Source organism: Cibotium barometz, chromosome 1 (genome assembly GCF_041138505.1).
Source record: "Cibotium barometz isolate CiBa-2024 chromosome 1, ASM4113850v1, whole genome shotgun sequence".
NCBI classification, from domain to species: domain Eukaryota; kingdom Viridiplantae; phylum Streptophyta; class Polypodiopsida; order Cyatheales; family Cibotiaceae; genus Cibotium; species Cibotium barometz.
Window position 1 is genome coordinate 30,545,785 of NC_141046.1, and position 72,089 is coordinate 30,617,873.

At 42.6% G+C, this 72,089-nt stretch overlaps 1 protein-coding gene across 2 annotated transcripts; it reads right to left on the reverse strand.

The window, feature by feature from the left end:
* Positions 1-9,898: 9,898 nt before the first annotated feature.
* On the reverse strand, positions 9,899-44,977 carry LOC147641862 (TatD related DNase). 2 transcript variants are annotated; one of them, XM_086800441.1, is made up of 14 exons: positions 44,850-44,977; positions 44,724-44,744; positions 44,544-44,644; positions 44,371-44,428; positions 44,226-44,269; positions 44,014-44,094; positions 27,407-27,477; positions 26,604-26,669; positions 11,188-11,298; positions 11,010-11,092; positions 10,691-10,907; positions 10,519-10,602; positions 10,194-10,288; positions 9,899-10,112 (listed from the first exon to the last, which is right to left on the reverse strand). In XM_086800441.1, exons 1-13 carry the CDS (start codon positions 44,869-44,871, stop codon positions 10,201-10,203), a joined length of 1,047 nt encoding a protein of 348 aa, XP_086656567.1. In that variant the 5' UTR covers positions 44,872-44,977; the 3' UTR covers positions 9,899-10,112; positions 10,194-10,200. The 2 variants fall into 2 exon arrangements, with proteins under 2 accessions (XP_086656567.1, XP_086656575.1); XM_086800449.1 differs by lacking the exon at positions 26,604-26,669.
* Positions 44,978-72,089: the final 27,112 nt, after the last annotated feature.

A 72,089-nucleotide genomic window follows, 5' to 3' on the forward strand; every position in this document is an offset into this window, starting at 1 on the left:
ATGGTCGTAGTGATTGCATTCAACACAAGGCATTTCGTTCCTCACTTTTAGAGGCATTAAGGATGTCTGGTTTTGAAGGTTTTCATCTTCTCTTAGAGATGTTGGCTGTAAGGTTTTAAGCAAGACTATATAAAATTCTAGAAATGTCAATTCCGAGATCGATCTTTCTTTTACCATTGTTTCACTTGGTTTCGATAAGGAACACCTCATAGCATGATCATCTTATAGCATGTTGTCATCTAAATGTATTGCTTCTTTATAACATTGATCGAATGTTTCCAGATTGGATACAATGATCAAGTTGTGTAAGCTATTATTCTTCAAGCCCATCATGAAACATCTCTTCAATTGAACATCTTTTAACTTTTCTCATGACTCACAACATGAGTCTAAGAGTTTTATCCTAAGGATAAAATCTCTAATGGATTCATTTGGTTACTGCTCAATTGAATCCACCAATCACCTTGTCTGGAAAAGCCATGTATAAAGGCTGATTTCAAGGTTTTGAAGTTGGCCTTGATCGTCAGTATCAATGTGATGAACCATCGACTAGCTTTTCTTCCCTCTAAGCATAAGTTCAACGCATGTACCTTAGTGGGGCAGTTGGGATTTCCAAAGGCTTCACATATTTGTTCAAACATTTGAATGAATTGAACAGGATCTATTATTTCGTCATATTTTACCCATAAATTTGAAAATTTGTACAGCCGTATTTTTATATGAGTCACTGAGGCCATATGTGAGTGCTCTTGTTAGAAGAGACTCAGTGAGTCCTTGGACCACCCCCCTTCCTAGACTAGTCAGTATGTCCAAGGTGTGGGCATCCAAGAAAGGGTTGGTACCTATAGGATTTGCGAGAATGTTAGGCAAGGGGCCAAAGCCCAGTGGGATCGAAGTGATAGCGGGTGTAAAATTCGATGACACGCTTGTTATAGTCATGGCCAATGGCATTGGGAGGTGAATTTGTGGCATAGATTTCAATGGCTCGAAGATGTCAGCCATTGGGTTCAGTCCTTGTGTGATCCTTGGCAATCCCTCTATCGTGGCCATGTCAGAGTACCTAAATGCTCCTTAATGAGCAATCACAGTTTTTTTTAATGCTTTTTATACTTTCCCATAGCCCGTTACAGCCTACAGAGGCTTGACGTACTTTTTGTTGGATCAAACCGGTGTCCTTTTGTCCTAATTAACTTAGGCGCTATACGCACGTGAACCTTACAGATATTTTTTCAAAAAAAGCGTATGCTAGGAACTTCCCAGATGGAAGAGGAGGTCCTAAATCCTATTTTCCATCACATTCTCAAGAAGGGAAAAAAAATGCAAGAATTTTTTCCCTGTTTCATAGCACGTTTTTAAGGTGTTCCAACAGGAATTTTGAAAAACTCTATATGAGGGAGTTGTAGTGTTTTTGGAGTACTACAACTTCGTTTCCCTGCATAGTCCGTGATTTTGTCATTTAGACTCTCAAAACGTTGCCCGAATATGGCTCGTCGTCGTTTTCGCATTAATTTTTGTTATTTTTGGATTTTTTTTGCCTCAATTTTTGGGTCGAATATTGAGGCTGCTTGTCGGAGGGCAAAATGGTTGATTTTACTTCCAATGGGCAATCCAAAGTCGAAGAGCTCAATGTCAGCTTTCCGATGAGCCCTAGAGCGCCTTCATCGGATATACGGTTTAGGAGATACGGGCCTCCAAAGTTTCACACAGTGAAACTTTAAATGCACGCCATGAGAACTGCACTTCACAGAAAATTCGATTTTTTTTCTTACGCCTGATTTCTCATGGCCATAATTTCTTTCACGGTCAGAATTTTCTTTCACCGCTGTAATTTTTTGCCGAAATTTCTTTCACGGTTGCAATGTTTTTGCCAGAATTTCTTTCATGGTCAGAATGTTTTCGTCGGAATTTCTCACGCCCGGAATTTTTTCATCGAAATTTCTCACTTTTTTGCCGGAACTTCTTTCACAGCCGGAATTTCTTTCATGACCGGAATTTCTTTCATGACTAGATTTTTTTTGCCCAGAAGTTCTCACAGCCGAAATTTTTTCGTCGGAATTTCTTTCATGGCCGGATTGTTTTTTTTTGTCGAAATTTCTTTCACGGCCGGAATTTTTTTGTCGGAATTTCTTTCACGGCTGGAATTTCTCACCAGAATTTCTTTCACCGCGGGGCTGGAATTTCTCACCAGAATTTCGTTCACGGTCGAAATTGTTTTCACAACAGGATTTTTTTTTTCTTTGGGAGTCTAGTGGGAAATATGAATTTTCCTTTTGGGGGGGGGATATTTTTTGAATTTAAAATGAAAGGGGTATGGGCATTTCCCCAAAAAGGTAAGTAGGAATCAAAAAAGTTAACCTTTTAATGACACCCCTTACACCCTTCATAAATGACCCCCAAAATGGACAATTTTGACAACTCATGAGCATCTACTCATTAGCCTTAATGGGTTATGTAAAAAAGTGATTAAGAATTAATCTTTTCACTAATCTTTCTCTCTTTTATACTAATCAAGGACTCTAATTAATCACTAATCCCTGATTAATTCACACAATTGAGCATATCATTGGATAGAGCAAGGGAATGCTAATCTTTGTGCATCAACAATTGTGTAACTTAATCTAAAATAGAGGATTAATTAGACTCTTAATTATGGTCTCCTCTTTTAAGGCAAAATTTAGCAAAGAGAGTCAAATTTCTCCAATTGATGAAAAAATTGATGCGATTAGGTGTTTTGATGCAACTAGATGCTCTCAAAACACTCAAAAACACCAATTTTGACTACTCATATGATCAATTTAGACCCCTATTAATACATTTTCTAATTTTTTGACCTCTTGAACAAGATTAATCACCCTTAAAGACAAAAATCAGTCCATTAAGAGAAATTAGTTAAAATCAAAGGTTTTTTTATAGTTTTAAGAAATTTTTTGAAAGATTAAGCTACTCCTAATGCTTGCTAACACTCTAATCCAAACAATTTCAAATACAAACACAAAACTAAACAAAAATTTATGATCTTAGTTCTATGTTTAAACTAAAGAGAGCTAACATTCACTAAGAATTGCATTCTATTGCATTGTTTGATGCAATGGATGCAAACTAAGCCTAATAGAAACTATGTGTAAGTCCTAAGAACATGAAAAACAACATCCCAAAATGGAATGATGCTATTCTCACCTTGTGTGTTATCTTTGTACTTTGAAAGAAAGTGTTGAGTATGCCTCATATTGCGTAAAGTGGTAGATATTGCAAGAGTTTCTTAGCATTGGAACTCCATACATACAAATATTGCATGTAAAACCATGTGACAACACTTTAATTTGTCCAATGGTGCCCATAGATGTGACGTACTACACTTGTATTTTAATGAATTTGTATCTTATGGAAGAAAACTCACATATATATGTCGGATGAACAAAAGTATGGCTTCTTCCCTTTTACTTGTGTATGCTGGATAAATACACGCGTGTATGTTTATCAACTACTTAAAAAGGTGTCTTTGTATTGTTTAAAAAAAAGTATTAAAAAATCTATATAAACCTAAATGACCTTACAAGATTATAGAACCTTCATGAAATTCCATGAACTTTCATGACACTTCATGAGTTATTATAAGCTCTATGAGAATTTTTAATGATCTTATGAGCCCATGCTCCAGAGTTAGTGTACATAGTTTCTTAGTAGTAGTAATAGAGGCCGGACTATTTTTTAATTTGATCGACCTAGTGTGAAAACTAGTCATTTGTATATAAATCATTTTTTATAATACACACAATCATTGCCTTACAATAGTTTTCTTGTGCGATTTCCTTCTGTCCTCTTCTGGCTTGCATGCTATTAGATTCTTACATGCTTGACATGCTTATTTGAATAGGTATGATTATAGGTTTTTCTTTTCCATTAGCTTATTTCCGCGCCTTTGTGAGAGAGAACCAAAGCAAAGGACCATCTCTTCTTGCCTCTATCTAGGCATTCAGAGCTCTCCCTTCACCCTTTTTGCAAGGAGCATTCTGATGTGACAACGGAGTGAGGAAGCAACAGACGAGCTAGTGCACCCACATTGGGAAGTTGCATTTTTGCGGCTTGAAGGCAACACATGCTTTGGCAAGGCTAAGGTAAGTTCTTGACTTGAACATATTTGCCGCCAATGCCTAAGGCTTAGCTCTGTCTTTATCCATCCATTCCAAGCTATTGGGATTACCCAATATTTCTCGGTGTTCATTAGAAGATTGCACTCCACAAAACATACAATTTTGGAGCCATTTGATGTGTTTGTTTGTTGGTTATGATTTTTTGTTGAAGTTTGTTTGCATTAGGGCATTATTGGTAGTAAGACAAAACCCTGGTTGTTTGGTAATTTGCATGAACTTGGAGCCCAAGAGGCTTAGATTTCATTGCTTTGATCCAAATATTAGCTTAGCAAATGTAATTAAGAGTGGAATCTACTCCAAAAACATAAGCATTGAGTTCCATTAGATTAAATTAGAGTACATGCAGTCAATTTTTGTTCATGTATTTCATAATTTTTTGCATGCATTATTGAATTGGTAGATTAGAAACATGCAAATTCATCAAAAAATATTTAATTACTTGCATCACAACCATGAACTAGGATTGAGATCATTAATCATTCTCGCTAAGTCTAAAATATCTCAAAAACAGGCCAAATCAGCTCTCAAATAGGGGATGTGAGCCCACAGCCCCATGTAGAAAAGACGTGAGTTTGGATACGTGAGCCTATAGACGTGAGTCTAGAGACAAGTGATCCTATATACATGATCTTAGACATGTGAGTTGTGAGTCTAGACACGTGAGCCATAATAGTGGACACGTGAATGTGCAAATGCGAGCGTAGAGGTAAGTATACCTAACATTGTACGAATCAATTATTACTACCTTAAAAACTCATATGTACACACCTATCCATGTGCTTTAAACATTTTTTTATCATACAATCTGTACAACCTATAATTTCCAAGAAATTTCTTATCTTTCGTAATTATTAGAGAATTAAAGTACACTTATTATCTAATTAATTGTAATAATTGCACACCAACTCTGACAAGAAGCCACTAGGATTTTGGCCCAAACCAAGGTAAACGAAGATGATTGAATAGACCTAAGACTAGCTCTTCAACACTATGAATCCCAACAAACGACTAGCACACTCAGTAGATGCTCCCCTATTAAGGAGGTTAGACTCCTTCAGATCCACCTCAAGCGAGGAGCTTTGGGAGGAAGTGAGGCAATGAAACATAGTCATGAGTGGAGGAACAATGGAACCCTTCGAAAAAAGAGCCGCCTAACGGGCCTCCAAGCTCCAAATTCACCAATTGGATCTGTAAACAACACCATAAATTTTGTGAACAAGACTTTCAACTGCCCTATCTATGGGCACAGCTCCAATAAAGGAGCAAGAGTAGGACGAAGAACCGCAAGGTTCACTCCCACATGAAGTGGTCAAACCATGTCATATGCCTCAAACATTCGTGTCGATCATGTAAGCTGGGTTTATCCCAAGCAGACCATGATCAATAAAAGTAGCCCAATGAGCAAGACATGTTAAATATACCATTAGGAACAAGTGTTCCTCTATATGCCAACATCAAGTGCACACAGTGCAAGCATGAGTCACAACCTCAGGAAGATCACCCCCAAACCGCAACCTCAACAACCCTTCAGGGAGGTCACCAAGAAAGAATGGGTACCCAAGAGTACCCTAGCTGGACAGGGAAAGTCCAACTCCCATGCAAGGACCTCATGGCCACCATTTGGCCTGAAGCCTAACAGTGACTAGAGATCCACCAAGCGGGAGCCCCATGCAATAGTGCTATACCCAAACCCCAAGCCATGTTTCAAGCTACTAGAATCCCAGGGCTTCTATGAAGGAGTCTTCTTTGGCATAAAATATTTCTTATTGCCCAATTGACCCTGAGAATTTTTCTTTTGGTCCTTTTGGTCTTTGTTGTTTGGAGCCCCCTTATCCTGGGTAGATGACGGTTGGATACTTGATTGCTGCTAGGGCTTGGGATTAGATTATACTTGCTTGGGATTAGATTGTACTTGCTTGGGCTTACCTCTGTTCAGCATCAATTCCTGATTTTGAACGAGGGTCAGTGCTTAAGCATCATAAGTCTGAGGCTCAAATTTCCTAACTGGGTACCTAATGTTTGTGTCAACCTCTAATCAACTATTTTAGCTTATCTTCTTCTGCTATGCCCAACTGTTGGGCAATGGTAATGACCTTGTTGGAATAGGTAAAAACCGAGGAGCCACCCAGAGTGAGTTTGTAAAACTCGTCCTCAAGGTTGGTCATATATTGCAGTGGAAGAAAACGAGCCCCGAGGTCAGCCACAAAAGTAGCCCAATCAAATTGAAATTGGCCTGTTAATGGGTCTGTCAAGTTGAGACCAATGCTGCCACCAAGTAACAGCTTCCATAGTGAGTTGGGGTGCTGCCACATGGACTTCGTCTTGTGGATTTGTAATTTTAGCTAAAGGAAAATGTGCTTCAAATTGATAAATGAATTGAGTAATAGCAACATGATCACACTTACCATCATCCTTACTAAAGTTTGGAGAAGTTCGTATGACGATGGTGGTAGGGGTGGTGCAGGCCGAGGTATTTGGTGCCATCTTGGGGAGGGATGCCAAAGTTTGGGCCATAGTCTGTTGATGCTGGATTTGCATAACCTCCTAGTTGAGTCTTTGCTGGAGCTCTCGGTAGGCTTCTTCTCGGCGACGTTGATCTTCCGCATGCTTGTGTGTGGCTTCCTTATCCCTCTGTTCCTTTGCACGTCTCTGTTCTGCTTTAGCTTTTCTTCTTGCTTCTTCACGTCTTTCGTCGTCTTTTCTTCTTTGTTTCTCCAAACCGAAGCACATTTTTGCTAGATTTGAGAGGCCTTCTTTGGGCTTCTCTTTTTTTGCGGGGCAAGATGCATCTTCAATGAATTTATTTGCTCCATCATTCTTCTCAGGAGCTCTTATGTGCTTGGCGGAAGCGTACTTTCTTTTGTTATGTCGCTTTGGAAGCTTTGTGTCTCCATAACTTCCTGTTGGCTTTCTTCTTGATGTGTTGTCTCTCCCGACATGGTGGAGGCGTAGGTGTTTTTCTAGATCGCAGTATTACCATCCATTGAATATTCTCACTTCTTTAGGTAACTGAGTTTGGTCACCAACCTAATACTCTGATACCAATGTTACATGCAATGAGGTTGATCGTGGTAACGCACAATAAGATCTTCTTTATACCTTTATCTGGTGAGATCTTTAGCATCCATTCACAGAGAGAGAGAGAGAGAGAGAGAGAGAGAGAGAAGAGACGAGAAGTAGACGACACAATATTGGGTCCCAATTACGCACTGCCCCCTTGCAACTGAGAGTATTTGCTTATATTACTTCTTTGGAGAAATGTTGCTTAAGAACAAGCGATGTGGCTGCCCAACACAAGGACGAGGAAGACCGTAAGTCAATGGAGTATCGACCAATCCAAGGACTCTATAGAAGACTATTTGGGGACACCTATGCAAGTCCAAAATAGTTGTAGGACTGCACATATGCCGACTGAGAATGGAAGAGGAGTTGCAATGTTAGCCTAGAGAGGAAGGAGAATATCTGTTGATTTGCAACTTGATATCTACCTCTAGAATTTGCTAATTTATGAATGATTTATGCTAAATTATAGTGCTTGCTTATATACTCCCCACGGGAGCTGGTTAGCCAGAGGTGGTTGTTGGCCAGGTCCTCCTTGGACCAAAAATGTTTTAAACCAACATTAAATGCTCGCATTTTTGTTTGTTGCTAGCTGACTGCTCATAGGCCCACAACATGCTACTATAGCCCCAATGGCAACCCCTTTGCTCGCTGACAGGGACACCTAGATCCCTTGGCTCTTCTTAGGGTTCATGGTTGTAGACAACCCCCAAAGCAGGCTATCAACTAAGCAAACAACCATGGGCTGGCCTTTGGCTGGGCATTCCTTCCAAACCTACATACATGCTTCTAATGCAAACCTACTACTAAGGTTGACTACCACATGCACCTATTTGATAAATTCTTCAAGTGGGTTTAAGAGGACTGACTCCAAACTGACCTCTATGGCTTGGGGACCGACCTACGTAGCTCGTACCTGATTGTCCTTGGACTGAGGGCTCACAATGGGGCCACAGCATACGACAAATGGTGGACATGACAACCATGTGCAAAATTTGTTGCCATACCTCACACAATGTAAGAATCTTGACTCCCCAAGAAAAGGATTGTCAAGTAAATGTCGAATAAGGCAGTAAGAGAACTACAGAAAGCAATTAAGTTGGAAAAGTCTTCGTGTTGGAGAAGTGCACCCACACAAACACACCTTCCGCCCATTGCCCATGCACATCACATGCATGTTTCACTATGGACATCACAATTTGTACACTTCTTGCGTCTCACAACACACACAAACACATGCACTTCTAAATAACTTCGTCAACGTCAACCCTTCATGTACATCTCTAGATGGAAGAACTATGGCAACCACAAGTGCCGCATGGTACGGCCCATCACTTGGAAAACCCTCGGCATTGCAAGTACCTCCAACGAACTTTAATGCATGCAACCTCTGCTTCGGCTCCAATTTAATACCAACACCACCTCGCCTTGACTAACATAATGGCAACAAAAAAGCCCAATCGCTAAGCATCCCATTGCGAGATCCAGACATAATACCATGTTGCCCTAAGATGTTCCGGACTGCCATCTACCCATGCCAATCATCCCATAGAGTCCTAGCCGTCATTCAATCAATCCCAAGGTGCTGACCGCTTCTACCAACCACCTCATATTGAAGGACCCACACTAGTACCACAACCAACAGAGTCGTGGCATAACGAACCTCCATATCGCCTATCACTTCATCTTACCCGCTCAAACGGATACTTAGCTTTCATAAGACGATGCTATAACATATAAAGCAACCTTACCCTATGCTTAAGGTCAACAAGGGAAAGTCAATAGACTTAGTATACATAGTTGCTTAAGACTGGTAATATAGATCAAACCATTTTGAAGTTTAGCCGACCTAGTGTGAAACTAGTCATTTTATATAAGTCATTTTTTACAATAAGCAAGACATAATCATTCCTTTGGAATAATTTTCTTATCAGCTCTCCTTTTCTCTTTGTGCTTGCTTGCATGCTTTTGGATTCTTACATGCTTAATGGATGCTTGCTTAAATAGGTGTGATTGTAAGTTTTTCTCTTCCATTAACTTCTTCTTTCACCAACTTTTGTTTGAGGGAACCATCACGAAAGATCATTTCCCCTTGCCTCCATCTAAGCATTAGAGCTCTTCTTGCAAGGAGCAGTTCGGTGTGACAATGGAATTAGGACCATACTTCGGCAAGGCTAAGGTAAGCTCTTGACTTTGAATATGTTTGGTGCCGCTGTCAGGGACTAGCCTAGGGCTTAGCTATCCAAATGGCACCTTCCCACCAATCAAAACTCGGATTGAGACTTCTTTCGAGAGACTTGGTGCATCACATAGACCAAATATTCATGGAGCCACATCTAAAAACCACCAGGGTCCATAGAAGACCACCACGACCCAACCAACTAGGGCACATGAGGATGTGGATATGTTCCATGGACACAAAGGGTTCAACACCCAAGTCCTAAAGAGATGTCAGTATTTACCAGCTCTGTAACCCACTCTTTTGGCACAAAGGGTGCTTGCAACCTTTGCAACCTTGTAACAGAATCACTATTTCATCTCCTTGCTGCAGTAGTATTTCGGAGATATTTTAGGGTGCTTCTAATACCCAAGTTGAGACGCAACTAAATAAAAATTAGCTCTTTGCAAATCATGCATCCTCATTGAAAAAAACTAAGCTTAGGTAGTGAGTTTTGCCATCATTCAAGTGTTCAGAAAATTTGGAAGGTTTTCCTCTTCGGATTAAATTAAGTATTATCAATGAAACATAATAGTAAGGTTATTTAAGTGAGATCCAGTGTAAATCAATCTAACAATGAAATATCATGGTTAGAACTTTGTATCATCATTCATATACAAGCAACAAGGGGCTGATTGCTTTCTTTGACCCCATTCCACAGCTTCCAAGAATACAAAGATGTCCTGAAAGATACACCAAAACATACAACCATGGGGATAAGGTTTGCTATATAATTTCCAAGGTTTGGGAAGACAATCAATCACCTTAACTTCAAGAGTCATCTGCGGTAGAAGCCTTGGAGTAATGGTCGGATATGACAGCCCCTGCTAAGGTATCTAAATCATTTGGAAAGAAAACCCTGTGCAAAAAGGAATGAGTTTTACACATATCAAAGATATAACCTACATAAAGCTCCATTGCAGGCTTTCTGCACCACACAGCTTAACCTTTAAGATTTCCCCACATTTTGTGCACCCACCGGACCCGCCCATTCATGTTCACCACCTCCCACAACCCACCAACTCAAGACCGAGCCAAGGTTAGATGATACTAGAACTGATGCAGCATCAGACCTGTCAAATAGGTTACCTGCACGTATTTTCATATAGAGTTCTTGCAAAACCACCAACATCTGCAATACCCCGATGAGCTGCAATCACCTCCACTACTTGCCTAAAAGAAAAATCAAAAAGATAAAGCATTGAAAAACTGTGTGGGTAGAATCAACCAGCTTCTTCTCAGTCAGAAGGCATGTAGTTACCTTGTGAAACATGGCTCATTGCGGCCCTTGATGGTGCTCTGCTCTTCATGCTTTTCCTTCTTTTTGGAAGGCCAAGAGGTTAGCACATGCCTGAATCCAGCATGAGTTGGCTTGATTTCACAGTACGGTGAGTCCGTCTCCACCATCATCCTCTCAACAGGTATCCCTAACATGACTTCAAGGTTTTCAGCAGTCTTTAATGAGCAACCATTGATTCCTGTATCCAAAGGTCAGAACAATCAATGATGTGGTTTCACAACCCAAAAGGCAGCCTTTGGTTCAGATCAAAAAATCTTCAACATGCCATTAGTGACCTCACCAATGTAGAGATTTTTTATTGCAAGAAGCTGTTCTCTGGCTTCAGCAGTTCCTGTAAAAGAGTGTGCAACTCCTGCAACAAATCTGAGAGGCTAAAATGCTTAAGAGCTGGCTGACATCTTCTAAACGCCGTTCATTACACCTGAAACACAAGGTTTACAGGCTACAGCATGGCTGACCTGTGCTTGTTACGCTCTACTATATCACAGAAGTCCTCCGCAGCTGCTCGCATGTGGAGAAACATGGGTAGCTTTAGGGCTTCAGAGAGGAGAAATTGTTTCTCAAAATACCTGGAACCAAAAACTGCCACGTTAAAATTAACCACAAGATTTTGAATTTCTTCTCTCCTTCGCACAGCCCCCTTGGCCATAGCACATGCCCTCGGGCTTTGAAGTTTGAACCCATGTGCAGCCCAGTCCCTACTTTCTGTCCCCCCTCTTTTTCTCTTTACTTCTGCCCATTTGTCTAGGGGCGTATGCTACCCAAGATTAGGGTTAGGGTTAACCCAAGGTCAAGGTTAAGGCTTACATGGGGCACGGGGAACTGGAGGGTTCACATGTGGGCTAAGGGCAGGTTATTATTATATAAGTGACTTTGGGGTCCGTTATTAGTCAAGTAGTCACGCGGTGGCCTAGGGCTACTAAGGAAGCGAGTAGGATCTCATGGACATGGAGCTGCAAGGTGGGTGGTTTGGCCTAGTGGTATGGGACGCCAGGTTGGGGCCATCGGTACCAAGCAAGACTCGCGGTGGTTAGACCTTAGGCTCTGGGGTGGTTCGAGGTAGGATTTGACAAAGTGCTAGAACCCGAGGCATGGAGGATGTACAAGATAGTACGCTCAAGCGGACTGAATTTGGCAGAAAGCCATGAGACGTTGCATGGATGTGCAAAGGTCACAGAAAGGGAGAAAAAGCACCTTTCATTTGTGGTCAAAAGGGCCATATGAGAGCAAGCTGTCCGCAGGCGAAGAAAGCGCCTAAGGCAGCTCACGTGACTGAAGTAAAACGTAACCCTAGAATCTCTTCCGTTGATTTAGATCATAGTGCCTACACGGTATGTAACTTCAACATGCCAGTCTTCAGTCCCACTGATCTTATACGGATGTATGGATCTGTATTGGGGAAGACGCTGCACATCTTTCTTGACCCTGGTAGTACTCATAACTTTGTTAATGCCAAACTTCTGCAGAAGTTGAGAGTGGAGACGCAGCCAAGTGATCATGTTGTTTACCATGTGAACCTGGCTGGACAGATTTGGGACCGGCGGGTTTCTCAGTAGCCGACCTCCATCCAAGATTATACAGAAGCCCTAAATTTCTTGATTATGGATTGATGTTATTCTAAGAAAAGAATGGTTTTATAGCCACGATGTCATGTTGATTGCAGCCCCACATTGACCAACCTCCAGCATCATGTCGTTCCCACACTACCCTCCCCTCGCCTCCAAGCAAAGCACATGAGCACCAGGGCCGAGCACGGTAGTGAACTAGAGCGCGTGCACACGGTTGGTAACCGAAATGCTCCAAACAGATCTTTGTCTTCACAAATGTGTCAAGTGACCGGCCCAGGACAAAGGAGCCCCTTCCAAGAATTGTATAGGGATCTCTCTCTCTCTCTCTCTCAACAGAATGCCACGAAGGTCAGGGAATTGGGATGGCCTATCCCAGCAACAGAACAATCTTATGCATCAGATGGAAACAACACCTCAATGCATGCACGGAGAAACCGGTTTTGGGCTCAATACTCAAAGATGGCCCCTTAAGGCAATCCGGGACATAACGGGGTCCAAGAGGACTCCTATGAGAAAGCATTGGGAGAAATGAAGGAAGCCCATGCCTTACAAGTTGACAAGCAGGTGTACTAGAAGAGCAAGTGGAATGTCTCACATATGAGCTCAAAGAATGCCAAGGCGCTATCAAGGAGGAGGGGGAACTCGCACACATGGAAGAGCTTACCAAGAGTGTAGAGGCAAAGATTCAAGAGAGTATAGTGGAAACAAAAGAAAGAACTTGTGCGGGGATGGGCCGACGTAGTAAAACAAGAAGCAGAGGAGGAGTGGACAGCACTGGTCAAGAAAAATAGAGCCTTTGCCCCGCCCATCATAGTGGAAGAGAAGTACAGGAAGACTAAGGCCTAACACATTTGCATCATAGGTATGGCGGAGGGTAGCTCACCCAAAGCAGATGCCTTGGAGCTATGCAAGAAACTGAAGGTGGAAGGTTCCCCATTGGTGGATGTATGGAGAGCAAGAAAGGATACCACCCGACCACGTCCACTTGCCCTCCATTTCTAGGACTTAATCGAGTCGCCAGGCATTTTCAGATACCATGGTAGCCTTGAAGGGGGAGAAAATCTACTTGGACGAGGATCTGAACCCGACACAGATCACGAAGCCCTCAATGGAAAAGGTCATGGTAGCCCATAAGGAAGGGAAGTGGGCAATTTACCGAGATATACCAACTCTTCTTGAGCGGCAACTCTGAGGAGGCTTGGCATAGGTTGAGGGAACGACACCCACCCACACCCATCACAGATCCTCACATCTGGCACACTTATGCACACTCACTTTACCATACTCCCAATCAGCCTCTGCTCCCACACCCACCTGAACCTTGCTCCACTACATCCACTTTCTTCACATCAACCATGGTGGAAAAGGCCATGCGGAAATTCCAAAACAGCCGGTCCCACGATCATAAGGGGTTTAGATCGGAGAACCTACTATCACATGCAGCCGACACCCTTGCACCCCTCTTGGCTTACATGTTTAACAGGGCACTAGTGGAAGGCTTTCCCCACACTTGGTCATCACACATCATCTCACCCATACGCAAAGCTGGGGACAGAGCCCAATAACTACAAGAGCATCATGATTGGCCATACCTTGGCCAAACTATATGGATCCGTGCTGGAGACAGAGCAAAGCTCATTGGCAGAGAGAGAAGGGCATACAACACAAGGCTAGGTAGGGTTCAGGCAAACCTTCTCCACCCTGGATCACATCTTCACACTCAAGAGCCTCATTGAGCAGGCCAAGGCTGATGGCTGACGCCTCTACTGTTTTGCTTTGTGGATTTCCACAAAGCCTTTGATACGGTGCCACGTGATCGCCTACTACAGCGCTTACAAATCCTTGGGGTTCATCAGACATGATTTGGAGCTTTATTGCTTTATATGAGTCGATGGTTGGGAGGGTAAGATGCCCTAGAGGATTCTCAAAGGAGATATCTAGTACTGTTGGGGTGAAACAGAGCTGCCCGCTATCCCCCACCCTCTTTGAGCTACACATTGACGAGATCTCAAACTTTACTGACAGAGTGGGAGGTGGAGAGGCATCCCTAGCATGCATACTTGTGTCTATTCTCTTATATGCTGATGATATAGTGCTTATTGCAGACTCACAAGAGGGACTATAGAAGCACATGTATGACCTATAGGACTTCTCGCCAAAGAGGGGCTTGTCAATTAACCTTGGGAAGACCAAGGTCATGGTCTTCTATACTTCCTCTAGTGTGAGGAAACATATAGAGATCACTTACATGGGCAGCCGAGTGGAGGTAGCAAACTCATATGTCTACTTGGGGATCACTTTCACGAGCTCCGACAGACGCTTCTCCATGAGACACGCATTACAGGACAGATTGACTAGGGGATATTTTGCACTTGCCCTCCTAGAGAGACAGTGCCACTAGACACACTTCCAGGAGCCAGGACAAAGGGCTGGCTTTTTGACACACTAGTGACTCCGAGTCCCGATGATGATGTACGCATCCCCATTCTGTGCACCAAGCTTATCAACAACAAATTAGAGCGTCCACAAATTTTGATACTATCCAAATTGATACGCAGCAAACCATCTGCCCCTCACCATATGATTCAAGCAGAGTTTGCTACAGCACCTATGCCGGTAGAGGGCTTATTCCACATTGTACAAAGGATATTGGCGATGGATGTTGGGTATTTCAGAGTTAGTCTGGAGTCTATTCACGTGTCCTTAGTGGTGTGAACACACTAGTTGTGAATACCCTCTTACACACTCCACCATGATGATGATATTTCATCCTCCATAGCTGCATGTGTGATCTCCTGTGATATCCAACATGGTATCAGAGCTTGGTCATCCACGGCTGCCTTGCACCCATGGTGATGCGTTTATACATCAAGAACTCTCCCATGTGTGCTCTGAAACCTCAGTTGGCTTTGTGTTTTCATCTTAAAGAAAGACCTACGTTTTCATCTTGGCGGCTTTGGAGTCTTAGGCAGCTACTCAACCTGTCACCGGCCAGCCTCAAGCTCTGTTGTTGCGCCACCCTCACGGATCTGGCTAACGCTAGCCTTTGCAACCCTTTGTAACAACACTTGCTAGGTGCGAATGTCCTTGGGCACCGTCTCATGAACAAAATGCATGTCAACACTTAAATTGTAATAGCCACAATGCACAAAACCACTGCAAGATAAATCAAGGCACAAGATAATTTGCAAAAGATAAGCACTGCACAATACACCATCATTGGGGCCGCAAACGGCCGAACCCCCCCTTCAATATTGAAGTATATTATTGGAGTATTTTATATGTACAAAGTTCCCAAGGACTTGCCAACCAAATAATCCAATGAAAATGCACATATGAAGACAAGTTACCCAAACAAGAGTGTTGGAATAGACTATCGATGCCGGACGTGTCGAAAGAGTCAAAGTCGCCTAGACACCAATCTCATACACCTGGAGGGGAGTGAACACGAAATTGCCGTTCCGAGAACACAAAATTGCCGTTCCGAGACCACGTGCACAGGCACTCTCATACAGGAGTGTGGCTCACACCCTCGCACAGAGACCATGGCTCAAGCCTCCCTAGTGCAAGAACACAAACAAGTACATGCACACAAACAAGAACTAGTACACGGTTTCCAATAGCGAATACTCGCAGAGTCCGTTCACAACCAGTGCATCGGGTACAATAGGTATAGTAGGGTTTCTGTAGGTGCTTGCAAGTACAGTAGGGTTTCAACTTGTCCTTGTAAGTATACCCTGCCTCATGCCACCGCACTTCGGAGAGCCAAACGGCCTCACCCTCTTGGACCTTAAGTGCCCAAGGCTCACCAGCCCTGGATTGACGAGATCCTTGCCCACCACCAAGCATCTATAGTTGCTACCTCGTCCCAGCTTCTTCTCGGCCCTTCAGATCTAAGAGCCCTCCTCACCCCTCGCCAATGCTGGACATCCTTTATGGACCCCTACCCCACATCGATGGATAGCTCCCTCTCCACACCCCCATATCCTCTACATCCACTTTGTATCCACGATAATGAGGATGGTGATCCTCCATGATGACGATGATGATGATCCATACATATCTACATTTACCTAGGGATTAGTGTTACTTTTTTTTGTTATGTTGTTTTTTTTTCCATAATGCATGGACACATTGTACACCTTTTGTCTCGTGGACCCATTGGGTCTTTTGCAAGACGTTAATATATCTTCTTCTTCTTCTTCTTCTCTCCATCAATAACAATGGAATGAGAGGAAGCAAGTTGGTTATGCACCTTTCACAAGTGTAAGCCACTGAATAATAACACCAAAGTGTAGTGGAGGATTGCTAGAAACACACACAGATAGTGACCTCTGTAGAGTCCTCCTGTACGACCTAAATGAGCAAAGGGACCAGCATACGTGTATACAGCAGCATGTGATGATGCGGAAATTGTTGTACAGACCAAATGGCATCATTGCCATATGTAGATTTGGGCATATCCATAATAAAATCCATGGCAATGCTTTCCCATGGCTCATGGGGTATAGGCTGTTGGATATGATAACTAAGCTATCAAGATTGATCAAAACATCCTCAAGGTGGATCAAAGATTGTCCAAGACATCATAAATATGAGGGACAAAAATCTGGTATATGCAGAAAATTGATATGAGATTAACACAAGAAGACACTAATTGTGATTAGACATGAACCAAACTTACATAATCACTTGATCACGACTTGTACCTTATTTAGAGACTCCTCTACTCTATTTTTAGTTGCATGAGTTGCATGAACAACATGCACCAACCATTTGTAGGCTTTACACACCAACCACTGACCACTACCCTATCAACCACATATTAAATTGGACTAAGGAGTTGGAATTACATTTATCCAACAATCCCCCCTTAAGACCAACTTCTTACAAAACATGAATCAAGTCTAACAAACCTCCTTGACACAATAAGTAAGAGTCCCCCCTTAACAACAACATAGGGTAGTGTACTCTCCTCTACAACTTGTCAAGTTGGAACAACATAAGTCTTGACTCAACCACATACATGACATAATCTAAAAAGCATACTCCTCATCTACATCTTTTATACTAAGACTAGAACAAAGATTTGTTTCTTCTTGTTGGTTGACTTCTTCAACCACATGTGCCTTTGCTTTCTTTTGATCTTTTTGGTAGCACTTTGAGGATGGATGATTCGTCTTTCCACAATACTCACAAGGATGTTTGGAGAAACAATCCTTAGTAAGATGATTTGTACGACCACAAATAGTACACTTCTTCTTTGCCGATGTCATAGTAACAGTATATGCATAAGGATCTATCACATTCTTTGTAATTTTCTTGTCTTCTTCCTGCAAAGAATTTATGATACTTTCCAAAGAAGGGACTGGCTCCTTCTCTTTAAGTACCGTCACAATTTGTCTAAAGCTTGAAGGTAAGCTTTTGAGCAGGATAGCAATAGCATCTTCTTCAAGAACAGGAGATTTAACATAAACCAACTGTGTCATTAAGCTCTTCAACCTGTTAGATCAAAGAGTTGCATCTTCAAACTGATTTTGGAATGCTTTGCCTTTGCACCAAAAGTACGTTCTAATAATTCCCAAGCTTCCATAGCTGACTCAACATCATCAATATAATGAATAAAATCATCTTCTAAAGCAGTAATGATAATACCAAGTGCTTGTTCATCTTTTGCTTGAGTTGCATGAACAACATGCACCAACAATTTGTAGGCTTTACACACCAACCACTGACCACTAGCCTATCAACCACATATTAAATTGGACTAAGGAGTTGGGATTACATTTATCCAACATAGGCAACGGTTGCAGAAGACCAAGTGTTTTATGCCTATCAAATTTAACTTTTTGACATACTATGCATTCACGTACATATTGATCTATGTCCTTTTGCAAAGTGGGCCAAAAGATTATCTTTCCAATGCTTTTGCAGAAGGCAGAATCCCTCTGTGTTTTGCATAGGGAGAAGTGTGGGATTCTTCCATGACCTTTTGCCTCAAATTCTTAACCACATAACCATCCTTCAAAGAGTATGATGGAACAATATGACCAGCACTTAAATCAACCCATATACTTTTAAGATCATCATCATTTTCGTACACTTGAGGCATAGCAGATAAGTCATGATGATGAACAGTAGTAATAGCATTAATTTGTGGCCTTCTAGACAAAGCATTAGCCACTGCATTCATCTTTCCAGGTGTATGCATAATCTGAAAATGAAACATGGAAAGAAAATTTTCCCATCTCATATGCTTCTCTGAAACCTTTAGTTGTGAAAGGAAATGCCCAAGAGTCTGATGATCCATTTTAACAATAAAATCGGAACCTAATAAGTAGTGCTTCCAGATTTTAAGGACATGGATCACTGCAAGCATCTCTTTCTCATAAACAACATATGCGAGTTAGGCATTTTGCAACCTTCTACTCTCAAAAGCAATAGCATGTGCCTCTTGATTCAAGATTGCTCCAATGCAATCTCCACACGCATCACATTCTACCACAAAAGGTTTGGAGATTAGGTACAATAAGCATAGGCCCTTGGCTGATTGCATTTTCCAACTTTTGGAATGCTGCAATCTGAGGTTCAACCCATGTAAATTTTACTCTCTTCTTCACAAGATCATGCAAAGGTGCTGCCAACAAGGCAAAGTGTTTGATAAACCGCCTATAATAAGAGCATAACCCAAGAAAGCTCCTGACTTCATGCACAAAAGTCAAATTTGGCCAATCTTTGTAGGATCCATTCGCATACCATTTTTTGACACAATGTGTCCCAAATATTGAGAGTCTCCATCCTTGTGCATATGTGAAGTAAGCTGTTGAGATTCCCCATGATGGGAGACGAGTCTGGATGACTCATGCATCACACTCTTGCTCTTACCACAATTCTCTACACCTCGCATATGCAAATAAGAGTGTGCAAGAACCTTGGATCAGCATGTCTGTAATGATGGGGAGAGAAGAAAGAGAATGCACTCATAATGGAGTACCACATGCACTCAAGGGAGTACCACCATAGCCATAGAAGCTTGGAGCTCCAAGAAAAATGATTAGATGTCCCTAATTACAATTAGTTCACTTGTATACTTGCCCACCTTTTCACACTTATTAATGTTGGGTCCCCATACTTGCCCGGCCATATCCATGTCCATGGGCTCCCCTTATGTTCAAACCCAAGCCCCTTTCATTACAATGTCCCATCTCAGCAGCAATAAACTCGAAATCCTTTTTATCTTGCAAACTCTTATGTTAAGCCTCTAAGACATGTTGAACTAGAGGTAGGTTCAAAATAGCCTTAACTTGATCAAGATCTCGACGGAGCTTCTCAATCTCTACATCACTTCAAGAGGCATGAACATTGGTTGCACTTAAACACTGTAATTAACCATTGAATTCAACATAAGCAACGAAACATCATTTCACAAATATACATCAAAAGATTTGTTTCTTTCCATTATGTCACAATTGCACAACATTAAGAACCAATAGATGTGTTGGTTCCCCCCTTAAACCGGCATTTTCATTACCATTAAGGAGTGAAATACATCAAGCATCATTAGTGGACAACCCCAAGGCCCAACCTTGTCAAACTACCATTTCTTTCCAAAATGCAAGTAAAGACAATAGCAAACAATATCTTCCAAATGATTGGCACCCCTCAACCCTTCATCACTATAGAGCACCATGATATCCCTTCCCTATGTGATCACGCGTGAATCTGTCGAGCTGAGACGCTCTACCAGTTTTAAACTTCATCACCTTGCCCCAAAGAACTCTCGTAACTGAGAGTAGAATCATTATTTTTTCTTCATTGTATACTTGAAACACCTAAAATTGAATGGCAAGGTGAAAGTTTTGGTTCTTACCAATATTTCAGCAATGAATCTTGAAGATTATTAAGAGCTATTGCAGAATTTGCAGGTCTAAAAATTAGGGTTTGAAAATCCTAATCTTCAATCCTTGGATTCCGAGGATTGAAGAGAAGTCGCACAAATTTATTACTTGGCACACCATTTTTGTAAACAAGCTTTGTATATACATGTGCTAGCTTGTGCACATTTTGATTTATTTTGAAAAAACCATAGTTTATCAAGCATAAACTTGATCTTTAATATTTTGTAAAGTGTGATATGCTTAAACTCAAGCCTCAATTTATGGGCACTCTATTTTTGAAGATAAGAGAGTGTCGTGGCAAGAAAAGCACCTTTTTTGTATTTTTGGAGACTATGGCCTAAATTGGAATAAAGTATCTCGTAAATACTCATGTGTGGAGAAAAATAGGCCATACACACATGAGGGGAGATGATTGCACCCAATCTTGGAGTCGTGCTTTTGGAGCTAAGTATTTTTATGTTTTTTGAATATATTAAACATGTGGTATTTGATGAATTGTTTGAATTTAAATCAATTCTTGCAAGTTTATTTTGAATTCTATCTCCCTAGAAATTTAAATCCGTGTCAGTGGTATCAGAGCTAGATCTAGAAAGATGGGAACAAGAATTGAGAGGTAAAAAGCTAAATTTAAAGGTTTCTGAAGGATTACTTCTATCGACCAAAGGACAAAAATCAAAGATTAAGAAGAGGGTGACAAACCACTTACAGGAAACCTTTGATTTTAGTGTTTTCTGCAAGTGGTTTGCCACTCTCCTCTTAACCTTTGAATTTAGTGTTTTACCTCTCAATTCTTGTCTCCATCTCCCTAGATCTAGCTTTGATACCACAACACAGATCTAAATTTCTAGGGAGATAGAATTTAAAATAAACTTGCAAGAATTGATTTAAATTCAAACAATTCATCAAACACCACATGTTCAATATATTCAAAAAACAAACAAAAATACTTAGCTCACAAAAGCACGACTCCAAGATTGGGTGCAATCATCTCCCTCATGTATGTATGGTCTATTTTCTCCCACACGAGTATTTACGAGATACTTTATTCCAATTTAGGCCATAGTCTCCAAAAATACCAAAAAGGTGCTTTTCTTGCACAACACTCTTATCTTTAAAAATAGAGTACCCATAAATTGAGACTTGGATTTAAAGCATATTATGCTTTACAAAATATTAAAGATCAAGTCTATGCTTAATAAACTATGACTTTTTCAAAATAAATCAAAATGTGCACAAGCTAGCACATGTATATACAAAGCTTGTTTCATAGTCACAAGGGACGGGGGACGGGGACGGGGACAGGACGAGGGACGGCCATAAGTAGGAAACGAGGACGAGGGAGAGAACGGCACTCAAAAAATACCTTTTTTTTAAAGTTTTTCTACACTTATTCTACTTTGGAAGTACATCAAAATGAGCACAAATTTACACTAAAATGGTAAGCTTTTGAGTCATATTAACAAAATACGCCAATCAAAGAGTGAAGGCGTTGACGGTTGATTGCATTAATAATTAAGTAGATACAAAATGAGTCATGACTTAAAAGTCAGGACTAAGCCTTAAGGAGGCAGAAAACATGAACGGACTCAAATGAGTCAATGACAAAAAGTGCTAAAGCCTAGAGGCTAGAGCTAAGTAGTAAGGCCCATGAATCATGATCGATGAATGATCATCCACGTGAAGTGCTCGCCTCATGGTCATGGGTAGCTTGTGCCAAAGGAGCATCAAGCTCATCCTCACTCTCATCGTCATCACTGGCATGCTGCTCCTGCACCTCATCCTCTTGTTGCTCTTCTTGTTGACTTATCTCCCACTCAGTGAAGGGATCTGCCTTCTTGGTCACTCTCTTGCAAAGCATTCGCAAGTTCGCGCTGACAAAGACAAGGTCATTGGTACGCTCTACGCCGAGTCGGTTCCTCTTCTCGGGCGTGACATTCGTGAAAAACCTCACCTCATGTCCACCCTCATGCAAGAGCTGGGCTTACACTTTGTTGGCGCCACCCGTTCGCCGGTATGGACAAAGCTTGCATGCCCATGGCCGAGAACCACCTCCATGAGCGGATGGAGTGTAGTTAACCTCCTCCCACCATGTCCATCCCATTGTCCTTCTACAGGAAGCCCCGGAACGTGAGAAGGATGCCATGGTTGAAGATGGCTTGAGCCTTGAGCAATAAGAAAGGGAGAGAGAGAGAGAGAGAGAGAGAGAGAGAGAGAGAGAAAGAAAGATTTTATTAACGTCTTCCAAAAGACCGAACTCGGCTTATGAGACAAATCAGTGTACCTGTGTGGGGTATCCTCTGTCATCCCAACAAAATGAAAAAGTACTGAACTAAAAAGCTGAATCTGGGTGTGCAATAAGTACAATGAGTGGGGGAGGGGATGGAGCTCTACTACTAGGAGAATGCAAAGCTATAAGCCTATATGCATGGAGTATACAATCATGATATGCAACCTAGCTAGCTCCATCCTGTACCATACTGGGGGTATAAAATGGTATATATCAATGAAGGGGGTATCCACAGCTCCCTGAAGAACATGCCTGGATCTGCTCTGAAGCGAGCCGGTCGCTCCGCACCCTCTCTGTGAAACTGAGCTCTGATCTCTGTCATCTCTCTCTGGTATAGGCGTGGTGTCCGAAAGCCAGGTGTCCTCTGTCTCCTGCGGGCTCTGAGTGTCTCTGCTCTCTGGAGAGTAATTCCCTGCTGTGTAGGGGCTGGGAGTGGGGTGGATCTCTGAAAAAAAGTAGTAATCTGTGTCTGTCGTCCCCCTCTGGAGCTTTCTGAGCCTGTAATGATGTCTATCTGCGACGCTGTATGTCTAGAATGAATCTCCCCAGTATGCGCTGGTCTGCTGCCTCAAAGATCTAGCGTAGGGAATGTGGCTCTCTGAATAAAATGGGATATCTCTCTCCGATGGTCGTATATGCTCTACATCTCCATACATAATGCTCCTCACTCTCCACCTCCTCTCTACACAATCTGCATACCCTCTCCTCTCGGGGGATCCGTGCTGCTCTGCCAGTCTCAATCTCCAATCGATGTGATGAGACTCTAAGCTACTCGGGAGCCGTGTGGTAAAAAGCCCTCCATGTATCTAGGCCTCTCTATAAATCCATCATCACTGATACTCATGAAGTGATCTCTGTAGTATAGCATCTTCGGTGGAAGAGGCTGTGTAGGCGATATCCATGTCTCTCGTGTATAGAGCTGCCATAGGTCCTGCCTCAATACTATGTTCCTCTCACTATGAGAGAGACGGATATGTGGTGCATCCCTGTCATACTGGAATGGTGGTAGATGATCCATGTCTAGGCCATGCTGTGAGAACCAATGTGTGACCTGTGCATACCATGATCCTCTGTCTCCTGCCTCAACTAACTGTCTAGATGCCTCAAAAGCTCTGTATGATAATCTGTCCTGTGGCATCTCTCTAAATCTGTCTAGCAGGCATATAGTCTGGAATATGGCCTCTACCATCATAGGAGGCGAAGCAAACTCTGCTCGGATAATGTCGTGAGGTACTGACGGTTTGCTGCGTATCATGCGTGCCATCACGAGGGCCTGTGGTCTCTCTATCTGTGTCCACCAATGGGTAGCAAGGCCTGACGCCCATACCGCTGCTCCATACATCAGTGCCGGTGTGACTAATGTGTCAAATAGCCACCCCTTCATCCGGGGCTCCTGAAAATGCGCCTGGTGACACTGTCTCTCTAGCATAGCGAATGTTGCATGTCCCCGTGTCAATCTAGCTCTGGCTACTGAACCCATGGTGAAGCGCGTGGCTGCTGCAGAGAAGGTAACCCCTAGGTACACGTATGATGTCACCACCTCCACCTGGCGTCCTGCGAGAGTGAATGTCAGCTGACTCCTGCCCTGTCTCGATGTATGAAAGACCATAACCTTGGTTTTCCCAAGGTTCACAGTAAGACCCCTCTGTGTGCAGAAATCATGGAGTACATGTAGATGCTGCTGTAGGCCTCCTGGAGACTCAGACACTAATACAATATCATCAGCATAAACCATAATATGTACTGAGGTACCTGCTAGATCAACTCCATCTCCGCCTCCCCGTGTAATGAAGTCAACCACCTCATCAATGTATAACCCAAATAGCGTGGGGAAAAGTGGGCATCCTTGCTTCACACCAATGGTGCTAGCAATAGTCTCAAACATACCTCCTGGGCATCTAACTCGCCCAAAAACCTGCTCGTATAATGCATAGATTCCCCATGTCATATCTGCTGGTATGCCAAGAGACTGCAGGCACTGAAAGAGCCTCTCTCGTGGTACTATGTCAAATGCCTTGCGGAAATCCACAAAGCAGCAATAGAGCTTTCTCTTACTCACTCTGGCCTGATCAATCATACATCTCAAAGTGAATACATGGTCAGTGGTAGAGAAAGATCTCCTAAAGCCTGCCTGCCCTGATGAGCGTAAACCTGCTCGCTCAGTATATAAGCTAAGCTCTTGCTCCAACACTGCACCATAGAGTTTGGCCAACACATGGCCAACCATAACCGTCCTGTAGTTGCTCGGATCGAGCATATCCCCTGTTTTGTGGATCGGCACAATGGTGTGCGTCCACTCCGCAGGCAAACCCTCTGCGCACAATGGTGTGCATCGAGAGAGAGAGAGAGAGAGAGAGAGAGAGAGAGAGAGAGCCTAGAGGACTAGACTCGAGAGGCTTGGAAGTTGGAAGACTCAAGAGGCTTGAGAGAGAGAGAGAGAGAGAGAGTCTAGATAGTAGAGAGTAGGACCTTGTGTGAGAGGCTTGGAAGTTGGAAGTTACTAAGTTAGAAGAAGCTTGAGGGAGAGAGACTAGAGAGAGTAGATACACTCATAGAGTGTAGCTTGAGGCTTGAGGCTTGAAAGTTGAGAGAGAGAGTTGCTTTAACTTTGAAAACTTGAAGGGGTGTGTGTGTGCTTGTAGCCTTGTAGCCTTGGGCATGGGCCAAGCCTCAAGGGCTAAGGCCCAAGGCCCCAAGCCTCAAGGCCCAAGCCTCAAAGGCTCAAGGCCTCCCCATAGATACGGCCAAGGCAAACGGCTAGAAACGACTAGAAACGGGCAAAAAAACACCAGTCTGACTACGCGCAACGGCTCCCTGCCGTCCCCATTCCTACTGCCGTCCCCTTCACCGTCCCTTGTGAGGGACGCCTCCAAGGGGACGTCCGACCGTCTCCTGCCGTCCCCGTTGCTGAACCATCCCGACTCGGCGAACCTCCGTTCCAACAGTCCGTCCCTTCCGTCCCCTGTGACTATGGCTTGTTTACAAAAATGGTGTGCCAAGTAATATATTTGTACGACTTCTCTTTAATCCTCGGAATCCTCTTCACCTATAAAATAACCAACAATAAATTGGTGAAATAAATATTCCATAAGCATACAAACCATCATCACACACATGTTTGCCATACGTATGTAACCCACGAATCACCCCTACATACGAACCAACTGAAGCAAACATTGGAGACCCCAAGCATACGTCAATATCCACCAAATGTATTAATATTTATAACGGTATCACCCATGATATTAACATAATTTGGCATGACACAAAGATAATCCAAGCGTCTCCGAATTATCTAAGAGGATAGAATAATATTTTTAAGAGAGCTTAAAATATATTCCCATAGCAAGATTATTAAGAGTTGTTGCAGAATTTGCACATTTGAAATTAGGGTTTGCAAACCCTAATCCTTGGACAATAGCACATGATAGTGTTTCTCTCTATGTGGGCAACACACATAGTCAAAAAGATGTCGGACAGCAACTGAAACAACAAGTAACGAGCTGTAAAACACTTTTTCAACAATTATGGAGATATAAAAATTGCTCCCCATCAAGAGTAGAATGAAGATAATTGATTGTAGTAGCATGTAGAGAAGAGCAAGCTATAGCTCTACGGTTTTCCCGTACTTCAAATAACGTTTTCCTTCATAAGATATGAGCAAAAACTCTCAAAATCAGTTTTCTTAAGCAAGAAAAAAAGAAATACGATTTTTTTCTTTTTTCTAGAGAGAGGAGAGAGAATATGAAGTGGTGGCACCATGGGGTGATCTGGTGTGGAAAGCACTGCCATGTGTCCCCCTAAGTTGGCCCCCTAAGTCGTAAGATGGTTTCCTATGGCCAAAGCCTAAATTTTAGGGCTTTTAAGTTTTGTCCACTTGAGAGGGTGGACTTAAGGTTTTAAACTAAATACTTACCACCTGCAAAACCCATCAAACGGCCCATTAGGCAAACAAGTGATGCAACACACTTGTCCATCAAGGCATCCCCATCGTTTGGACATCACATGCTTTTTAACCAGGCATTCAAAACCAGACATACAAATCAAAATCAAATTCATAAGCACTTATGCTTTCAATTTGAGCTGATCAAGAAAAGAAGCCCCATCTACTCTAATGACACCTGGATACGTCTTGCCGTGTCAATGGGCTCCCCAGGATCCATCCATAGTACATGTCAACAGAACACCTAGCATGCCAGGCACACATGTCAAATGGTGACCCATCTATGGCCATGTACATGCACAAGGTTTAATCTGCCCCATAGATATCCTCAATGCATGTGATAAATGAACCCCCCCCCCCCCCCCCCCCCCCCCCCAGTATCGTGGCATTTTCTTTATTAATGGTCTCTCTAGTCACAAGCTGAAAAAAGTAACTAATTAACACCCATGTATCCTGGCATTTGCTTTCTTATTAGTCTCTCTAGTCCCAAAGACGTACCTAATTTAACCCCCGAGTATCCTGGCATTTTCTTTATTAGTGGTCTCTCTAGTAGGAAGTAACTAATAGATGCAAATCTGCCATATGAGCCAACCTACAAAATCACCAATAACCAGCCATGAACCTCTAGAGATGCATTTTAGCCGAAGTCCCATCTGTAGCACCCCCTAGCCTGAAGGCTAGCAACAAGCAACTAGTAATTCCCTTCAAGCTGTGGCCACCATCAACCTTTATGAAACATCCCTCCATTTGATCGTCCTCCTATGACAATCCACCCGTAGAAAGCCGCAAACAGCTCTAGGTTTACTTATAGAAACATGGGTAACCTTACGCTAGGCCATCCCCATAATGTAGCTATGTATGGTAATCCTAAAGTCAACTACACCCAAGCTGGTTATGGCACTGCTCTAGACCTGTCCTAAGCTCAAAGCAAGAATACTCTCAGCCATGGAAATTCATGCTTTGGGTTTTCAAAGAAAAAACCTTTGTTGAACGACTGCCGAACAGAATTGAAGGCGATCGTAGTCCAGTCCACACTCACCTATTGCAACTACCTGCAAGAGCATATGTCGCCTTGTTAGAAGATGTGCGCTATGATTCTTTGGAAATTGGGAAAAAAACTTGAATTGATGTATGGCAAAGATGCCATCAATGGCACCAAGCAGAAAACTAATATTTTGTTTTCAAAAAAAAAAACAAAGACTTACATCAAGTAAGATAAATGAAATAAATCCTATAAACCACCTGCAGACCGTGGTTAGCCAAATCTTAGGAACATAAGGACACTGCCATCTAGCTCACGCCCAACCATAGAGCCATTCAGTCTCATCCCTAAGCTAGAGGTTAGAAGCATGTAGAGACTTGGCTCACGTGCAAAGACCTAGGGTCCCACACCACCTAGACACACCCCTCCAATGTAAGCATAGAGTAGTCTCAGTAGGACCTAGAGTCCAAGTATGAGAAGCTCACTCTCAAAACTCACTCAATAACTCACTTTTTTAATTCCTGAGAAAAAGATCCTTCTATTAGTTAATGAAAAACAGCCACAAAGGCCTAGATACAACCACAAAGGGCTAAATACAAACTCGCCTCATTTAAGGGCGGGAGTCTAATGATCAAAAGGGGAAGAGACGCTTCTCTTCGGCAGGCCGCTCTGTGAGGAGAACAACCACACAGGTGGTATGTAATGCCAAGTGGGGTCGCCTCTTCTATCTGTGAGAAATGGGCCAGGCCTCCAAAGCCTCAAGAAGGCTTCCGCCACTTCCACATGCGGTTAGAACATCCTCGTAGCTTCCCCCACAAACCTCAAAGGGTGTGAATGATATCGAGCCAAATGCTCCTGATGGACTTAGCCGACGGAGTGTGGGTACCCTCGATGGCCTCGCTGCATCTAGCTCTCCAAATGTGCCAAGCTGCTATGCTACTGCAAATCTCCCATCTCTAGCATGAGCTTAGTCATCGCCAGTCACTTGGAGGTGGGGCTGTGACTGGAATCGTTGCGATAGGATGGTGAGAGACCTGAAGGGCTAGCCCTCCCCCATTCTCCTCGTAAGTCCTAACCACTCCAACCTCTGTGGCCCAAGCAACAATGCCCCATGTAATGATCCAGATCGATGCCTTGTCCATCGTGAAGATGCGCAGAATCCGCTGCCAAATCTATTGAGCCTTTGAGCAATCCCAAAGACAATGTCGCTGAGACTCCTCAAGCTGGCCGACCACCAATTGCCAGCCAAGTACCGACCGCCAAACTCCTGTGTGCCAGCAACCAAAGAAAGAGGGTGATCTTTCCAAGCTGAAAGCTGTCCCAAAGCCTCTTCCAAAAATCTACAAGGAAGCGCTGTGAGAGGCCCTCTGATTGCCAATGTGCTGCTGCTGCTGGTGTGTCATCTATCTCTGGCATCTGGATCCTACGGCCTAGCTGCGCTGTGTATGCAAAGAAGGGAGAATCCAGAGTCTCCTCTTGATCCACCGGGTCATGCCAGGTCCACTCTCCCGAGTCCCATTGTAGGCGCGTGAGAGGTCGGCACTCCTTGGCCGATGCTGGGTCTATGTGCCACTCTCATGCCCAAAAACCAATCACCCTCACCCTCTGCAAGGTGCAGCCAATCACCCTCACCCTCTGCAAGGTGCAGCCATTGAAATCCTCTAAGGGGAGCTTGGATCTCTCTACTCTGCCATGGGATCCAATAGAAAAAGTGAGCAGACCACTGCCCTCATCTACTCCGTGAACTGTCACGAGAATATCGTGTCTGGTAAACACGCCTAGCCATACTTGGGGGGTCGGGTCAAGGACAGGAGTCAGCCACTCCTCACGGATAGCTGAGTTGATGTCGATGCTGAGCCTATCTCTACCCCGGACCCCTATCAAACCTCTCTCCTCCACCTCCAAGGGTAACTACCTGTGTGCAATCCAATCTCCAAGAGACCTAGCTGGTCCCATGCCTAAGGCTCCCTATGATACATGCGGTCAGGCCCCCAACATGTGAACACTGGGTAGACAAATCAAGGGGTTCCATACCAAAGGGTGCCGAAGCCGCTCCTCTAAGGCAACTGGAGCAATTTGTTTGAGGACCGGCCTGAGATGATCCCAAGCTCATAGTAAGCTAGTAGCAAATCTGTCCTCAATAGCTGGACTAAAACCATAGGCTCGCATCTCTATGAAGATCCATCTAGTACTCTACGGCCAAGGGCCCCCAAGACTTAAGAGTGCGGGACAAAAGGAAATCCTTCCAAGGCTCACCACCGGGAATAAGTCCTCTAACAATCAGCTTGCCCAACAGGGCACGGCTCTAAATAGCAGGGTCAATGAGGCCTAGCCCCCCTCTACGGCATGGCTGAATGATCACTCTCCATGCCACCTTGACCCTAGCTGGCCTCCAGTTCCAGATCAATCGTTGTACTTGGCCAATACATGCCCGAGAAAAGGCCCAATGCAAACTGATGTACCACATGGTGGCAAGAAGTACTTGGTGCACCACCACCACCACTCTGCCTGCTAGGGAGAGTCTCGCCGAACTCCAATATAAAAGCTTCTTCCAAATACTCGGAAGAAGCGGGGCGAGCTACTGCTCTCGGGAGAGACATCAATGCCAACCTGGCAACCAAGATAACGAACTGGGGTGCCCCTCGGAATCCGCTGAAAAGCCTCAACTGGTGTAACACGCGAAAGCTCTGAGAGTCTTCTTTCAGCCCTAAACTCCACTTAGAACATGCTGATGCAAAAATGCAGACAAAAGGGAGAGTAGAGAGAGAGAGAGAGAGAGAGAGAGAGAGAGCTGGAAATTCAGTATATTCATATGGTACAAAAAGGTACCCCTAAATCGGCAGCCATGGGCTGCCTTCATGAAAAGGTGGAAACACCCAAAATAGTCCTAATGCTGGACCCACTCCATAAGGGAGTGAATGAACTACACAATGAGCAACTATGCCTATTTATAGGCTGAATATGACAATCAGATCTGGCTGACTGCTGGTCGGCCAGCTTTCTGGACACTATTTTATTTGCTTCAGCCGACTGGATATCATCCCTGCATATGTTGGCCGACAGCACTCCATGTCCTCCAATCAATCAATTCCCTGCCCCAAACAGCAGCACATGCTCCAATTCCCTGGTTCTAGTCATCTTTTTCTGGCTGCCCCTTCTGGACTAGCTTTAGGATATGTCCATGGGCAAAACTTGCACATGACATCCCCCTCTGCTAAACTTGATGACGGGATTCCAACCTGTTCTTGGATGACTGTCATCATCCCATTTTGTTCCGAGTCCCTCTGTCATCCATCCGTCTCTAGCAACCCTTTTCACTGAAAACCCGGCCCGGTCTCCAAAACCACTCTGACTCTGAATAAGATCTATGCATCTGTTCCATCCAGTCCCCAATCCATTCCTGCCACTCTGACTCTGAACACCGTCTTGGTCTTTATTCCTGAGAAATGAGTCTGGCACTCTCACTCCACCCCTTGGAGGATCATCCTCCCTTGGGACCGTTGCCCGAAAACCTGTCTGGCTCACACGACTGCCATCCCCTCTGGGCTTTGTGGAACACCACCAACAAACCTCCAAGGAGCTCTTCCCGATCTTGTGTTCCTTGCCTTGGGCTTCGTACCTGTGCCCTTTCCTGTAGCTTGGACCTGTACACCTTCATATGGGACTGAATCACTGTTAAGCCTTGCTGAGCCTGATGCTCTGATACCAATGTAACACGCGGAAGCTCTGAGAGTATTCTTTCAGCCCTAAACACCACTTAGAACATGCTGATGCAAAAATGCAGACAGAAGGGAGAGTGAGAGAGAGAGAGAGAGAGAGAGAGAGAGAGAGCTGGAAATTCAGTATATTCATATGGTACAAAAAGGTACCCCTAAATCTGCAGCCATGGGCTGCCTTCATGAAAAGGTGGAAACACCCAAAACAGTCCTGACAGGAGTGCTCTCGAGAGGCGGAGGGGGGGGGGGGGGGGGGGCTCGTATGATGAGGACAGGGCAGAGTGAACTGTTGTCGGGCAAAGTCGGTATCAAGGATGGAGGAGGAGGGGGGGGAGGAGGTGGGGGAGGCGGCGAGGAAGGGCGAAGGGGCGGAGAGGCCGGAGAGGGGTGCTGCTATGAGAGATACATTGGAGAGGAAGGCTACAAGGAGGGGCCCACCGGGGACTCAGAGAGGTCAGCAAGCCTCACAGAGCACTGAGGGCCAGGGGGGAATCTCAATGAGGGATCAGCCACCATACTGGTGGGGCCAGGGGGGCTAGCTCCATGACTAGAGAGGGCGCATCACCAACGGGAAAGTGATGAGATAAATGCTCAAAAAGTTTCTCTGACAAAGCCAAATCCTCCTGAGCTCTGCTAGCTTGGCGCGTGCGGCGGCCGCAGCGATGCTCGAATGGCGGCCCGAGCGCAGGCCAAGCATCCACCACTCACCAGCAGCTGGATAGTCTGTAGTCGAGGCCTGATGCTCCACTGCCTGAGGACCTGCCTCTTTCCCTGCCCCTTGGTCAGGATATGAACGAGAAACGGGGGGAGGAACCACCGGAGGTGGTCTCCTAGACTCCCGCCGAGAGCAAGCTCTGGCTAAGTGACCCATCTGCTTGCAAATGAAGCATTGACCTGGAAGGCCTGAATACTCCATGCGTTGCTATATGGGGTCACCCCAGAGGCTAGGAATAGATATAATGCAGCACACAATCCGGCAAGGCTACACAGATGCGGAGGGATGGAATCCCAGATACTCGTGCGAGGGTTGAGACAACAGTTGGGGGGGGGGGGACTCAATCACTCTCTCGATGGCACCACCAATCACCGGGAGAAGAGGAAGGTACCCCTTCCTGAGGCCTAGGAAACAAACTGTCAATGGAAAGCCCTACATGCCAGCCAAAGGGTCAGACGCAAGATCAAAGCCATGCTACCACCGTGCAAAGCAGGCGTACGCAATGCTAGGGGACTCAACTGCATGACTCAGTCTAACGTTGTTGGTGAGTCAAACTCCACTTGGTAGTATCCGCGCCCCAAAGGGTGAATATCGATGCTCTTTGCAAGCTCACCTGTAAAAGATCTTTAAGCTGTCCGTGCGCAGCGCAGCTACCAACAATTTTGCAAACCAAGGTGGAGGTCTCAAGTGAGGCAATAGTCATGGCGAGAATATGAAGATCCGCTTCAAAAAAGGAAATGCAAGCAACGGCGGCCTTGGTCGGGGATGACGGAGCAGCTGCCATGGGGTCCTCCTGAGGGCGAAGACCAGAATAGGCCAAAACTTGCTGAAAAGAGCGAAAAAACCCAACAAGACTGAGAGCTCAACCTACACGGGAAGGGAGAAAAGCTGAAAATTGGAGAGAAGGACGGAAAGGGGGGGGGGGGGGAGCGGGGGCTCAAACAGGAGGCGGGGCAAGCCAGGAGGGCGAAGGAAAGGGAAGACGAGGGCGAGAGGAACGGAGGTGCGAAGGGGAAGGGGAGGCGGGCAAGGCGGGGCGGGGCGGGGGCTCGAAGGGGGGGGGGGGGGACGGGGACGCAAGAGATATGCAGGCAAGGGGGGGAGCTTAGATGCGCTCACGACTATCACATGATTTAGAAAACTCCACTCAATAACTCACTTACATAGGCAACCAACCTAATAAATAGATGGCATAAATACACCAAATAGATTTTATGTGGATGAGTGGGCTCGCGATCACAGGGACATGATTGGCATCTTGGCGAGCACTACTTTCTGTGATCATGCTCAAGTTATTCTGTCCTTATAGGAACCCTAGAGGCAGGACAGGCATGCGAGCACTAGCATTCCAGACAGCCTCATACAGAACCCCAAGATTTGCAACATGATACAACAGATATGGGTGGGATTGTAGTTCATCTCAGGTTCTACCGCGTGCACCTTGGATGTGGGCCGCCTTGGTGAGATCAACAGATTTTTGCAGGAGGCAGCATAGAGCAGATTGGAGGGATTTCGTGACCAAGAGAGGAGCCTGAGGAGGGGTCTTGCTTCTCTACAGCGTCTTCAAGAGAGTTCCCCCGATAGCCTGCGGATTGAGAGTCAACTTGCTACTGTGCATATGGAGATCAGGTCCATCAAGGAGAGGAGGGTGGATTACAGGTACCATGCCAGAGCTTCCTTCTCGATCCACGCCAAGGATAGAGTCACGGGGGACTTCTTTGAGATTGTAGGCCCCCATAGGCGAAGAGATGGTATTCCCAGGTTGCATGGCCAAGATGGAGCTATTGTTTTCGTCACCGTTTGGTCCCTTCACCAATCTTGACCAATGTTTCACACACTGAGCAGAGCCAAGGTGTGAACAAAGATTTCCCACCGAAGAAAGCTGGAGCATTTATTAGCAAAGTTTGGCCTGAAAGACGGCTACAGTACATGAGCAACATGGGATTTTATTTATTGAAGTGACTTATAATGCTTATAAGTCAATGTGTTCACATATCTTTAATGAAGGCTAGACATATTTAATATTTGGGGCATGGGAAGGTGGACAAAAAGAGGCGCCTACATGAAACTTGGGCTACAAGCTTGGGAAAAGCATAAAGTGGTTATTTTGGGCCAAAACAGCTGTTTTTAGCAAAAAGGAAAAAAGCACTTCAAATATAAGGCTGGTCGACTCTATTAAAGAGGCACAAAGAGGGTTGTTTTCAGCATCTGGTGCTTGCAACTGTTGGTCGTCTATTGCTGCCCATTATCTTCTCTCAGTGCTGGCCGTACATCTGTTGTTTGCTCGTTGTAGAGAGCTGGCCGTACACTGATCTCTTCCGTGCACTGGCAGTACTCAGCAGCAGTGATTCAGCTGGCTGTTCAGCTACTGTTTGGCATCCGTACAGCCATACAGCAGCCACAGGTGTGGTGGTGTTCTTCGCTCTCACAGTCCTGGCCTTGTTATGGGCAGATTTGGGGCTGATTTATGGACTGTTTTGAGACAGTTTTCAGACTGTTTTGTCTTGATTCTAAGAAGAGAACTCTTTGAAAGTCTTGTGTATGCTTTGTGGAAAATCCGATGTTATTTGCACCCGCACCTTGGTTTATTGTAAAAGCGTCTATCTGAATAAAGAAGTTCCTAGGGGGAGCCGGCCGTTCCGGCCTAATGCGGTGTTATTATATTGTTTATGGTTCTTCTGCTGTGTTTTCATGCTCTGTCTGGTATTTGAAGTGTTGGTCTATTTTTCCGGGTCCCCAATTTCAGCGACATTGGTATCAGAGCATAGGCTTTCTCGGAAGCAAGAGGCTTTCTTCCAACAATGAGAGAAAAAAGATAAAAAGTGGGAAATTACACCAACCAACAGTTTTCCTATTGAGCTTATGGAAGCAGTCATGTGTCAAGAGCATGAGCAGTAGACAGCGTGGTCTAAGGATTTAAGGATTCACAGATTTTATCCTCGAAGTATGGAGTTGGTTTTATGTGCCCATGTTCACCACTCCTTCCATATGGATTATTGTGGATCATAAATCAAGTTTATGAGCAAACTATATGGAGCTATGTCTCAAAATATCTTATGTGTAGGCTGAGGAGATATCTCTTTTGGATTCATGACGAACTTGGCAAAGAAAAGCTAAGTATACTTTGAGTTTTGCAAAGTTGGTGCTTTTTGCCAATTTATTGAGGTGTTTTTGGAGACTTAACCCTTGTATGCCCGTACAAGGAGAATTGTGTGTTGTTTGCCTTGAACTGTTTCAGGTAAACATTGTTAATGGTTGAAGAGCCTAGTTTACATGGTTTTTCATACGGACATGACCAAGAAATATGGACTAAGTTTTTGGCATATCTTTGCTCGAGGATTTATACATATATGATGGTTCAACGAATCTATATGGTTATCTTTGGCTCAGTGATTCTTGGGCTTTATATACAGCTCTTTGGCTCCTTTTGGTTGGATGGAGTATGTTTTTGGCTCCCTTTATTTGGGATGTAGTGGACTTATGGAACTCATGGCTATCTAATGGATCGAGGATTTTTCTATGGATTTCTATTGGTGGCCGAAATACCTGTAAAACTATTGGCAACCGAAATGCCTAAAAACTATTGGCATCCGAAATGTTTATGGAGCACCAGGATCTCTATGCTTGTGACTAATTCTTATCTTATGTTACACACTTGAGCCCACCTCTCCTTCCAGGTCTGTGATCAGAATACCACCACAGAGTGCACATGGTAGAGTGAACTTGAGTCCACCTCTCCTCCAACGTGTATGTTTTGAGTACCGACACAAAGCGCATGTGGTAGAGTGTACATGACACCTTGATGGCATGGGACTTATGTCTACGCCACGGGTCATGTGATCTAACATCTCGTTGGCAGGGGACTGTGTCTACGCCAACTGTGGATGGATTCACTCATGGAAGGGTGGTAACCCTGGTGAGTGATTTCGTAACTCATGGAAGGGTGGAAGCCTTGGTGAGTGAGGTCTCATTGAAGGGGAAACCCTGGCTAGCATGTATGGTTTCATGGAAGGGTCATTGCCCTAGTGAACCATATGGACATGTCAACCATGTTTGGCTCGGGCATGTGTATGGATCATAGTCGTGGTGCTCTTATGCAAGCCAATGGCATGGCAAGATGATTTGTGGCTATGCATTATGCTTCTTTTCTTTTTTGCAAGTACTTAAAGCTACTTATGGATTTATGAATATTTAGGACATAGTTGGCTCTTGTGCCTGTGTCTCGTTACTATCAGAGTTATTGACTCGGCTTATGGATTTATGAATATTTAGGACACAATTGGCTTTTGTGCCTATGTTTGGTTACTATCAGAATTGTTGACTTAAGATATGGATAAAGTTTCTTTCTTGATACGGTTGGCTCTTGTGCCTGTATTTGACTTCGAATCATGGATCTAGATTTATGAGTTTAATGCCAGAATTATGAAATACTACTGATTGACAGTATCCTTGAAGGATATTTCAGTGGTATCAAGCTTATACAGTTGCGGACAACTACATTATAAGACGGAGGGAATGTCACCATTTGGTCCCTTCACCAGTCTTGGCCAGTGTTTCACACCCTGAGCAGAGCCAAGGTGTGAACGGAGATTTTCCACAAAAGAAAGCTGGAACATTTACTAGCAAAGTTTGGCCTGAAAGACAGCTAGAGTACATAAGCAGCATGGGATTTTATTTATCGAAGTGACTTATAATGCTTATAAGTCAATGTGTTCACATATCTTTAATGAAGGCTAGACATATTTAATATTTGGGGCATGGGAAGGTGCACAGAAAGAGGCGCCTACATGAAACTTGGGCTACAAGCCTGTGAAAAGCATAAAGTGGTTATTTTAGGCCAGCCCAGCTATTTTTAGCAAAAAGGGAAAAAGCAATTCAAATATAGGGCTGGTCGCCTCGATTAAAGAGGCAAAAAGAGGGCTGTTTTCAGTATCTGACACTTGCAACTGCTGGTCGTCCACTGCTGCCCATTATCTTCTCTCACCACTGACCGTACATCTGCTGTTTGCTGGTCATACAGAGCTGGCCGTACAGCGCAGCTCTCTCTGCTATCTTCTGTGTGCTGGCCGTACTCAGCAGCAGTGATTCAGCTGTGAATAGAGTGTGTGTGTGTGTGTGTGTGTGTACTGTTTGGCAGTCGTACAGCCATACAGCAGCAACACGTGTGGTTGTCATCTCGTGTTCTTCACGCTCACAATCCTGGCCTTCTAATGGGAAGATTTGGGGCTGATTTATGGACTGTTTTGAGACAGTTTTTGGAAAGTTTTGGGACTGTTTTGTCTTGATTCTGAGGAGAGAACTGTCTGAAAGCCTCATGTATGCTGTGTGGAAAATCCGGTGCTGTTTGCACCCGCACCTTGGTTTATTGTAAAAGCTTCTATCTGAATAAAGAAGTTCCTATGGGGGGCCGACCATTCCGGCTCAGTGCAGTGTTATTATATTGTTTATGGTTCTTCCACTGTGTTTTCATGCTCTATCCGGTATTTGAAGTGTTGGTCTATTGTTTCGGGCCCCTGATTTCGGTGACAGTTTTTGACCCCCCCATGTGAGAGCAATCGCCATTGGTTTTTTCCGATCCCTCCTCACGGGTGCTCCGTTATCCCCATGGGTGATGGACGCGTGCAAGAGGGTCTAGCCGCCATCAGAGAGGTGGTTCCCCCCGCTCTCTAGAACTTCTTATTGACTCCCGAGTCCCTTCACAACAGAGGAACTAGCGGAGTCATCGACAACTCTCCCTAGGGGCGAATGCTCAGGGGCGGATGGGCTTCCCGTCTCCTCCTTTCTTCGCCACTGGGATGTCATGGAATGCAGCCTTCGAGCCATGGTCACCGTGAAACGCATTTCAGGCAACCTGAAATGTGAAACCTCTGAAACGCATGAAACGTTTAAACGTTTCAATGAAACACCCACTGAAATCTTCAAAGTGAAACGTTTAAATTTTCGAAACTTTGAGATTTGAAGTTTAAATATTAATAGTAGAGATGTCTTTTACACTTGTGTTATCACTTGTGGTAATGTATAATGTGAGTAATTTTGAGATTTTTATACTAACAAATAGTAGACCTAGCATCTATCTCTCGACTTTATATATATATCGGCATTTCAATCCGGCAATTCAGTTGGTGCCTATCACACGGAGTGAAATGTTTCGGGTAGAAACTCCACGTTTCGGGGCGAAACGTTTCGGACTTGAAGCGTTTCGTGGTAACGCTGCTTCGAGCAGAGATTATGATCACAGGTGCCATGCCAGAGAGGCTTTCAGAGGGTTTGATTCACTTGATTCCTAATTAAGGAGGGTGGTGACACATTGGAGATCCGGCAGTGGAGACCCATCACCCGCCTTGGGACCACCTACAAGATTTTGGCCAAGGCCATCAACCGGAGAGTTCAGCCTTTCCTCCCTGACTTGATCCATGACACTCAAAGAGGTTTTGTTCAGGATTGGAGCATTCTGGACATCTTCACTTTCTAGGAGGCGAAAGCTTCGGTCAGGATGAAGCAGCAGGACCTCATTGTGCAGCTTCGGCCAGGATGAAGCAGCAGGATGTCATTGTGCTTCTCCTAGACTTTGAGAAAGCTTATGATAGAGTTGACTAGAGCTTTCTGGAGGGCACAATGTACCAGATTGGGTTCCCAGTGGAGTGGATCCATGGTGTTTCGGGACTTTACTTAGCCTCTCACAGTCAGGTTCTCATCCAGGAAGCCCGAGGTGACAAATTCCCCCTCTCTCGCTTGGTCCAACAGCACTGTCCACTAGCACCTTTCCTTTTCCTATTTGTCGCCGAGGCCATGAGCAGCTTTCTCTCAGCTTAGGTGACGAGGCTCCACGAATTGCGTCTCCCCATGCATACTCAAGCTGCTAGACTCTGAGTTTGCAGATGATAGCAACGTACCTATCTTGAGATATGGGTAATCTCCTGAGATTCGCAGAGGCGATTGAGATCTTTTGTACTCTGAGCTTGGAAGGGCCTGGCCGTAGAGCACCAGATGGATCTTCACAAAGATGCACGCCCGCAGATTTAGCCCAACTTTTGAGGACAGATTTGCAGCTAGCCTACTCCCAGCTTGGGACCACCTCAGGCAGGCCCTTAGGCAGTTAGATCCGGTAGCCTCAGAGGAGCGTCCTTGGCAGTCCCTGATCTGGAACCCCCTGATCCATTTACCCAGTGGCCATATGTCAGGGGCACGACCTCATGTATCATGGGAAGCACCCAACCTCATGTATCATGGGAAGCGTTGAGCATAGGACTTGGTAGGTCCCTTGGAGATTGGCTTGCACAAAGTGCACAAACAGCTTTCCCTGGCGGCTCAAGAGAGAGACCTGGCTAGGATCTCAGGTAGAGACAATCGACTCTACGATTTCCCAGGAGTGGCTGGCCCCTATCCCAAACCCGATCGGCGATCCCCCCACAATGGCTAGGCGTGTTTGCTAGGCATGATATTCTCTTAGCAGTCCATGGCACGGATGAGGGTTGTCGTTTGCTCACTTTTTCTATTGATCCCCACGGCAGATTAGAGAGATCAAAGCCCCCTTTGGATGATTTCACTGGTTGCACCTTACAGAGGGTGAGGGTGATTAGATTTCATGCACATGAGTGGACATAGACCCCCTGCCGGCCAAGGTGGCCAAGGAATTTGGGAGAGCCAGCCCCACGTACCTCCAGTGGGACCCAAGGGAGTGGACTTGGAGTGATCCCTGTTGATCGGGAGAAGACTCTCGATACCCCTTTCTTCGCATACACCGCATGGCTAGGCCGCAAGATTCAGATTCCCGAGATTGAGGGCACTCCGGCCACAACAATACATTGGCAATCACAGGGCCTTTCACAATGTTTTCTCTCATATTTTTGGAAGAGGGTCAAGGACAGTTTCTAGCCTCGAAAGATCACCCTCTTTCTTTGGCTGATGGCACACAAGAGCTTAGCGGTTAGCACATGGTTGGCCATAGGCAGTCGACTAGCAACTTGTCCGAGATGCGACCACCCTCACAAGTCTCTGCGACATTGTCTTTGGGATTTCTCGAAGGCTCAACAAGTTTCACAACGGATTCTCCGCCTCTTCACGATGGACAGGACCTCGACCTGTATCATTTCATGGGACACTATTGCTTGGGCCATAGAGGCTGACGTTGTCATGGCTTATGAGAAGGAAGGTGGGGGGTCTAGCCCTCCAAGTCTCTCACCTTCGCATTTCAACAGTACCAATCCCAACCCCATCTACTACTCAGTAAACTCCAAGCTCGTGCCAGAGATGGAAGATTTGTAGTAGCATTGCAACCTAGCACATATAGAGAGCTCGCTGCAGCAAAGCCATCAAGGGTATCCACACTCCGCCTACGGAGTCCATTAGGAGCATTTGGCTCGACATCATTCATACCCTCTACAGTCAGTGGGAGAAGTTGCAAGGCACCTGTGACCACATGCAAAAGCGGCAGGTAGCTTTCTTGAGGCTCTGGAGGCCTAGCCCTTTTCTCACAGATAGAGGTGGTGATCCCACTTGGCATTACAGACCACCTATATGGTTATTCCCCCTTCCCCCCTCCCTCCCCCTATATGAGATAGCGTTCTCCTCATAGAGTGGCCAGCCCGAGGAGAAGTGCATCTTTCTCCACCTTTGATCCTTTGATCCCCACCCCGTACATGGAGGCGGGGTTGTATGTAACATGCAGCGGAATTATGCGTAGATGTAGAATCTTGTCAGACAAAGTCTCACACCGCCTTCTGTATCCTGAGTTTCGCGAGTCTTTAGCAATCCACTTTATCACTTCACACTTTAAGAGATGAGAGAGAGAGTGATAGAGATCCGTACACCTTACAGGGTCCCAAATTACCCACTAAAGGGCCCCCTCCTATTGCTAGGAATATTTGCTTTATTTCCTTGAAGAGAATAACTGTATGACTGACTTGCGACTGTAGATAAGCCAAACACAAGACATTCGGAAGACCAAGAGTCGATTGAACTGTACATGACTGTAGAAGCACCAATGATGTCCAATCTCAATGCCAATGCACTCTGCCAATGCACTCTTCCAAGGGGTTGTAGGAAGGCTGCAAACTGTGGCTGAGAGATGGGCTAGGCTGTTTTGGTACTGTCCTAGGCTGTGATTATGCAATATGAATGAATGAACATGCTGAGTTTACCTTCACCTTGATGGCTGGAGCAAACGATGAAGAGAATGTATGCTGAAAACTGCTGAAGGTTGAAAACGCAAGGGACTAAAGCACTTTCTCCTTGGCTGAATGCTAATGATGCACTTTGTTGATGATGAATGCCTATATTGCTCCAAGCGACGATGCTCCCAAGGTTGAGGGCTGAATTGCTTATGCTTCAATGATGATATGGAATGGAAAGATGCTATGGATGCTATTTATATGAACATGGGGTGCTGGTCGGCTGGCTAAAGAGCTAGCCAACTGTAGCAATTAATGCTACACGACTTGCCCATGTGTTAAATGCTGAAATGATGTGATAAAATGCTAAAATAATACTAAAAAATATGGTAAAAATGTGGAATAGTGCTGAATAATATTATTCTAAGGCTTTTGGAATGGTCTATATGCATATGGGATGAATGTTATGCAAATGCAGACCATGAACTAATGCAAAACCTAAGGCTTCTACTGACTGTACATGCATGAATGATTCTCTCCAAGCGGGTTAAGGGACTTAACTAACTGACTGACAAGGCTGAGGAATGACCTACGTAGCTCGTGCCTGACATATCCTGTAGTACAGAGGATTACAATGGGGCCACGACATGCGACATCTTCATATTCTAAAGAAACCTACTGCTGTACAATGAAGCACTGTTGATGAGCCATCTTACCACCATGCACTACAATGCAAAGTGCATGTGACTAGCCATTCGTGGTTGTATTTAGCCCTTCGTGGCTGGTTCTTTTTGTCAACTAATAGAAGGATCTTCAACCTCCCTCTTCTTCGATGGATCTATCTCCTTTTTTGTGGGTGTTTTTCGGTAAGTTTTGGTGGACTGTTTGCTACTGTCTAGCCCCTTTCTCTCTCAGTTTTGAGAGGGGGTTGCTTGTTGGCCGTTCCTTGTACCTCATTCCGTTGGAGAAGTGTTGGAGTTTGGCTGTGGAGTGTTCAGATCATCAGTGGCACAAAGGCTTGCTTGCAGAGGTGTGCTATTGCTGTGGATATATCATATGGGTTCCCTCTTGGAGGAGGCATCTATCCTTGTTTCTCAAGAGCAGGTAAGGCTCCCTCCTAGTGGACAGGATCAGGCACTTGCTATAGTGCAACAAAAAGGACAATGTCACTGCTACTCTTCTAGAAAGCAGGTTCATTTGGCCAAGGATTGCAAGACCAAAGGTACAGCCCAGGCCAAGACCAAGTTTTCCAAGACGAGCAATGACCATATACAGGAGGATGACTCTGATATTTCTAATATCCCCAAGGCTGCACAAGCTAGGAAGGACCTGGATGGTCAACTTCTATAGTTATAGAGATAGTTCTCCCCCATGTGCTTCTTCTAGCCAAAGGAGGCTTGTTGGGCAAGAGAGGGGGCTGTTAGTAGCTCCATTTCTGGTGCATGGGAACCGTGAGTCCGAGTTCCAAGCATGTAAAATTTCTGACGAGACAAGTTCATTTTGGAGCTATGGACTGGATGCGTTCCACATCTATTGCTTGGTGTAACAAAGATTATGGACTGGATGAGTTCTAAGTTCATTGTTCGAGGTTTTTTGGAACATGATGTGTTCGCAGTCCATTGTTGGGGATTAATGGGCACAGTGTGTCCAGCAGCTCATCATTTCATACTTGGAGTTCAGTGCACACTTGTGTGGGAATTCAGAGCCAAGCAGAGTTCCTTGCTATTCGTGGTCATTGGTGGCATTTTGTTTCGAGGAGTCAGGTTGGCAGGTGCTCTTTCCAAGGTGTATCCGGTACTACGCAATACACTGGAGTGTCCATGGTTGCATCTTCATCAGATTATCTTCTTCAAACTCTTGCACACTATGAGCTGCAGAGGCGATGTTCGAAATTGTGCATCTAAATGCATTTGGGGTATTGCCTATTTATGAGGTTTTATCTATTTATCTCTTTTTTAGTAGGTCGTGGGCTGTCGGCCAACTCCTAGGGGCAATCGGCCAAATTCCCAGCATCACTATAAAAGGGGACCTCCCATATTCACTTCTTAATCATCTAACCTATTGAAAAGCACATGTTCTACACCATTTGCTGGCTGATATTGCCATTGTAAAAGCCTCTTGCTACATAACATGATGTTCATTGTCCAATGTCTCTCTCCCTCCTTTGCTCTCCCTCTCCTATGTTTTGCTTCCGCATTGCACAACTTTATCAACTTGAACTAAAGCCAATAACAGTTCCACTTACCTCGTCCTTGAAGCTCTTGTTGAGGAATGTAGGCTTCATATCCATCTCATACAAAGGGCACTACCAATGCCAACACTATGCATGTTGTGGTCCTCAGAGCTGCTAGGGTGAAGGTTTCATGAACTCCTAACGGCCGTGTCTACTAACCACAATTTGTACTAGTTTGGCATACTACCTGCATCATACTTCACCTTGTGTTTTAGAGGTTTGTCCACAAGATCCCAAGAGCCCTTTGGCTACTAGCCACAACTTGCACTAGTTTGATGTACCATCTACTGGTTATACTTACCTCATAGACTCCACCCACCCTATAATTTTTACTAGGGCACAGTTTCAAGAGGTTCTTGGCTGTATCCTTCTCTAGCATGAAACAGCTCCAAGCTCAAAGGCACAGCAAAGGCACAGTTGATAAACACATCCAGCTAATTGAAAGCCACGTGCACCACTCTGGCAATGATTTAAAATTTGCTAGTCGCAATGCAAGCTCTTCTTCATCCATGTCCTCTTGGGAACTCGAAATACATACTTCTGCTTCATGCATGCCATACCTATCATCAAAGCAAGTGCTTTATACTCATTAAAAGGAAGAAGTCAACCCCGACAACAGCTCCTCCTTGATGCAACCTTCCTTGCCTTTTGAGTCGTGAGGCCCAATAAACTATGTGGCTTCACACTAAAACCCGGTAAATTGCATTTTCACTTCTAAAATCAAACTTTTGTCTCCACAAATCTCTTACATACTCATAGCAATGCATACAAAAAGTCAAAATTTTTAACCACAACAAGTTATAAAGCCTTCTCCACCTTGGAAAATGCTTACCTTCCCTCTAGCAAGTCCTTCCTTCGCAAGTGCTAGGAGATCCTCCAGATGCTTGTCTGAATTTCCACTTGCTTCAAATTCCTAAATGAAAGGATAATCAAATAAAGCATACATGGATTACAACATATGGGACAACTCCACAGATCCTTACAGATGAGGCTTATTCGGATATTACACTAGATATCAGTGCAAAATAGAGAGAGCAGACTAACCGAGCATCGAGTTGGATGAACTCCTACTGTACAAAAAAGGCGGCCTGCATTACAGCAAATTCTTCATCGTGTCAAACCAAGCTACAAGGTTGCTGTGTACTACTTTATGAGGCAAAGCAATAAATGAAAACCAAAAACCACATACCATCTGTCTCAGCAAGAGCCAAGGCCTCCCTTGACTCTTCAAGCGAACCCCCAGTGACCTGCAAGTAAAACAGTGTCCGAAAACCTAACTCTAACCAGGACCATAACCATAACCGGTCCAAAAACTTAACCCTAACCTTGGCCACAACTGCAGCCTTCAACCTAAGTGCTTACAATGATGCGATCGACACCGGCATTCCAAGCCCTCTCCAGCACTGAACGCAAGTCTCCGGCATGGTAGCGCTTGCCATTGTAGATCCCTTTAAACATGCCATCTGCAAAGAGCAAAACAAATGCCAACAGCTCCGTTAGCTACTGGAGTTTCCTTGCTTTGGAGCTCATAAACTGGCATACCTGTGAGGTTGGCTCCGATGTCTACAGCATACAACAGCAACAACAAGAAGAAAGACTTGTGAGGAAGTTAACTGCGGAAGTGAATGAAAGTACAGCGGAGGAGGAGGACAGTTTGTCAAAACGAACCGATCAGCCTGAGTTGTGCCATTTGCTACCGTTCATGGACCAGTTGCATCGATTCGCGCTCAAGCTTTCTAAAGTTTGGCTCTAGAGGGCTGCCACACCGTGGGCGGCCCCTCGATGATGTGTAACGAGGCCGGACCATAAGGCCCATTATACATCGCCATACCCCTGCCTGCCCATGCTGATGTGGTGGGGCTAATTCATGGGCAGGCCCAATCTCCCCCGCCCAATCCCTCGCCCATACATGGGCGGTGGGGTATGTGTAACAGGCCTAACCTACCCTCGCGACCATGTGTTAAATATGTCACTATTAAAAGAATGAGCTTAGAGAAGAAAAAAGAATCCAAAGAATGCACTATTGAGTCCTTGCTTGTGGGTTGGCATGGTGGGAGCACTCATCTATTGTTTGGGAGAAGGAGAGGTGGGATCAAATTTGTAGCTTACTTAATAGTGAATGGTGATAGGATGGGAGTGACAATTGTAAAAAGTCGTATGCCTTTCACGGCTTATAAATATAATTATAATTATATCCCCAAAAAAAAGAATCCAATGGTAAATTTGACGTAGGACTCCAAAAATGGGATGAACGTGATAGAGCATAGTAGTGGGCTAACAAGTGGAGGATTTGCTAAAGCCATGTCATGCATGCCTTTAATGTTTGTGGTGTTTTTGGATTTGACCTTTGCTCTCCCATTTAGAGTGCTTTTAAAGAGGATAGAAGAAGTGTTCTCTTATTTTCTCTCTCTCCAATTTTTAGAGTGGGTAGAAGAAGTTTTGCATGATTCTCTCTCTCTCTCTCTCTCTCTCTCTCTCTCTCTCTCTCTCTCTCTCTCTCTCTCACACACACACACACACACACTCACTAGTGATTGCCATCTTAGCTTTTCAAATCAGAATGGGGTGGTGGTAGAGTTTCATTAAAGCCATTTCTCTATTCTTCTGTTAGAGCACACAAGCTTTGATATCATGTAAGAAGATGCAATTTGTGATGTAAAGAGGACAACATTTGCATAAGATAGCACCTCTCGTAACACCTCTCGTAACATAAATTTTGAGTAAAATGCAAAGATGAAGAATAAGGACTCTCTCTCTCTCTCTCTCTCTCTCTCTCTCTCTCTCACACACACACACACACATACACACATACATACTTATGGTGGGGTTTTGGTGAATTTGTACTTTTCTTTTTGGTTTAGGGAGAGCAATAGGAGAGAAGGCATTATGAGCATTATAGTTACATACATTTGTGTGTGCACGCGCGCATGTACGTGTACATATTCTAAAAGAGGTAAACAAAATTTATACATGTTAGGGAGGGCCATAGGAGAGAAGGAATTATAAGCATTATAGTTGCATATATATATATTTATATTTATATTTATAGACATACACACACACATTAATATATAACTATACATATTCTAGAAGGTAAACAAAAACTATACATGTATACATGTTAGAACAAAGACACTGTTAACATTCACTTAATTTTAGGCAACCATTTTCTTTAATAATGTGTAAATTAAAATAATTTTAGATATACTAAAAAACTTATTAATGTAATTTGAAATCTATAAACTTATATATTGGTACGCTTTGATATATTGAATAAAATAATTATAAAATAAAGTAGGTACATGTAATAAAATAATTATAAAATAAAGTAGGTACATGTAATAAATAGAGTGCAAACGCTATGCCATTTGAAGATATTTGTCAATTGAAGCATCCATGTTAAAAGAAATCGGTTAAACACCACCAAGATTGTGAATTAGCAACATTGCCACAAAAAACAAGCACTTGTCCCCATAAATATTCTTATTGCTTTTTTTTTAACACCTTCAAGCTCCAAGCCAGAGAGAGAGAGAGAGAGAGAGAGAGAGAGTTGAAGAGAATGTATAAGCCAAGGTTGAAGACAATGTATAAGCCAAGCCCGAGCAAATAAGGACAAGTTACCAACAATATTTTATCCCCCTTAACTTCCATCTCTACGAGAGGAGAGGAGAAAAATAATCATTTTTACCATGGATCCTTAAAGGATTTGTGATGTTCAAGTCAAGGGTTGTCTTCCTTTTGTGACATCTTCCCAAGAATATAGGGAAAAGAATAAGGAAAAATATATATCAGCCCAAAGACAAAACTAAAGCATGGTCCAAAATCATGTGGGCAATTTCCACAAGTTTTTTAACAAGGAAAAATAAATAAATATTAGCCCTTTTCATCTATAATTTCCTAGGGCTTAATATCCTTTGGCATGTTGATACCATAGTAGGTCAGAGGTTATCCATCCCTTTCACCCCACAACTTCTTAAGTATATACAGGATTCTTACTAGGTCATGTGTTTATATACATGCAAGAAGGGAAATTTCTCCATGTTCATTTCTCACTATGTAGCAATGACAAAGGAGAAGAAGCTGCTCTTCCCAAAAGCAAGTGGTGCCTCCTTCCATTGAGGAAAAGGTTAGGGTTATATATATATTTTTTAAGATCAACTTCATGCCATCTAAGGGTACTAAGTGTCCCAAGCGTGCCTACAAATCAATACGGTAGATCAACCTTCGATATGAGGGTCCTAATTGTTCTCCCAATATTGCACAACTTCCAGATGTTAAAAGAAATGACAACAAGTCCAAATATTGAGTTGCACACTATAGATGATTAAGTGCACGTGTGGGAATATTACAAAGGAAAAAATAAAATCTTGATAATTGTGTAGTTTGTATGTCAAGGTTGACCTTAAGGGCATATGTAAGTGAAGAGAATAAGTTTAATCCATCAAAATATGCCTCCAAATTTGAGCAAGGCTTATGTAGGAGTAGATTGGGAATTCCTAGATCAGTGGTGGTCAGATCCAAAGAGCCATCTTAAGGTGCTACATTCGAGGTGCTATCTACTGCAAGGAAACTATTTTTGTCAACATGTCTACATCAAGTTCTGGCCTATTACCCCTTGTTAGTCGGTCAACATACATAGTTAGACAATATGGTTCAGTTATCATGTACCATGGAGTAGCAGTCAAACGGTGTTATTTTGGCAAAGCATGCTGTGTCTTTATTGTTTGTGTGGATTCTAGCATGTTCCGTGATTTGTAATTTTATTCATACATATTTTGAATTGCCAGTTTTGACTCCTCTTCGATATGTCAGCTTTGACTCCTCTTAGTTCTAAATGGTCATTTGTATCTACATCATTATGGTACTTTATCATGGAGTGTTCTCTATGTTGCGGCATACTTAGTGGATCTAGTTGAGTCTTCTTAAGGCTCAACTATGTTGCGGCATACTTAGTGGATCTAGTTGAGTCTTCTTAAGGCTCCCTTGGATTGGAATCATCCGATGACTATAGTGGCTCTATTAGATCTGGTTGACCTGATGACTACAGTGATGTATCTATAGAGCAAGAATATATTACATATTTGAGGCCAGATCTGTCACATGGGTGCCTGTAGGTTAAAGGTAGAAATGTTGTAGTTGGATTTGTTTTTAAGAAGTGGCCCATTGCCTTTCATGCAAATGTTGGTGAGAAGGCACACCTATGTAGATTTCTCATTGGACATACATCTTGGGGGCATCACCATCCTTTGATGCAATGGTCAAACCGAGAGCCATCCTATGTTTGTGATCATCTTGTAGCCATATTTGGTAGTGATGTGTGTGAACACACTAGGACCAGTTGGGACACTTTTCCCTCTTTAAGAGGTTTTTTGCCCCGTGCTAGTATACACCCGTCTTGGGGTATACTTATCTTCTTTATACATCACACATTCATTATCTATTTGACATCTCATTGTGTGCTCTCTTGAGCTTATCCACCATGTGTGTGTGTGTGTGTGTGCATGTGCACATTCCTGCAACTCTATTTCCAACATTTGATATCAGAGCATATGCTCCTTACCCCTGTGTTGTAGACTACCCCTCACCCCGAGTCGCCTGTCTTCTTGAATCAGATCAAGTAGCCCTTTTGGGAGAAGAAAGAGGACCGTATAGTGTGGAGTACTTTGTACTAGAGTTTTTTGGTCAAATTTTTATTCTAGGCGTGTTTTGGGGGCCGTTCACATGGTTTTTAGCTTTTTGTAGACATCTTTGAGGGACCGGATTTGCATTGTTCTTCATCGGATTCGGGAGTAGTTTTGTCATATCTACTATAGATGAGTGTGCAGATATACAAGATAGCATCTACGGGCTTCACTTCAGCGACATCGATCTCTACATCTTATAAGTAAAATTTATTCTCACTATACTTTGCATTTCTTTCATACACCTTGCAAGTCACTCAACACTTTACAAGTTGTGTGATTATGTGCTTGGGTATTATCAAAAATGGCAGACAGTGATGTATTTCGGATGTTATCTGCTAAGGATAAGCTTGATGAGACCAACTACCCGTTATGGTCCTATATGATACGGCATGTATTGGTAGCCAAAGGGCTGTGGAATGTTGTGGTCGGCATTAAGAAACGTCTTGGTTCTTCTAATGAACATGATGCAGAAGGCACATCCACAGACATAGACTCAGTTTCACATGGTGCATTACCACAGCATAGCATACCTCTTACATAGGAACAAACAAAGTGGGATGGAAGAGATGCGCAAGAACATGCGTTACCTGCTTTATCAGTTAAGAGGATTATATCATTCCTCACATTTGGTCATACAAGACTACTAAACAACATGCTTGGGATGCACTTTGCATCATTGTACTAGGTACGTAATGAAGCACGTGTTGCTTATATATGCAAGCAATTAGAGTCAGAGCATATGGATGAGGGAGCTCCATGGACAGTTTCCTTACAAAAATCAAGGATTTTAAGGAGCAGTTGGTTAGTGTTAATGAAATATAGCATGACAGTTCATTAGTGCCTACTGTCTTGAATGCATTGCCGGACTCATATCAAGGTTTTGCTTATACCATCAAACTCATTGATGAAAGGCAATCCAAATGCCTTGAAGTTCGAGGAGTTGGTTTATGTGCTCTTGCAAGAAGAGCAATCCAGGCAAAACAGATATGTCATGCGTACAGGAGATCAGGCTTTTGTTGCCAGTCACACAAAGAGGCACAGGTAAATCCTTTCCTCAGGCCCCTATCAAACATGTTTGTGAGGGCCATATTCTTGGAAAAATGCAAGGGGCATCATTTCCCAAAGATGATTCAGTTAGAGCTGTCCAAAAATTGCAGCTTATACATAGTGATGGATGTGGTCCTATGAGGACACCATCTATTAGGGGTTACCTCTATTTTGTCATATTCATTGATGATTATTCTAGACATACCTAGGTATATCCATTGAAATAGAAATCAGAGATTTTTATGTGCTTTAGGCACTTTGCTACTATGGTTCAAAATGCTTATGCATGTAAGATTGGTACCTTGCATACTGATCAAGGGGGGGAGTATATGTCTAAGGAGTTTTATGCATACATGGCTGATAATTGGATAAAACATAATGTATTATGCCATATTCTCCTTAGCAAAATGATGTAGTTGAACGTAAAAATAGGTCTCTCATGGAGATGGCATGTTGTATGGTTAAAAGTCAAGAGTTTCCTCATGGTTTCTGGCTAGAAGCAGTCGTGTGTAACATATGTTTTGAACAGGTGTCCTACAAAGGCTTTGCATACAATTATGCCTTTTGAAGTTTGGAATGGCAAAAATCCCTCTGTGTCTCACTTACACATTTTTGGTTATCTTGCTTATGCACTTGTGCCTGAGAGCAACTTTGCACAGCAAGCTTGATGATAAGGCTCTTAAATGTATTTTTGTGGAATAAATAGCATAAAGCCCACTTTTTTGGTTATCTTGCGTATGCACTTGTTAAGCTTGATGATGATAAGGCAGTTAAATTTATTTTTGTGTGGGGATATAGCTCGGAAAGTAAGGGTTACCGTCTCTATCATCCTATTACCAAGCGGATTCTTGTGAGTACAGATGTTGTATTTGTGAAAGATGCAATTTAACCCTTTGATTTCATCTAAAAAACAACAAAATGTATGTTCGCACGACATATTTGACACTCTCCTTCTATTGTTCAATGTAGGACACATTGATATAGACCATTTGGGTAATCCAAGGAATGCTGAAAATCAGCCCCCACACAGGTTATGTTTTTCAGCCCACAGATCAACCTATTGATGAGGTAAATGTGGATGATGCAGTTGATGAGGAAAGAAGGAAAATTGTGGAGTCAAAAAGTATGCCAAAATGACTGGTGCAAACACTACGTGACAACAAATTGGCCACTCCTTTGCCTAGCAGAATATGTGCAAGTTCTCATCATACATCTCATGTTGATGTAGTTTATGCTCTTATTGCCAGTTTATGTTATGAAAATGAACCTGTATCCTTTGATAAAGCAAAGGAATCTGAAAATTGGATGAGTGCTATGTAATCTGAGTATGATTTGATGCTAAAAAATGATACATGGGATTTGGTAGACTTGCCTCTTGGCAAGAAGGCCATTGGTACAAAATGGGTTTACAAGCTCAAACGTAAAGTAGATGGCAGTGTTGAGCTATACAAAGCTAGGCTTGTTGCAAAGGGTTATGCACAAGAGAAAGGCATTGACTATGGTGAAACCTTTGCACCCACATGTCGTATGACTACCATGCGGACTATCATTGCATTTGCAGCACACATAAAGGTTGGAATGTACATCAGTTTTGGATATTAAAACTGCTTTCTTGAATCAAGATTTGCATGAGGAGGTCTATGTATCTCAGTCTCATGGTTTTGTTCAAAAAAGTTAGGAATCAAAAGTATGCAATTGAAGAAAGCATTATACGGTCTTAAGCAAGCTCCTTGCACATAGTTTTTGCAACATCCTAACTGACAGTACCCTCTATATTAAGGGGACTAAGGATGTTTTATTGGTCATCGTGTTATACGTTGATGACATGCTACTCATAGGCCCTAATGAATCTTTTGAGATGTCAGATCTTGGACGTTGCACTATTACCTGGGCATTGAGTTTTGGCAGTGTAATGATGGCATTGTAATGATGCAAAGGGAATACATACATGCATTGTTGGTTCAATCTTGAGGACTGTAAACCTGTGGCTACACCTATGGAGCCAGGTTTATGACTAAGTCTTGAAGATGCAGGTGACTCTTTTGATGTTGGCTTGTATCAACAAGAAACTGTTGGATATCTTATCTTTTGATGTTGGCTTGTATCAACAAGAAACTGTTGGATATCTTATCTTTGTGTGCAACACCAAGCTTCTTGACATTTAGTATGCGGTCTCAATATTGAGCAGATTTATGCATAACTCAGGCACAAAGCATTGGCATTCTGTCAAACGAGTGTTCCATTACCTAAAGGGCACTATGCATAGCCCAGGCACAAAGCATTGGCAGACTATTAAACGGGTGTTTCGTTACCTAAAGGACTTGATGCATTTTGGTTTATTTTATCCCAAGGGGGGTAAATCATGACTGCATACATTTATAGACTTAGACTGGGCTGGATGTTATGACACACGAGTGTCCAGTGGTTTTTACTTTCGCCTTGGTGATTTATGTATATCATGGCTCAGTAAGAAGTAGCCCATTGTGACCACTTCTAACTATGAAGCTGAGTAAAGGGCAGTGTTTATAGCTACAGCTGAGTGTATTTAGCTCACGTGCCTTATTACTGATTTAGGTATTGGTGAGTCCTCAGCTATTACCATTGTCTCAGATGCTATGCATGGGAAATCAGCTTGGCTTATGTGCCAACACAGGACAACCTGGCAGATTTATTCATGAAGGATCTTCCACGAGAGAAGTTTGGAGCTTGTGTGTGTGTGTGTGTAATATAAGCATAAATTAATAGCGAATTGAGAGAAATTGTATTAAATCAATCCAATGATTCATGAGGATAGTAGTGCTCTCCTACCTACATTCATCCAAAAGCCAATAGATTAGTATGAAGCTAATGGGACTTTCAACACTACAATTTGTTATTCTTGTTGCATGAAAGAGAGGACAAAATAACCAGATTTATAGCCATGGAGGGATGTAAGAAGTAATATCTTGGTGTAGTGAGAGGGTGTCCTTATCTTCTTGAAAGGCCCTTGTAAAACCCATCTTGGAGACATGGTGAAGGTTGGTCGAGTAGAGGCACATTCAAAGCTTGTAGGAGAACATGGGTAGTCTTTACATAGTAGATTTAAAGCTTGTAGGATTATGTGAAGTCGTTACATAGTAGATTTTTCACTTGGTAGTTGGTTCAGTGTTGAAAGCATGCATGATGGTAGGCGCCAAAAATTAAAGGTCTACAACAATGGTGGAAGCAATAAGAAGAAATTGTGTAGGGGGGTACATATCTTATCTAACCTAAATAAAATATTAAGTATAAGGTTAGAAAATGATAGACACCCTATGAAGAGGAAAGGTGATGGGCTTTTATTACATACAGAGACAAGAAAAGTGCTAGTACCTTCCAAGGCATGTCGGTAGCTGTCGACATGCATCGATAGCTCCTAATGCATGCCGGGTGCTACAGGCATGTACTAGGAGCTTCCAATGCATGACAGGTACTACCTAGGCATGCTGATAGCTAGGCATGCCAGTAGCTTCCAAGGTATGCTGGTAGTTATTGACATGCAGGCATGTACTAGGAGCTTCCAATGCATGACAGGTACTACCTGGGCATGCTGATAGCTTCTAATGCATGCTGATAGCTACCTAGGCATACCAGCATGCCAGTAGCTTCTAAGGTATGCTGGTAGTTATCGACATGCAGGCTGCATGCACCGATAGCTCCTAATGCATGTCGGGTGCTACCGGCATGCATTAAGAGCTTCCAATGCATGCCAAGTGCTACCTAGGCATGCCAATAGCTACCTAGGCATGTCGGTAGCTTCTAATGCATGCTGGGGTGCTACCTAGCCATGTTGGTAGCTATTGACATGCACCGAGAACTCCCATGACGTGTCAGGGGTACTAAGAGTTCTAAGTATTTATAATTATGCAAGGATAGATGGCAAATAACTTGTGGCACGATGTTATACACGAAGGAGGGGTAGATATTCCAATAATCTTTGTAAGTATATAGCGTTAAAAACTATATCTTATCTTTTAAGAAAAGAAGGAACCACCTTAAATAACAACATAAAATCAATGTTCATTTGTTTGTGTCTATAGCTTGAAGTAGTGGACTGCCTTCCTACGTAACATGAATATGATTTCGTATTATAATGAGATTTGTAAGCTCTGTTTGAAAGGGTGCAAGATGAAGAATGGATTATTACTTCTAAAGGACATGCTTGGCAAGCATGGCAAGTAAGTACATTCCTAAAACCATAACCTCATTGTTTTTTCAAAACTAATTTTCACTTGTGTTAGTTTTATTGTATTTTAGGATCATGTTAACAAACGATGGTGCAAATGTGAGTGCAATTATTTTATGAGATTTGCGTTTTGAGCTTTTATGCAATTGTCAACAAAATTTTAAGCTTTTTTTGAAATGTGCTTAGTATAGAAAGGTTAAGTTTATAGTACTCATTGTTGGGCATATAATTGTTACTCATCATTTTTCATTATGACCATAAATTTTGTACCATGATGTAGCTGGATACATAAAATTATCATCACCTATGCAAGACATAGCAAATGAAATCTCAAGGCTACTTTATAATATTAATTACTTATGGGTATCTAGACACATTGATCAGACTTTTTGGTGTCCACATAAACCATACATTCATATGAATAATAAAAGGCATATATCAAAGCATTACAATTATAATCACACATACATTGATAGGACTCTTTGTTGCCACATAAACCATACATTCATATGAATAATAAAACGCATATATCAAAGCATTACAATTATAATCACACATACATTGATAGGACTCTTTGTTGCCACATAAACCATACATTCATATGAAGAAGAAAAGGCATATATCAAAGCATTGCAATTATAATCAGACATACTACCACAAAGAACCTCATCTACATAATAGTGGAGAGCTACATGACATATAAATGTGTTACTAAGTCAACATGTTCATGAATAGAACACAACCAAGATGTCCAAAAAAAGAGCTATAGAGCTTTGCTACAAACGTAGTCACAAAAAAACATAACAACATCAAAAGCCATCACCTACATAATCCATAAGAAATAAAGACTCATAAAGATAAGTCTAACCTCTATAGAGTGCTACTCCAAAGGTGGACCACACACCACCTTCATCAAGCACTCAATGTATGCATAGGAGTCCAACTCTAAGCATAAGTAGTGCCAAAACAACTTCGCACTAGTTGAACCAAGGCCTCCACAACCTGCAAAAAAATATTGAGTACCAAATCTGACTCAATCGTGAATGTGGCGAGCAACCACCTGCACAATTGTGAATGTGGCGAGCAACCACCTGAACAATAACCCCAAGAATAAAAAAACCCACATATCTTCATGTACGCTTCTATATTCTCTCACAAATGCTTAAGAAAGAAAGTTGTCTCACATACCTATAAAAGGCACGTGAGCGTTCAGCACCTCCCCAAATGGATACTCCATCCACAACCGTACGGTCTACATCTCCACTTATAGTCTCCTACAGAAAACTCCTCTTCACAAAGGAACATATAATGAGACACCTTCTCTCCCTCCTTTGTATCATAGTAAGGGATAGGCACATCGGCATGATAGAACAAGCCCCTAAAGTAAGGTCAATTACCTGCGTAGCACCAAAACAATCAGAGTTCAAGATGATGGTCTTCAATGAAGACACCATCAAACATACAAAAATAACTAAACATAAGTAGACCTCTTCGCCAGTGTCGGGATGCATATATTCTCCATCGCACATGAGAATCCATGTACAATGGAGTTTCAACCCACCTCTGCTTGCACGCCTCAAAACCTTCCCAAAATGTTGGGCAAGGCATAAAGTAACTAGAATACTGCACATAGTAATTTACTATAAATCATCACAAACAATAACCATTTAAAATAGAACAACGCTCAAATACATGTATGCAAACCTTTTGCGAGCAAAGTCATCAATGGTCTCCACATCCAATGAGTAATGCATCGATTATAGTGATATATTGAAAACCTAAATTTGGGTCATAAGTAAATAAGTATAATATTGACTACATGCAAGCCCTTATGTCTCAAAAATATATTCAAGTGAATATATTGGAAATATACCTCTTTGCCATGTAGATGGTCACCTCTCAGGTGGCGCTATATCCATGGATGACTCTCCTATAAAGAAAGACAACCTACTCCTCCCTGGGTTTTTTGCACTCATTGATGGTGTTGGGTCACTATCATGTGCCTCTCCCTTGGACGACACCCCTCCTCTCTTTTTTTTGTCATTGTCTCCTCTTTAGTAGGTGGGATTTTCATTTCCTCTCTAAATTTTCTTCTCCTTCCCCTTCCTTGCACTCCCCCTCTCCTCTGCATTGCTCTTTTTTGGCATTTGGGATTTCTCCCTCCCATCCGTAGGATAAACTTCCTCAAGAAACCCTTACAAAGCAATGTAAATGACACAAAACAAATAATTTTACATGGTCACAATGATATACATATCAAAAAGACATATTTGCTAAACAATACTCACTTGCATGGATTATTGCATTGCACTGCATGCCACTTATGGTGGCTATTAACTTACATATAGGATTATTATAACATACAATGTATAAGCCATTATCAAGCCATACAATATATACAAGAACCATACACACCATTCTAATTGGATTATGCATTCAATGTACCCCAGGTTTATTCTTAAGACCACAACCGAAGAGTGCTAGTTTAGGACCTTGGATGTACAAAGGTAATAGAGCTTGTCAACGAGTCAATTAAAATCATTGACTTGTCCTCCCACTTAAGGTCATAGAGGGTCGTGAAGAAATCCTCTCCATATGATGGATTCGCGATACCCAAATATTTGTACCCTCTTTCCTCAAGACGCATTTCTCAATTTTTACATTCTAAATTTACTTTAAATTTATCCCAAGATGAAATAAAGCACTTTACTCTAATCAATTTTCACTTGTAAAGAGTAATCAATAGGAAAAGTTTAATTTAATTTATTTGTTTCTCATTTTAGGATAAAGAAAGGCTGAAATTCTTAATGAAGAGAAGGGGAAAGCCTTTTCATTAAGGCTTAACATCCAAAATCACATTAAAAAGCAAAGAATTCAAAAAACCATAGATTAGAATTAAAAAAAAGTAGAATTTCTAACTTACATGGTGTTTTGTGAGCTTTCCTTTGGCTTGCGGGATTGAGGGATTGAGTGTTCTACTCTTGTTTGGATCAAGAGTGGCCACCAATTCTTTGTAGAGGAATCAGTTAAACACAAGTGAATTATCAATGAATTCAATGTTTTTGGCTCTGGGGAGGAGGAGTAGAGTAACAGTGCATAAACACTTTTAAGCTTTTACAAAGGGGAAGGCTTCTATTTATAGGAAAAAGTGAGCCTCTAACCAAGCAAACTGATTCTAGAATTTTCCAGATCAGCTTGGTCAATTTTTAACCATTTTTGGGTCAGTTCAGCTACTTTTTGGAACTAGACTTGAATTAGGAGAGAGGAGAGATGAAATATCTCATTATTTGTGAATTTAAAACTCCTCCACACATGTGAATTAGGCGCCTCCTTCAAGAGAGGGAATCCCCACTGTGAGGTGTCAAAAATTTATTTTTTTAGTATTTCCTTTGGCCACTCTTCATCTTATGTCAGTATTTACTCATTTTTGGGGAGATTTTCTTTATTTCTTCAATTTATCTCCTCCCTACATTTGGATTAATCTGATTGGCCCCTTAGAACCTTATTTCTAAGCTTCAACAAAGACTATGCAATTGTTATGGCGCTCACCCTAACCCTGCTTGAAACACATCTAAAAAGATATTACATGGTGAACCGCAACTGTCGTGAGAATCTTTCTAGTGGCCAAGCTCGTAACCCTTGAGGTCTCCAAGCTACTCTACAACTCCTTGAGAAGCAATTCCACCGCGTCTCACGAGCGTTGTCACACCGCCGCATTGCATTACGGGTCCTCGTCCCTCCTCTCACCTCACTTCACTCACACACACTCGTTAAGCATGCAATAGCGAGAGAGATTAGCAAGAGGATTAGCAAGAGAGAGGATTAGCAAGAGCAAGACTCAATTGCACAATGGGAGAGTTTGTTGCATTATGAGAGAAATTCACTTATATACGTGGCCATAAGCGTTCACACTCACTTAAACTATGGCCGGCCGGGCACTTTAGGCTCATAAGAGACCTAATGCTATTACTACTCTCGTAATATATCCATGAAGTACATCACTTAGGACTTCATCCTATCTTGCTACCACACCCTCTTGAAGCAGGAATCGCCATAAATACTCCATCACACCATTACAGGCGCCCGTCCAAGTTATAGCTTTGGACACTATTGCTTCATATCTTGAATGTTGACCCTTTGGTGTATCGATCGTGACTCCTTGATGTAAGATAATGGCAGTAGCTCTTGTTAATCCTAGAATTGGATTAACAAATTCTATACATTAAGACTATGCATACATTTTTTTTGCATGTAGTCATACAGTCTTCTAAGATTTAATGAAGACTATGCAATAGACTCTAGTATACATAAAGATTATGCATAGACCATATGCATAGTCTTATGGATAGACTTATGCTCTGTTATGCACAGTCTTAGCTGTGTATAGGAAACTTATGCTCTCTTATGCACTATCCACAGAATCCATGTATAAGACTATGCATAGAGTCTAAAACCAAAAGTCCATTAAACAAATACTCCCGTAGCACCTGGGGTTTGGCATAAAACAAATGCTCCCATACTACCCCAGGGTGCAGCATAAGGAAATATAGTGTGTTTTAAGGCTTATGCATGAGATGGGAGTACTACGGATGCTTATATCAGCACATGTAATGACGACAATACCGAGGCCCGTAATAATAGCACATACTTGAAAAAACCTCTCTCCTTAAAAATGTTAGTAGAAAGCGTCGATACTGGGTAGATATCTTGTAGTGTAGATCTAGAACTAATAATAAATGCTAGGTCTAGACCTTGTAGGAAACCATGGTGTCATGCCCGAGAGAGAGAGAGATTGCACAACATAGTGATAAAAGTATTATGCTAGTATTCCCACCATGTACATTGCTTTATAGGCATCAAACCTCATCTTTTGTCCTAGACCTTGTTCACACCTACGAGGATGTTCACTGTTAATCCATTCCTAAGGTTAACAAGAACTACCACCATTATCTTACATCAAGGAGTCAAGGTAGATAAACCAAAGGTTCATACATTCAAGATATGAAGCAATGGTGTCCAAAGCTACAACTTGGACGGGCGCCTATAATGGTCCGATGGAATATTTAACACAATTCCCGCTTCAAGAACGTGTGGTATCAAGTTAGGATGAAGTCCCAAGTGTTGTACTTCATGGATATATTATGAGAGTAGTCATTGTAATAGCATTAGGCCTCTTATGAGCCTAAAGTGCCTGGTCGGCCACAGTTTAAGTGAGTGTGAACACTTATGGCCATGTATTTAAGTGAATTTCTCTCATAATACAAGGGACTCTCCCATTGTGCAATTGAGTCTTGCTCTTGCTAATCTCTCTCCCTAATGCATGCTAGTGAGTGTGTGTAAGTGAAGTGAGGTGAGGTGAGAGGGAGGGACAAGTACCCATAGTACAGCACGGCGGTGTAACAACACTTGCGGGAGGTGCGGTGGAATTGCTTTTCTCAATGTGTTATGGAGCTTGGAGACCTAAAATTTATGAGCTCAGCAATTGGAAAGATCCTCGCGATAGTTGCGGTTCATCAGATAATCTCTTATTGGATGTGTTTCAAGGACCATAACATTTTTGGCACCATTGCCGAGGAGCCATCCCTTGGCTTTTTCCATCGTTTTTCCTCTAATATATGCATTACCCATTGCCCATTATCTTGATTAATATTACATCAATTTCTTCATCAATTGGAGGAATTTGACTCTCTTTTGCTTAATTTTGCCTTAAAGGAAGAGACCAAAATTAAGAGTCTAATTAATCTCTTATTTTTAGATTAATTTACACATTTGTTGATGCACATAGCTTAGCATTCCCTTGCTCTATCCAATGATGTGCTCAATTGTGTGAATTAATTAGGGATTAGTGATTAATTAGAGTCCTTGATTAGTGTAAAAGAGGAAAAGATTAGTGAAAGGAATAACTTTTGATTAATTCTTAATCACTTTTTTTACACAACTCATTAAGGTTAATGAGCATTCAATGAGTAGATGCCCATGAGTTGTCAAATTATCCATTTTGGGGGTCATTTATGAAGGGTGTAAGGGGGTGTCATAAAAAGGTTGATTTTTTTAATTTTCCCACTTACCTTTTTGGAAAGATGCCCATATCTCCTTAATCTAAAATTAAAAAATATCCCCCCCAAACAAAGAAATTCAAATTTCCATTAGACTCCAAAAATTATTTATATATATATATATATATATATATATATAAAATAGTTCACGTTGTGAACCATTTCTGCACTTTCACGGCCTAAGGGTCTAGGAGTTCATGCAAAAAAAAAAACCAGGAAAAAAAGGTTCACGCTATGAACCATTTTTGCACTTTCATGGCCTAAGGGTTCACACCCTAAGAGTCCACGCCAAAAACAAATTTCAAAAATTTGAAAAAAAATGGCTCACGCGTGAACCATTTCTGCACTTTCATGGCCTAAGGGTTCACACCCAAAAAAAAAATGGAAAAAAAAAATGGTTCACATCGTGAACTATTTCTGCACTTTCACGGCTAAGGGTTCATGCCCGAGGAGTTCGCATCCAAAAAATAAATTTCAAAAAAAAAAAGGTTTATACCGTGAGGTGGTTGCAAGATGAGTTTATCTAGTTTCACTTAGTGAACACCGTTGGCTTTAGCTTGAAAATAGGCATTTTTTCAAGAAGAATAGCCAATCTCTCCTAGTTAGCTAAGGAGTTTCACTTCAAGGTCTTTTAATGAAACATCATATGCAAAGTTGGGCACCTAAAACTATACTCTGATCGAATATCCAATAATTGCAAATCCCCTTTTCTTTGGGAACCAAAATTGTATACAAGCCCTGTCGGAGATTTAGACATGTACACTGAATGTGAGTAAATTGCCTATAACTTTTACATTATTACTCATATAATGTTCCCACTTTGCATATCACAAATTCAAATAACATAGAGCTTAACTTGATTTATTGAATAATTTTTGATGTGTTTTACTATTTTCTATATTATTTAAAAAGCATTAGAATTTTTAAAAAACATGCTATTTTGTCCTCCCACCACATCTACCATTTAAAATGCTCAATTTGTATGGATCTAGTGATGATTAGATTGGGGAAGATTAGTAGAATGTGGGTATAAGGTAAAATTACAAATCTAGCGGTTGGATTTTTGTTGATTTACTTTGGAAAATTTGTTATGACTGTTAGAGGCCCATTAAATCAATTGTAATTTAATTCTAGAAAATCAAATATTGAATCTTTCAATTTAAAGATGCTAGGGATCAATATACTTGTTGCCATGAATTTATTAAAAAAATTTGGCTTAATTTGGATATGGGAAGGTCCATTTTCAATCCTCCCAAGTGAAAATTTCCATATTGTGTCCACTCTCCCTTTTTCAAGTCTAAAACCAATCCTAGTTAGGTTTGGAAATCTAGGGTTGGTAAACTTCAAAGCCTAGATATCATTCCATATGTGAGGCTTGGGTAGATACAAATCTTATATATGCATGCCACTTTATGTCCACATCAGCTTCGAGAGGATCCACATAAGCAGCTTGCCACCTCACCTTGCCACCACCACCCTCCATGTCAACATGGTCAACCTAGTTGACTCCCCACCTCATCATCCTAGTCATCGTTAATGCGACATCTTCTTGCCACCTTTGCATGTCGCCTCACACTTGGTGACATGGCATGCCACATCATGGAATTGCCACATCAACCATAATAGTGCCACATGTCAAGAAAATGCCACGTGTCATGCACGCATGTGACACATGGCACCTCCTTCCCATCTTCCCATTTTTTTTTCAAAAATATATTTTTAAAAAAGTTAATTTAGTAATTTAGCGAAATAAAATATAAAATTTTAAATATTAAAATATATATAACTTATTAATATAAAATAATTTAAAATCACTAATTTTAAAGGATTATATTTTAGAATTAGATAAATAATATTATTTTTAAAGTTTATTTTATTTAATTTAAAATTAATAATTTTTTAAATTTTATATTTCTTGAAAATATTTATATGTACGATAAACCTTTGAATAAAATTTAAAAAAATATAGTTATATAATTATAAAATAAAAGATAAATTTAAAGATATATTTATATATCTAGTAATGATAAATATTTAGACTTGTTAATAAATATTATTAATAATATTAATTTTTAAGTGGATAATAGTTTATCTTTATGTTTATCTTAAATATCCAATCAATCTTAGATAGGAAATCCAATGAGATTTGAAGTGGATAACCTATTTTTCCTATATAATCACACATCTCTAGTATTATCCCATACTTATCTCTAGTACTATCTCATCATTGAGCCTTCATAATTTTTACTCTCTTAGCTTCCTTGAGAATGGGTTCTCAAAGTCGTGGGAGTCGAAAACTTGATAGGATTAGACTTCCCTCCGTCCACCGAGTTCAAGAGGAGGAGAGGAAAAGGGTATCTCGTGAGAGAAAGAGAGAGTGGAGAGCACGTCAACGAGCAACACCTTCCGTGCGATGGTCCAAGCCTTGCTCCTCCTCTTCCCCTTCCTGTCCCTGTGTCCTCTTCCCCCCCACCACTACCCCTTAGTTTAGATAATCCACATGAACCCACCCTTCCTGAGCCCCCTTCTCTTCCACAAGAACCCACCCCCTCCTTTAGGTGCCCATAGTGTGGATAGGAAAGAACTATCAAAGTCAGGGGCACGTGACCAAGAGATAGTGCCATGGCAACCTTATGAGTATGTGACACACCAGCTCCAGAGTGGTGGGCAGTCCAGGAAGTTGCAGCTCATGGACAAACGTACACCACGTTGTCACTTCACAGCCACATTTAGGGAGCAGATCTACCCCTATATACGGCACAGTCATTGTGCCAAGTGGTAGGATCGTCAGTTTTGAGCATGCTTGGCAGAGTTTCCTATTGGTGTGGTCGTCTCTATGATTGAATTTGCAAAGAACTACACCTTCACACCTTTTCAGGAGATACAATCTGAGTATTACTTCTCGGAGTAGGTAATAGTTATATTTCATAATATTTGTTTCGAGTTATATTACTTATTTGGTTTTTTGTGTCCTAATCGTCTCTCTTGCTTACCTCACCAGGTTGCTATTATGATCCAATCATTAGCTATCAACATGTAGAGGCCCATGTAGATGGGATAGCGAGTACCCCCGAGGCCCGTGTCATTATTAGAGAGTATCATTTCTATATCAGTGAGATGATCGTTCACATGATGCACATTTTGTGCAACACTGTTTTCGTCTCCATAAATTTTTTATTACGAGATTGTGGGATCACACATGGGCAGCAATGGGTTTGGTCAGATGGTTGTGGCACACATTTCAAGTCGTCACAACCCCACGACAATTATATTGGCTCTATAGGTAGTACTTATGGTTCTCAAGTACTTTGGCCACTACACGTGTGCTTTAGTTCCTACAAAAGTTCTATGGGCTCAGCAAAAGTGCTTTCCAAGATCTTAAATAGAATAAAAAGTGATTTGGGCACTACAAAAGTGCTTTCTAATATCCTAAAGATAATAAAAAGTGCGAAAGCTACATTTGCACCCATTTGAGTGCCATAATCTGATACATCCAATCCTATGGCGACAGCCATATGCACAAACTGTCAAAGACCAACATCATTTGGCTCAACGCTGTATTGATCAAAGGGTCTAATCTTATGAGCGAGGGAACGTTAAGATGATTTATGTCGTCAAACAAAGGGTTGTTTCACATACATGGTGTATTGGTTGGGCAGCCGCCCGATATGAACAAATAATGAATAGTCTCGCAACACCAGTCGAATTGGAACGTCAAGCGGTGCTTATACACCTGCTATAAATTGTAAGAAGCACATGAATAAACCAGTGAAGTTATCCTGTCTATGATTTCTATGTGTGCAAATCTTTGCCATGTTCTGTATTTGTTGTGTGTATGCAGCAGATTATATTCTTGACGATTGTTTCTCTATAATCACATCTTAGTTAAGCTTATGTTTAACATCGCTTCGCTTGTCCGCATTAATCTTACCATTTAATTATGATTGATAACACATGGCGACCACGATCATCGGATCCCCGGTGATTTCATGTGCACACGGTCTCAAGGACTGTCGTTCTCTCATTGTTCCTCGTACACCGGTTAACCGTGTCGTCGAAGAGGGCGTAGTCCAGTTTGTGCTGCAGAGCGTGATGGTGTTGCATCCAATGGGGAATCACAAAACGAGTGAGGATGAATCGGTGCCCTCAACCAACCGTCGAAGAGCTCGGTCGTTGCCTGCGGGGCGGTAAGAAGATCTCAGTCACCGAGAAGGTATAGTCCAATACTTGGTTCACCATCTGGAGTTGCGAGACAATTATTTTTGCTTCCGGTAGTGATGGGCGGTTGCAACACCCGTCGGATATACCAAATTCAGTGGAGGAAAGTCCTTGGAAGCCCTGATGCTCATGTTAGACAATTCGACAAACACTATGCATTAAACGTGCCTGGGGCAGTGGATGCCGCACGTAAGGAGGCAGTGTTTGAGACAACACTGCAGAGTAAAGCAACGCGTTGGCTTGGCAGAGTATCCAGTGGATCACTTCTTGACTGTATCCAGTGGGTACACCGGGCGTTTTGGCGAACGATTCAAGGTCTAACATAAGCATCAGTGGATCACTTCCCACTGTATCCAGTGGGTACAGCGGGCGTTTTTGTGAACGATTCAGGAAAGAGAAGACAGTGCCGCAAATCCTAGAGGGCCTGTGGGAGTTAAAGCAAGGCCGAAAGGATGTGGAGAATTATGCAGCCTGTTTTCGAATCTTGTTGCAGAGGATTCCAACGGCTCAGCAACCAGCCCCGCGGAGGTGCTGAACTCGTACTTTGTGACAAGTCTCACAAAGGATTTGTGGACAATAATGGCAACAATAGATATGGTAACTGTACCCTTGGAAGATGTCATTGATCAAGCTATACGGGCGGGCCACTCATCAGACACTTATGGAAAAGGCAAGGGCAGTAATCGGGAAGACAAACCTGTGAAGAGTAGTGCTACTCTTCCGGTGGAGTTTCGAGAAGATCTGATTAACCTATTGCAGGAATTCAAGGATGTGTTTGCATGGGATTACTCTGATATGGAGTGTTTGGACCCAAAGTTTTACCAGCATAAGATCAATTTGAAGCCTAATGTGGTACCTGTTAGGCAACAGAGATACAGAATGAATCCGCATGTGGCTAAGAAGGTTAAGGAAGAATTGGATAGATTGCTGCGAGTGGGATTTATTGCTCTGGTGGGGATAAAGCAAAATGGATATCCCCAATTGTTATAGTACCCACCAAGAAGAATAAGAAATTGCGGATTTGCGTGAATTATTCGCAAGTTGAATGCAGCCACTATTTCGGATCCTTTTCCCTTGCCGTAAATTGATAGTATCTTGGATGATGTAGCAGGCCACGACATTTACTCTTTTCTGGATGGGTTCAGTGGGTATAACCAAGTGCAAATGGCACCAGAGGATCAGGCTAAAACCGCATTTATTACAAACTGGGAGTGTTCATTTGTACCGTCATGTGGTTTGGACTCCGGAATGCTCCATCCACCTTTCAGCGGGACATGCAGAAAATTTTTGGAGATTACTTGTTGGAGTTTATGCGGGTATTTTTGGATGATTTCAGTGTTTTCAGTGAATTCTGTAAGCATTTGATGCATTTACGATTGTGTTTGCTGAAATGCCGGGAGGCTAGGTTGTGAGCCTCAACCCGCTGTGAAGAGTATGTTTGTGGTAAAAAGTGGCATGTTATTGGGGCATATCATCTCTAAGGACGGCATTGCGATGGATCCCAGTAAGGTGACAGTTTCTATTATACAGGCTAGTGCACCACGCAACCTATTGGAAGTGAGTAGATTTTTGGGGCAGGTGAGGTGGCATGGAAGACATCTCCGATTGTTGGCCCATATTGCGATACTGTTAAATTTGGTGAATTTCAAAGTTTCAGTTCCAGTGGACTCCTGACTGCAATGTGGCATATCGCAGGTTGCGATTGTTATTGTCAAAGGCTCCAATGCTGATTCCCCCGGATTGGGAGCAAGATTTTCATGTCTTTTTGGATGCCTCGGATACCGCAATAGGCAGTGCTTTGATGCAAAAGAATGCGGATGGGTGGTTCCAGCCTGTGTTCTATGCCAGTCATTCGCCGACTATCCAATGCTAAAAAGAATTATTTAATGACAGAACGGGAGTGCCTTGGGATGATCTATTCTGTGAAGAAATTTAGGCATTATCTATTGGGACATCCGTTCATTTTTCATGTGCATCACTCAGCATTGCTATACTTGGTGAAGTAGTAGAATTTGACGGGTAGATTAGCACGATGGGTGCTATTGTTGTAAGAATTTGAGTATACTGTGTTTCATCGACCAGGCAGTCAGCATGTTATAGCCGATTATTTGTCCCGATTGGATAATTTTCCTGATGCACACTTGTTTGCAGCCCGGTCAGAGGTGGAAGATATAGGTGTGCAGATTCCCTGGACATGGTATGATGAGATGCTGCATTTTTTGGTTTCTGGGGAGATGCTAGCTCATCTATTGGTGGATCAACGGAAAATATTGGCACTTCGGAGCCGGAATTTTGAAGTAGTATCGGGACAATTATACCACAGGAATCTGATTGGTGTCTTGCAGCGGTGTGTATTGCCAATGGAGCAGGAAGCGGTGCTGTCTGAAGTCTCTTGGTGCTTAAGAGGCCATGGAAAATTCGGGTCTTCCACATACCATCGTACCCAAACATGCTCCGATTGTGACCAAACTTTCCAAGCATTTGGGGTGGGTCCCCCCCACATGCTTGCAAAGTTTGGTGCCCATCAGGGCATGTTTGGGTAGATGGTATGGGGAAGACCCATATTTTCCATGGCCTCTTAGGTACTAAGAGACTCGAAAAATCCGCACTGGGCGCTAATTACTAGCCCAAATCATGACGAAACTTTGCACGCATATGGGGGTGGGCCCCCCACATGCTTGCAAAGTTTGGTCCCCATCGGAGCATGTTTGGGTACGATGGTATGGGGAAGAGCAAGATTTTCCATGGCCTCTTAAGCACCAAGAGACTTGAAAAATCCACACTGGGTGCTAATTACTAACCTAAACATGCGTCGCTCATGACCAAACTTTGCAAGCATATGGGGGTGGGTCCCCCCCACATACTTGCAAATTTTGGTCCCCATCGGAGTATGTTTGGGTACGATGTCAGTGGATGTAGAGGCACTTCGAGGTGGTAGTGGGTAGTGGAAGATAAAGTAATGATGATGCAGATGATGATGAAAACTCTGGTGAAAAGGGTGCTACAATACCTGAATGGTACTACACCACTCACAACGGCAGCCCTCTCTGCTCTTCATCTACCACCTCAGGTACCAAAGCATCCTAGCTTGCATCACCTCATCTTCTGCAACTACTACCACTACCACTACCACCTTGGAGTGCCTCTGCATCCACCAATGTGAGAGTTTGACATTGACCACCTCTCGGAGTGCTTTTCCTCACATTGATGTGAGAGTTCATCATCAACCATGCTTCTTCTTTTCTATGTTATTTTACTATGATCTCTCATATAGTTGGTCCTTTCATCCCTTTTGCCTCACATGGTATTAGATCTATCGAGAGCACACAGCATGGATCGTCGACCCGCACTCCCGAAGGACCAATTGTTCTCACCAGAAGTTGCTTCTCCAAACTCTAATCTAGACCACACAGGGAATGGGACTTCTTACTCAATGGAAAATATAGGATTATTTTTTCTCTCCTCTCCTTGTTCCTTGGTTGCCATGGTTAATATGTAATAGATAATAAAAAATAAGTCATAGATTTTGGGTGGTAGAAGAGAATTTTCACTCGACAATAATGCATACACACACACACAAAGAGCTTACACCTTTAGGCTTAATAAAATTTCTAGGTGTAAGAGCTTCAAGAGTTGCACCCCTGTGGCACAGCCGGTCAACGTTCGCCCGTCCGGCGGACGCTATTTTTATCCGCATGCAAAGTAAAAATAGCTAGTTTCGGGGTAGAGGACTGCGTGTGTGGGGTCAAATCGTGAGGGTCCCTTCGCAATCTTTTGCATGCTCATAGATTCGAAATCGTCCCTCCCCAAATCTAGTTCGTTTGGCGCCAGTCTAGCCTTCTCCAACAGAATTCAAAATCCTTTGTGTCACTTCCACTTGGAAAACACACCTACAAATGACCTTTGTATCACTTCCACTTGGAAAGCACACCTAGAATGTTTATGGATGACCTTTGTGTCACTTCTGCTTAGAAAGCTCACCTAGAATGTTTATGGAAAGTTCTAGAGAGATGCAGGCTCTATCAAATCTCCTTTTGAACCCTCTCAAATGCCAATTCTGGGTTCAGCATGGAGTCATCTTAGGACATTGTCTCACTGCCACACCACCACCCAACTTCAAAGGAGTCCAACGCTTCATGGGACATGTTGGGTACTATCGATGTTTCATCTTCATGTATGCCAGCATTTCTCGGCCCCTTTGTGAATTTCTAATTATCTTTGAGTGGATAGAGGAATGCCAACATGCATATAACACCCTGAAGAAAGCCTTGGAAAGCACTCCCATCTTGAGGTTCCCCAATTGGGACATCATATTTCATGCCCCCACCATCGATACCTCTGCCCTTACAATTGGGTGTGTGCTAGCTTAACCTGGTGAAAATAATAGGGATTTTTTCTATTTGCTTTACTAGTCTTTGTCAACTCAATGAGGCATAATGTAACTATACCACAACTGGAAGGGAAGGGTTAGCAATGGTTTACATAGTCAAAAAGTTTCGCCATTATCTTTTGGAAACTCAATTCATCTTCTTTGTAGACCATCAAGCCCTCCTTTATCTTGTGAACAAACCTTGCACAACCGCCGGTAAGATCACTAGATGGTCTAATCTTGCTTGAGTTCGACGTCACGGTGTGGAAAGGCTCAAAGCATGTCTTTGCTCACCACATGTCATGCATCCCCAATGGAGAGCCACGAGGGAGTCAATGAGATGACTTTCCAAATGCCACTTTGTTCCAACTGTGCTTAATTCCTAAATGGGGAGACACTTCCTTGCCTCCAAAGGCCTACCTGGTGTGCTAACCCACTCCTCAACAAATATTGAGCAAGGCACCTCATTAGAAGGCAGCCCCCTATCAATTGATTGCGGGACAACTCTACAAGAAGGGAAAGGACAGAATTGTAAGACGCTGTGTCTGCAAAGATGAGTATGTCTTCCTCTTAGAACATGCCTACTTCGCCTATGCAGGAGGACACTTCACAATAGACATCACTGCTCTTCGTAAAGTCCTCACATAACCGGTCTATGGCGGCCCACCTTGATGGCAAACACAGAAGAATATGTCAAATGCTGCAAACGAATGCCAATGAGTGGCAATCCCACACTTTAAGAATTGTATGCCCCTGACCCCTGTCATGTCCTTACAACCATTTGAAAAATGGGGCATTGATTTTATAAGACACATTAGCCCAATGACTCAGTACACTCAAGCTCGGTATATCATAATGGCCCCACTGACTATTGCACTAAATGGGTTGCAGCCAAGGCCCCAAGGCCACCCGCACTACTGTGGATGCGTGATCCTTTGCTAAGTTCCTTTATGAATCAATGATCACTCGCTTTGGATGCCCTCTTGAGAGTGGCCTATGAATCCCGAAAACTTAGAACACATGAGAGAAATTATGTTGTCCATGACCTGGAGCTACTTTCAGTAGTATATGTCTTGAAGTTGTGGAGACATTACCTACTGGGTCAAAGATTCACTTTGATGGACAGATCATCAGAGCTTAAAGTGGATCTTCACTCAAAAGGATCTCAACATGCGCCAAAGAAGGTGGATGCAAACCCTGCAGGAATTTGATTTTGAAATCAAGTACCGCCTAGGCAAAGAAAATGTGGTAGCAGATGCCCTCAGTAGAAAAGCATCCTTGCTTGCAATTACAGTGGTGTCAAATCCATTAATTAATGAGGCAAGAGAGAAGATCATGCAGGATAAATTCTTTGGCCCTATTGCTACCCTACTTATGCAGGAAAGCAAAACTCCTCAAGAATTGAACCGAGTTCAAGGGTACAGCCTGGATGATGGAATTATGTATTATAATAGCAGGCTATGCATTCCCAATGATGAGAGAACTAAAGGACAAATTCTGAATGAAGCCCATGACAGCCTTATTTGCAGGACATCCAGGTTTCATCAAGACCTATATGTCTGTGAAGAAAAGCTTCTTTTGGCCTGGAGTAAAAAGGGATGTACTTAATCATGTACGTCAATACCTAAACTGTAAGACAGTCAAAGCAGAGAGTAAAAATGCATGGGAAGTTACATCCATTAGACATCCCCCAGATGAAGTGGGAATGTATCAGTATGGATTTTATTATTAGACTACCTTTAGTGCAATCAGGTTACAACTCCATCTTCGTGGTAGTTGATAGACCAACCAAAGTTGCCCATTTGATTCCAGTAAAAGAAACCTACATTGCGGTGGATGTGGCCAGAGTGTTCCAAGGAAATCTTCAGATTGCATGGCCTACCCACCAGGAGAATAGTAAGTGATCGAGATCCCAAGTTCACATCGAGCTTCTGGACTGCATTTTTTGAAGCAGTAGGAACTTTCTTGGATCTCAGCACAGCTTACCACCCTGAGATCGATGGTCAAACAGAAAGGGTGAACCAAGTAATCGAAGATATACTTTGGTCATGCTGTGAAGACAGGGAACCCAAGAAGTGGCTAAGCTATCTACACCTAGTCGAGTTTGCCTACAATGCCTCTTATCACCGAAGCATCGGGATGAAACCTTTCAAAGCTATGTATGGTGGACAAGACTGCCTAACACCGTTAACTTAGTCCAACCCATTGATTAGGGTCGAGATGTCCAGACAAATGCTTGATGACATGGAGCAGCAGATGCAATCAATCCGCAAAGATTTAAGAGCTGCCCAGGATAGACAGAAGCAGTATGTAGATAAGAAGAGGTCAGACAGAAAGTTCGAAGAAGCAGATATGGTCTTCATTCGTGTACGCCCCAAAAGAAGTTCTCTATCTCTTGGGAAGTACAAGAAGTTATCCCTTGGTTACAAAGAAAGTAGGTGACTTAGCCTATGAACTTCTTCTGTCTCCTCATCTCAAAGTACATAATGTATTTCATGTCAGCCTACTTAAAAAGTATGTGTACGCCCCAAAAGAAGTTCTCTATCTCTTGGGAAGTACAAGAAGTTATCCCTTGATTACAAAGAAAGTAGGTGACTTAGCCTATGAACTTCTTCTGTCTCCTCATCTCAAAGTACATAATGTATTTCATGTCAGCCTACTTAAAAAGTATGTGTACGCTCCAAAAGAAGTTCTCTATCTCTTGGGAAGTACAAGAAGTTATCCCTTGATTACAAAGAAAGTAGGTGACTTAGCCTATAAACTTCTTCTGTCTCCTTATCTCAAAGTACATAATGTATTTCATGTCAGCCTACTTAAAAAGTATGTACCGAGCCCGAAACATGTGCTTAATGATGATGAACTCTTAACTTCTTCTCGAAAAAAAATCATGGAAAAATTAACTCACATGATCAATGGAATCAAACAACAACCATAACACCATCCCATTCACCAACTATGAATGCGTGTGCCAAAATAAAATTTGTGTACAAAGACACACATATGTGGCACAAAAATTCTTAATCTTTCCAGATTCTACTCTTTACACCTACTAGGTTTTCTTAACCTCATCCTGGCCGCTGTGTTTTCTTAGAGAGAGGGGGGAAAGCATAAGCTCCACATGACATACAAGCACGATTCCAGTCAACACGCATGCAGGCTTTTTGTAAAAAAACCGCTAAAAAAGCCTAACCATTTCTGTGGTCAAAAAATTTCTTAAAATTTAAGAAAAATTTTCCTAAAATTTCATGAGATGTAAGGGGAACCTTTCTACTGAAATTATCCACAATATCATGTGCGGAACTTCAATAACAAATCCGCAAAATGCTTATT

Bases quoted from the DNA above. Each gene is read 5' to 3' on its own strand.
- LOC147641862 (XM_086800441.1), bottom strand. From the start codon at position 44,871: ATGGCACAACTCAGGCTGATCG. The intron at 44,429-44,543 runs GTAAGCACTTAG...TTTTACTTGCAG, and splicing joins CCGGTGTCGATCGCATCATT to GTCACTGGGGGTTCGCTTGA. The intron at 27,478-44,013 runs GTAAGCATTTTC...ATGCTCTTGCAG, and splicing joins AAGGACTTGCTAGAGGGAAG to GTAGTTGCAATAGGTGAGTG.